Source organism: Orbicella franksi, chromosome 9 (assembly GCF_964199315.1).
Source record: "Orbicella franksi chromosome 9, jaOrbFran1.1, whole genome shotgun sequence".
NCBI lineage: Eukaryota > Metazoa > Cnidaria > Anthozoa > Scleractinia > Merulinidae > Orbicella > Orbicella franksi.
The window spans coordinates 17,165,565-17,230,564 of NC_138153.1; the positions used below are offsets into that span (position 1 = coordinate 17,165,565).

At 39.6% G+C, this 65,000-nt stretch overlaps 6 protein-coding genes across 8 annotated transcripts in view; 1 reads left to right on the plus strand and 5 right to left on the minus strand.

Annotated features, from left to right (window-relative positions):
• Positions 1-15,422: 15,422 nt before the first annotated feature.
• Positions 15,423-20,519, minus strand: LOC145497812 (uncharacterized). Of its 2 annotated transcripts, none has more exons than XM_081477679.1 (2): positions 19,924-20,519; positions 15,423-17,276 (listed from the first exon to the last, which is right to left on the minus strand). In XM_081477679.1, exon 2 carries the CDS (start codon positions 17,271-17,273, stop codon positions 16,776-16,778), a length of 498 nt encoding a protein of 165 aa, XP_081333805.1. In that variant the 5' UTR covers positions 17,274-17,276; positions 19,924-20,519; the 3' UTR covers positions 15,423-16,775. The 2 variants fall into 2 exon arrangements, with proteins under 2 accessions (XP_081333805.1, XP_081333804.1); XM_081477678.1 differs by having other exon boundaries at positions 15,423-17,279.
• A 14,520-nt stretch (positions 20,520-35,039) lies between these two features.
• Positions 35,040-37,829, minus strand: LOC145497793 (thiol S-methyltransferase TMT1A-like). Its single transcript, XM_081477657.1, has 3 exons — positions 36,864-37,829; positions 36,653-36,686; positions 35,040-36,023 (listed from the first exon to the last, which is right to left on the minus strand). Exons 1-3 carry the CDS (start codon positions 37,368-37,370, stop codon positions 35,731-35,733), a joined length of 834 nt encoding a protein of 277 aa, XP_081333783.1. The 5' UTR covers positions 37,371-37,829; the 3' UTR covers positions 35,040-35,730.
• Positions 37,830-38,400: 571 nt separating this feature from the next.
• On the minus strand, positions 38,401-41,532 carry LOC145497795 (thiol S-methyltransferase TMT1A-like). Its single transcript, XM_081477659.1, has 3 exons — positions 41,025-41,532; positions 40,010-40,043; positions 38,401-39,032 (listed from the first exon to the last, which is right to left on the minus strand). The coding sequence occupies exons 1-3, from the start codon at positions 41,475-41,477 to the stop codon at positions 38,734-38,736; spliced, it is 786 nt and encodes a 261-aa protein (XP_081333785.1). The 5' UTR covers positions 41,478-41,532; the 3' UTR covers positions 38,401-38,733.
• A 688-nt stretch (positions 41,533-42,220) lies between these two features.
• LOC145497794 (thiol S-methyltransferase TMT1A-like) lies at positions 42,221-45,923 on the plus strand. The gene is made up of 3 exons (XM_081477658.1): positions 42,221-43,494; positions 45,102-45,135; positions 45,580-45,923. Exons 1-3 carry the CDS (start codon positions 42,973-42,975, stop codon positions 45,849-45,851), a joined length of 828 nt encoding a protein of 275 aa, XP_081333784.1. The 5' UTR covers positions 42,221-42,972; the 3' UTR covers positions 45,852-45,923.
• An 837-nt stretch (positions 45,924-46,760) lies between these two features.
• Positions 46,761-48,796, minus strand: LOC145497778 (prolactin-releasing peptide receptor-like). Its single transcript, XM_081477636.1, has one exon. It carries the CDS (start codon positions 48,498-48,500, stop codon positions 47,517-47,519), a length of 984 nt encoding a protein of 327 aa, XP_081333762.1. The 5' UTR covers positions 48,501-48,796; the 3' UTR covers positions 46,761-47,516.
• Positions 48,797-63,151: 14,355 nt separating this feature from the next.
• LOC145497767 (uncharacterized) overlaps positions 63,152-65,000 on the minus strand; it is an 18,544-nt gene continuing 16,695 nt past the window's right edge. For both annotated transcript variants that reach the window (XM_081477622.1, XM_081477621.1), the window contains exon 17: positions 63,152-65,000. This exon is cut by the window's right edge and continues 710 nt beyond it. The gene's annotated coding sequence lies outside the window, so the exon portion shown is untranslated.

The window sequence follows — 65,000 nt, forward strand, 5'->3', positions numbered from 1 at the left end:
AATAATTGTTTACATAACTGCAATGATCATTCATGTCTTTACAGCTTTCTCTGCAGTTCAAACATATGATCTTTCACATATTCACTCGCTAAGTAAATGTGAGGTAGTCACTCTAAAATGCCTGGGTGGGGCTTCAAAATACCGAGGCCTGGTTACCTAATAAGTGCCACAACGAAGGCAGAACGGAGCGAAGTACCGGAGACTTGGTGAAGCTTAATTCTCTCTGATAACCTGTTGAAATGCTGTAGTTCTCGATATTCAAAAATTTTACTAAAACAATTATTTCCCACATGCTTAGAAAAAAACACAACTTCAAATCTGGAGACAGGCTATAAAGGGTACAAAAAATGACAAGAGGACGGTAATATTTTTGACCGTCTCTTTCATAATTTGTAGTTTTTATTAATTAAAGGGGTGTTTCACTGCTCGACGCATCTCCAACCTACAACGTTAATCATTCAAAAAATCTGAAGCGTGCTGATGGCTCTTGCGGGAAATTTGCCATTGAAAATTTGTCGTTCAGTCAAGAAAACGTAACGATGTAGTTGAGATTTCTCATTAGCATCCTTTCGTACATTCCGACTCTATGCATCAAGCACATTTTCGTTTTTCGTGTCAACCACAAGTATTTCAGTAATCACAGACTGTAATTTTGTGAAAGCAGAGTGATAGCCTTTTTGTAGCTATACAGATACACGAAAGTTTGCTGAATTACTGATGCCCAAAATTCACGGAAAACGTCAACGGATTTGCACAGAAGATATCGAATTCAGCATTGAACATCGAATATTTGGCCCGAACGTTTAATTCTGGACCGGACGCACGAGTTACCTAGTCGTATCTGATTGGTTTATTAACAATAGAATTGGGTGGACTACATTATCGCTTGCACATGCACCAAACCGTGATACTATCCTTTTAATCTGGCTGTTTTAAGCTTGGATGTGGCCTTACCATCCCAACGGCTGTTTTGTTTTGTTTTGTTCTCTTTTTTATTGTGATTTTTCATAATCTTTTTAGCAGGTTGTCAAAGTAGATCATGTCATCAGTAAAATTGTAATAAAAAATAAATAAATAAACAAATAAACATATAAATACTTTCAAGGCCAGTCAACCATAGAGTGAAATAAACGTCGATAATTAGGGGCGTATGGGGTGCCGCCAGTGTTCAAGCTCGGGAAAATAATTAAGCTCAAAGTAAAAAATTTTAAACCAATAGGCATTTCTATATTTAATACAAAGTCAGTAAAAAGTTTATAAAACACCTTCAAGACAGGTCGTCAAGAAGTATAAATACCACTCTCCATTGAAAATATGTGACAATTTCCATCGCCGGCAAGTATCTGGACACGCATGGCGTTGTCAAAAAAAAAAAAAAGATTCCTAATAAATTTTGAGCTCCTTGTAACTCGTATTCGTAGGTACTAGTTTTAGTCAGAGACACCCGCGCGAGTACCCGGAGACTTCAATATCTAACTGAAAAAGTTAAAAAATATTACATAGTCAAATGAACAGGAGACAAAAGGCCACGTTCGATATATCAATATTCTAACATGGCTCCGAGGGTCATAATCGTAGATATTTTAAGTTTCTTTTGTCTCTCAATTCCCAAATATTGATATATCAAACGTGGCCTATTGCATTACGTAATCCTTTTGTGTTAAATTTGCAATCGTACGTTTTTCGCATATATTAGTTCAGAACTTAGCCTTTTTTCGCCCGCTTAAATAAGTTTAATTTTAATCCTCGGCTTGTACGGAACGGATCGGAACCTTTTGGACATTTTCGAAGATCGAGGACACTTGGACTGTCAGCATGGTTTTAAAGTTTGGTTCCTTAACAGAATAAATGTTTATCTGATAAATATCAAGTTCAACACACGCATACATTTAAACCGGCTTTCAGAATAATTATGCGATAAGTTGACCTTAGCCGTTTTCTACTCATTTTTTCGTCTTTGTTGTCTACTAATTTTCCCTTCTACTCACCAATTAGGTTTCCTTGTACTTGTTCTTTTAGTGGTCAAGTTTCTTATTCAGTTGCGTTTGTCGAGTGTACTTTGGACCGTCATCCGACACCGGAGACCCCTTCTCTTTCTGGTTGGCGAGAGATTATAGGGGGATTCCTGCTGACGTCATTGTTTACATTTTGCTACTTTGCATACGGCTTGGCTTACAGAAGGAAACATGTTAGATATGAATTGACTCCAGGCAGCTAAAGAGCTAGTGAAACGTAATACATGGTGAAATTTTTACCTCTTTGGTTGTAATATTCGAGGAGAAATTGTCTTTCAAAAACTGCCAAATTTCTGGGTGGCAAAAGCACTAATAAGCTCATACATTCTTTGTAAAATTTTGAGTTTTTAAACCCGTGTTGCACAAAAAGTATTCAATACATCAGGCTCATATTCAATGGCAGAGTTAATCGAACTATGGCCCGTCAATATCTAGAACTGATTTATTTGTAGCTCCATCAGAAACTGAATTGCTAAGGCTAATGAGCCAAATATTGTAAACAAGGATTCCCCTATATTAGCGTCGACTGATTATCGTGCATCAGCAAACCACGAGCCACACGAAACCCTGACACGCAGTGAAATGTTTCGCTATTTTCTTGAATTTTCGGTTCAGTCATCGCGGATTCGTCTCGGCGAATTACTTGAATTCCGAATTTTTTTTTTAATTTGTTACAGAACTACAGAAATTTCGTACAGTTTTATGAAGAACCAAAAATTAATTTGATCAATCTATTGCGTGCTGCGTCAATAGGCCACGTTCGATATATCAATATTCTAACATGGATGCTTTCGGGTCAAAGTTGTAATTTTTTAAAGTTTCTTTTGTCTCTCAATTTCCAAAAGAGACTTGGATACAAAGAAAACAACAATAAATACAGAACTTTGTCCTGAAAGCCTCGGAGCCATATTAGAACAACGATATATCGAACGTGGCCTATTGCAAGCTAGCAACGGAAAACTACGCTTAAGTGCCCGGGGGTACTCCTAGCGCCAGGATCATCCTTCCTCTCAGATAGGATTATCCTAGCAGTAGGATGATCCTAGCACTGGGGCCAAATACAACCCTTCACACGTAAACTGAAAGCTGAAAACATACTGCGCTCGGATGAACCTAGCACTAGGATCATCCTCTTTCCATGTAAACGGGCCCTTAAATACATGAAATCACATATAATAAGCTCATTTTAGTGCATGAAATCACATAATTATAATAAGCTCATTTAAATGCACGCATTGACATATAAGAAGCTTTTTTTTTCATGGGCAACCTTCAGGCCAGAAAGTCTATGCAGGAAGTTGAGTTTGGTAGATGTCAATCATCTCAACCTCCTCTTCTCTGCATGAAATGTTAGCTGTCTTTTGGTTTGAGTAACAGGTTTGTAAGCTTATTTAAGCCTAGTTCAGTCAATAACCCCAAGTAGACCAAGTAAAACTCATGCGAAAATACTTTGCATGTGTATCCTAATTACATGTGGTTATCCAAAGTAAGTAAATAATTGAGGTTATTTGGCATGCGAAGGACCTTTGATAAACCCGACCAACGTCTTCTTCAAAAAGATAATATTTACTAGTGGATTGGCTGGAAAATAAAATCTTGTAAGCTAACGATTTCGGATTTTTCGTGAATTCTTAAGAAAATACAGTAGCCGCGCCGGCAACAGAACAAAATTGTTGTTACAATAAGAACAAGATTCAAGAAGCATTGTCTGTTTCTCACTAGCCCATTGTTCCATTCGATTGTTCGTATCGGGTCACCTCGGCAGTATTCCAACATCAGATGTTTTATATTCTCGAGTTTAGACTGTCTGGAATAACTTTTTGCGTACAATGTCACAACTGGGCGTAGCTTTCGGCAAAGAGACGAAGATGATGATTGACTTAAGCTTAAGACTTAAGACTTTTCGCTTTTGTCTAAGACTTTTCGCCCTGAACGTCACGCGCGATTAATCACCGCTGTTATGTTCACCTTCGGGCCGGAATAATTTTGCTTACACGTCTACCCTTGCCTCAACACTTGATACACTTTATTTCAACTGAAGTTAGAAAATAAATACGATTGTAAACTAATCCGCTGGCGTTCGGCTAAGCTAAGCAGATGAGTTCTGAATTCTGTGATTAATGGTCCATTTATTCAATAAAGTTCTTTCATTCGATTCACCTTTAGGAGTGGCGAATGGTCCTTCAAAAGCTCTGGGTCTCGTAGAATTTTAGTCGAATTTCACGGGTCTTGCAGTCTCGTTTTTTAGCGGTTATGTGCGTCTTGCAGTCTCGATTTTTCTACGAAGCTGTCTCGGAGTCTCGATTTTTCGCAAGGCTAAGGGTTTCGAAGTTCCAATTCGTTCCTTTATCTGTTTTTATAAATGACGTCTTCTCTTCACTTGATATGGAATTTCAATGAAGCAACTTACAAATTTTCCGAGAAAAAGTTTTTTTTTTTTTTTTATTGATACTGCATAACATTTACAATACTTACAAAGACACAATACCTACAGGACTTACAAGACTTTTATAATACAATAACTACTATGTTTACATAATTATATACAGGAAAAAAAAAAAAAGACAATAAAGACAAACATCGAAAAATCCTTAAACTAAGTTAAAGAAAATATAAAGCAGATACGTGTAGTGATTTTAGCATGGTTTTTTCCATAAAAGAGTTAAGGGGAGGGGATCCCTGTATTGTAATGTGAGAGGAAGAGGGGAAAGCTTTTTATCTCTGGAGAGGTGTTGCGTGTTTTGCATATCCATAAAAAAATATCTAGCGACCAAGAAAAAGAAGTTTAGTTTCTTGTTATCGTTTGGCTTAAGCCCTAGTACGATGTATGGTGACAGATTAGAAGTTTCCGAAAGTTCTCCACGATTAATTAACCATTGTTTAAATTCTTGCCAAAAAAAGTTGGATATATCACAAGTCCAAAATAAGTGGATGAGAGTCTCTTTATCCTTTTTACAAAAAGTACACTGCGCGTTATCCTTGAGATTTATTTTGGTAAGAAAAATGTTGGTCGTTAGTCTTCTGTGTAGTAGCTTAAATTGGAACACGATTAATTTAGAGATTTTTGTGCATAGAAAGGGTGTTTTGTAAACTGCCTTCCAGTCGATATCGTCTGGTGTTTCAGGCACGCATTTTGTGACCCACTTTCTTTGGACCTCAACTGGGTTCTTTTGTTTTTTGCTCTTAAGGATTTTATACGTTAGTCTGTTTGGTTTTGTCGACTTTTGGAAGGTATCAAACACAGATTCGTAAGCAGTGTTGCAGTTGTTGAAGTTAGCTTCACTGCTTTTTTTGTAAGGCCTTAGCAGTTGATAACATGCCTTGAAAAGTAAGAAAGTTTGTTTTTATGTTGTAGAGTTCTGTAAAATCAGAAAAAGATAGGAAACTGTTCGCATCATTCATCAAATGGCCCACTTTTTAAACTCCCTTTACAGACCATGAACGATAGTATATAGGTTTGTTACCAACACGTATAAGGGAGTTATGCCATAGACTTTGCGCCTTTAGCTGATCGATAGAGGAGATACTAGTTTCAAGTGAGATTTCCGCCCAGATGTGGAGTATTTCTGAAGTAAAGGTGTCTGTTGTTTTGATAATTTTTAACAGATCTTGCTTATTGAGGTTGGCACGAAAAAATTCGACATCACCGAGACTTCGTAATTCAGAATCAAGCAAAAGTTTCCATTTACCTTGATTTTCCGGATCTAGATATTTTTTTACCCAACTTGATTTAAGGGCTTTGTTAAAAAGTTTGATATCAATCATCTTTAGCCCTCCATTCTCGTGGTCGTTGATCATTATGTCGCACTTTATCTTGTCCCCCTTGCCATCCCATAGAAAATTGAAGAAAATGTTATTTATTTCTGCTATAGCACTGTGGTTGGATGGCAGAGGAGACAAGATGTAGACCAGTTGAGAGGCAATCAGACTTTTTAGGACTGTAATTTTGCCTAGTAGAGTTAAACGACGCAGCTCCCAGCAGCTTAAGCTATTTCTGATTTTGCTTAGTTTTTCGCTGTAATTAGTTTCTATGGTGGTTTCGAGGTTGGTGGAGAGCCATACCCCTAGAGCCTTAACCTTATCTTTTACCCATTTAAACTCTTTATCAGGGCTGAGATGTGTTTCGTTTCCAACATTGGCACCGATCCACAGAACTTCAGTTTTCTTGCTATTCAATCGAAGACCAGAAACTTCGCTGAAGAGGTCTAATATTTGTAAAGAGGTTGTTAGAGAGGTGGGTGATCCGTCTAAAACAAGGGTAGCGTCATCTGCGTATTGACTAATCTTTACTTCTTGTTCGCTTATTGTTATGCCCTTAATGTTTTTATTTTTCCTTATTGTTTCGGCTAATATTTCTACACCGAGAATAAACAGATACGGAGACAGAGGGCAGCCTTGTCTTACCCCCCTTTCGAGTTTGAAAAAATTGCTAGACCAGCCATTGTTGAGAATGCAGCTTTCTGTGTTATGATAAAAAAAAGCCTGATCCAGTTTATAGCAGATTGTCCAAAGTTGTAATGTTGTAAGGTTTTTTGCAAAAAAGACCACTCTACCGTGTCAAAAGCCTTTTCAAAGTCGAGAAAGAGTAGGAGTCCTGGAATGTTCTTCGCGGCTGTATGCTTGATAATACCATCGATGAGTCGAATGTTTTCTCCAATAAATCTGCCTTTAAGAAAGCCGGTTTGGTCCTGGCTAACAACATTTGGAATAACCGGTTTGAATCTGTTAGCAATAGCTTTAGCTGCTATTTTGTAATCGCAGTTAAGAAGAGATATCAGGCGCCAGTTTTTTATTAAGTTGAGTTCTGCGTCTTTTTTTGGTATGAGTTTTATAATACCTCTCCTTTGAGTTACTGAAAGCTGACCGATACGATAAGCGTATTTTATTGAATTTAAGAAAAAGTCAGAGATATCATTCCAAAAGACTTTGTAAAATTCGGCTGGTAAACCGTCAGAGCGCGGGGTCTTGTTGCATTCCATATCCTTAAGTGCTTTTAGACATTCCGCTTTATTTAGAAAACCTTCACAGCCTTTTTGTTCAGTTAGGTTTAGTTTTTCTCCGTTTGCGAACCGAAGAAGACACTATTTGTCAGTTCATTTTGAGAACACTTGTTTGAACTGTAGAGGCGTTTGTAGAAGTTTTCGCACTCATTCAGAATTTCTTTGTCTGTACTGACAAAGTTTTCATTATCTAATTTTAATTGGCTTATTGTCCCTTGTTTGTAATGCCGTTTTTCTAGGTTTAAAAAGTATTTTGTATTCTTTTCACCTTCATTGTGCCATCGGCATCTAGCTCGCAAGATTGAACCTTTTGTTCGGTGTTCAATTATTTTTTCTAATTCTAATTTTTTTGCGTCTAAAGCGTGCAGAGTGTCTTTCTTATCCTCGTCCTCAATATTGTTGGATTCAACTAAGCGTTGCAAATTATTAATTTCCTTTTCAAGTTCTTCTTCATAACGTGATATTTTTGCATTTTTAATTGTTGAATATTTTAGAGACTGTTCTCTAATTTTTAGTTTTGTCATTTCCCACATAAGGGCATCGTTGACGAAACAATCATTTTTGTAACTTTCCTGAGTATCTTTGATTGTAGCTCGTATTTGGTTTATATAATCAATTTCTGATAGGAGCGAGGTATTAAGTTTCCAAAAACTCGGGCCTTTTTCATTTGAGTGAGTGGCGATCATGATTTCTATTAGAGAGTGGTCTGTTTTGTATCCAGTGGCGATATTAGCAGATTTAACATTACACATTAAGTTTTGCGTGACAAGAAAGAAATCCAAACGACATTGAATTTCTGGGCGTTTGCGCCGCCACGTATATCTGCGGTTGTCCGGGTTTAGGATTCGCCATGCGTCCACTAAATCAAGTTCGGCACAAAGCTCTTTTAATGTTTTAACCGATTCTGCATGTGTTCTAGCGATTCCGCCCTTTTTATCTACACCAGGTTCAAAACCAAATTGAAGTCCCCTCCAATTATTACATCGTCGCACTCAAAATCATTTAGATGGTCAAAAAAATTCGAAAAGAAGTTAGGATCGTCCTCATTAGGCGCGTAGAGTGTGGCTATGGTTACACATTTTTTATCTGTTGTGATATCGCAGATAATAAATCTGCCGTTGGGATCCACGTATGTTCGTTCAAGTTGAAAATCAAAGTTGTTATTGAATAGAATAGCGACGCCTCCTTTAGCACTGGTGCAGCAGCTAAAAATTGTTTTGTATCCCCATTCAGCAGACCATACAGGGATTGTTATTTCTGAGCAGTGTACTTCTTGAAGCATGTAAATTGAAAACTTTTTCCTTCTGAGCCAATCAAACATTTCCCGTCTTTTTAGTCTATCCCCGAGTCCTCTCACATTAAGAGAACCTATATTAAGATCCGTAAACAAAACAGAGAAGAAAACATTGGAAGAAAAACCATGCAGAAAAAGTAAGCTAATGTTATTTTGGTTATTATAGCAGAACATGATGTTTGTGTTTTTAAACAAACGAAATACATGCAAGAAAAGGCGACAAAAAACACATATAAAAGCACACGAAAAAAGGTTCCATTGTCAGTTTGAGTCCCAGCAGAGTTGACTGTCGTAATCATAACAATAGGTAGATGGGTCAACTCATTAGTCTTTGCGATCAATTTGCATACGCTTTTTTTAAAAAAAAATAATAGTTACTTAGAGAGGAGAGGGAAAGGAGGAAATTAATTTAAGTAGGCTGGGATATTCTTATAATCGTATTTTTCGTTATTTATTAGAAGATATCGTCCAACTACCTTCGCGTTTGGATGCTCTTGGGTTTCCCTTGCCTTCATCATCACCTTGATTAACACTTTTCTTTCATCTTGTATCGCCTTCGCGAAATCTTCGGTAATGTAGGCATAAGGGTAGTTTTCTGAATGCTTTATCTTACCTCTTTTGCTCCAGATTTCGTTCCTGTCTTCACGGCTGATAAAGCGGGCGATGATGGGTCTGCATCTGTTCTCGATTTTCTTACCCACCCTGTGAACTGCGTGGAATTTTATGTTCGACGTATCGAAGCCCATTTCGTTCTGAATTACACCACAAATCAGAGCTTTGCAATCCTCGCCTTCGAGTTCTGTGATATTGTTGAAACGTAGGTTTTCTCGTCAGGTGTACTGTTCTAGCTTGATGTTTTCTTCTATTGCGGATTCCAATTTCTTTTCCAGCTGTGCTACTTTCATTCTGAGATTTTCCAGACCATCCTTCATGTCCTTCGTGTTTTCCTTCGACTTTTCCTTCAGCGTGTCCACCTCGCTTTGTGTAAAACTCACGCTTTCTTTCAACGATGTTACTTCGCTTTTCATCTCTTCAATCTCATGTTTAAATTCCTGTCTGAGTTTGTCGAAGTCGGCACGTAAGCTGGCGAAGCCGGCTTCCATCGCTTTGATTAAAGAGTCGATAGAGCTTTTGATGTCTTCGTGGACTGTCGGACTCGCTGTGACTCGAAGAATTTGATCCTCTCTGTTTTCTTTTTTTGTTTCTCTTATTTGCCATAAATTAGATATTTTGCATTTCCTGAACTTGAAATAAGCAATCGGTGATTGATTTAACTGTTACTCACTTTGAGAGCTGACATGAGCGCCCTTACCTGGCGGAGCGTTAGAAGTTGCGTCCGTACGCCATGCTGCCGCATGTTAGTTAATCCTAACTTATCCTAGCCTGCGTAGCAAGCGTTTCTGTGGGGTTCGGGAGCAAAGAATTACAGCGCTAAAAATGGAGCGAGTAAAAGAGGGAGGAGGGGGAGGGGAAGGAAGGAAGGAAACGCTTGCAGACAAACCCCTGGATTTTGAAAACCGCCCACTTGGCCTTTCATGACTGAGTGCGCACACTGAGATTTCGTGCTGTCATCGGCTTTCACAAATTAACCAAAAAAATCTTCGGCCTTCCGTAGCGGAAGTGAACTTTGAACCAAAATGAACTTTACAACGAGCGCACGGTGGGAACGGAGAAATCTCGATGAATTAAATTTGGTAATTTATAATCAAGCTATATTTCTACTCAATCCGTCTAAAAGGAAGGACTGCAAGGATGAAGTCTTAGCACAAATCTACCAGAAAGTTAAAGTGTGAGAAGTATTCCAGTCGCGTTAGTAATCCTTGAGCTCGCATAATTCGAAATCTTGGATCACTGTATTCATTCGTCCAGGAATCGATACAAGGTAAAATTAGCAAGTCAACTCCCACAAAGGCAATTCCAGTAAAGAAGCGTTTGCTGGAAACGCCAGATCCGCAAATCGGTTCGAGTGTTATCGCCTGCAGCAAAACAAACAACGGAAAGTCTTCTCGGCAAACTTTGGAATTTGGGCAGGAGAGGCTTCAAACATCTGAGAGGGGAAATAACGATAATCTTGACCAGTATCTGAATAAAGATAATCTTCCCCTAGGCGGCCTCCAAGTCAAAGTTGTTTATAAAATGTCCTCGTAAGAACTCCCCGCGACGAGACGACTAAATTTTTGGTAAGGCAAATATGTGACAATAACTGGCATGCCTCAGCTAACACTGTAACAAATCATTCAGAATTGTACCCAGAGGTGCTAAATGCTGTCAACAAAAATGCTTCTAATGAAATGTCAGAGTACCAACGACAACATGTTGCCATGTAACAAGCCAGACGAAATCACTAGATTTTCCCACGCAGTAGTGCGAATTTTCTGTCCCGTGGTTTATTATCTTGTCCTTGGCGCATGTGGCATTCAAGAAAGTGACGTTAAAATTAAAGGAACAGCTGCAAATTGTGTCGCGCTTGCTTCTGCAATAATGTGCAGGCTTCGAAAAACCAAAGCGTCGGCATTGCACTACAGGATTTCTACCGTACTGTCGAAGCTAAATCCTCGTTCAGCGAGAAAAGTTAAAGCGTTTTGTAACCAAGCTTCGAACGCGTCTTCCCCTTTTGTCTGGCACTCAAAGGTATTAAAATACCTTTGATCGACACATGTCAATAATATTGGACTAGCCTAGCCAATCACGAGCTCCGTTCGCTGGCGAACGGAGGTTTTCAAAATCCAGGAGTTTGTCTGCAAGCGTTTCCTTCCCTCCCCTCTCCTACCCCCCTCTTTCTTTTTTTTTTGGTTCTCGCCCCATTTTCCGCGCAGACAAAACACCGAAAATCCCGTTCCTCGGTCTTTCTTTGCTTCCAAACCCCACGAAAACGCTTGCTACGCAGGCTAAACTTATCCTAATCCGCAAAAAGGTACAAAACCTACTGCAACGTCCGTTTTGGCGCCAGAAAAACAGTTCTTTTTCTCCAGAATATCATAACGTAGTGTGTTATAATCGAATTTCCAGTTCCAGTCAGTTCCAAGAAGCTGGCTTAAGGCTGTACAAGCTCAGTCTACCTCTCAACTAAATCTGGGGCTCGAATTTTAAGAGTCTGAACGTCTCGCGCTCGCACTCAAAACACTTTGAAGTCTCCGTCTCGCAATCTAAAAAGTCAAAATGTCTCGGGCTCGCAAACAAGAACGCTTGTCTCGCCGTCTTGCAAAGTCTCGCATTTACCATTCGCCACCTCTACCTTTCACTGTTGTCGTGTTTTCCGGCGTTTTAATTAAGGGTTTTCTACCCATTGTTTCATGTTAATACTCATTTTTCTTTGCACTTACCTTATTTTCCCTTGTACTCGCTGTTTTAGCGGTTAAAGTAATAAAGTTTCTTTGGCAGGTTTCTTGAGTGCACGTCAGAACCTTTGGACTGTCGACCGACGTAACTGCGTCGAAAGTCCCTCGGGGGATCGAGGCTACATAAAGCCATCAATCGTCGCCATCTTGATAGGCATGACCACGGAGACCTTTAGAAACCCTGACACGCGATCAAATGTTTCGCTATTTTCTTGAATTTTCGGTTCAGTCATCGCGGATTCGTCTCGGCGAATTACAATAAGAATCGGAGGAAATTTAGTGGCGAACTATAACGCGTGATAGTTGACGAGGGCGCAGCGAATGATTTAATTGTTTTAGTATATATCTACTAGTCTCTCAAAACTTTACTAAATCCTCTTCACGGGCACCTTGAAAATGCCAAGAAGCGGCCTTCGTTTTGTTAACAAAAGCACAGTGCTACGCTACTCATTATCTATCACAAAATAGATAGTGAGTAGCGTAGCCAATCGGAGAACGGCATTTGTGATAGAACGCTAGTAACAATAGACTTATAACAATAACAAGACTAGATGTTGCATAGTGCAAATGGATAACGTGAAAGAAAAGTTACCACCTAAATCGAATTTGACCGACCAAAAAAAAACTTATGTACCAGTCAGGCCAGTCAAATCGAAGCTTCAACATCTCCCCGAGCATACCCGGGCATTTGACGCCTTTTCCTGCCCGGGGGGTAGGGAATTTGATCATTTTAGTCTTCACGGGGGTGAGGCATTTGATCGCCACCAGGAGCCATAATTATGGCTGCTGTCGCCACTCATGGGGGGTGGGGAATTTGATCGAGGGCCTCGATTTCATGTCACGTGTCCCGCTGATTACACGTTGGTTGATAAATCATGGCGGAGACAAACCTTGATGAATTCAAAGGAAAAGATTGCGGATTCGTGGCGGATTGGTTGAAAACCAAAGGCTTAGACAAGGTTTGTTCCGTATTATAATTATTGAAGAGGCCTTCGAGAAGGGGATTGAAGCGGAACACAACCTTATCACATTGGCTAAAATTAAAATGTTGCCTTTCTTTAAATGAAGTGAAGATTTGGGTTAGCCATCTTCAGAAAAAGAAGGAAAACCGGGCAAAGGCAGTACAGAGGGCAACAGAAACTACAGCAACAGAGAAACGAAAATGATTTCAACAGAAACAAAGATATTTTACACTCGTATATTCTTTAAATAGTTTAAGTTCATTTTAAAAACTACGCAAATTTGAAAGTTCGCATTGATACACTGACACTTCAGTAGTAGCATATAAATTAGTAGTTATGTTCTACATCGACAGAGTGCCAATATTAATATGATTATTTCAATTATACTAATAAAGGTGTACATAACTAAAGGTTTAATAATTTGACGTGAAAATTTAGCAACTTTGTAATTGTTTCTCTTTTACTGATGTATCCAATATTTAACAAAATTGGCTTCAATCGAAACAGAGGTATTAAATATACATATTTTGAATTGAAATATTCTCTGCGTGTTTCCCTACGAGTAGAACAATGGTCTAGTGTAATATATAACTACATGCAGCTGATCCACATCCACACCGCTACTTTTATATTAGAGGTTTATTGATAATAATTCGACATCAAAATTTGTCAACTGTGTTATTGGTTCTCTCTGGTTATTACCTGTTACCTGACCTCCTCCTGCCTCGTGGCAAATAGGGCCTTGGTCCTCTTGGTGTTGTCTGTTAAACCATGTTTACATACACAGCTTCACAAGCTTAATAGAAGCTGCGGAAAAGTTAAAACAGTAATCTGGCAATTTTCCTGGGGGTGGGCGCATTTGATCACCTGAAATGGACCTATGATGGAGCATTTGAACAGCTTTTTGGCCCGGGATTGGAGGGATTTGAACAAAAATTTTCCAAAAATTCAAATGCCCCGGGGGTTGCCCGGGGGGGGGATGTTGAAGCTTCGATTTGACTGGTACATTAACGTGACAACGGCATGTGTCCGAGCTGAAAGCCAAGTTGCAACTGTAGACAGTTGTTGTTTCGACCTGGCTGGTTAAGCACAAAGGCTAACTGTTATTTACCATGGTAATCTGCGACCCCTGATGAAAGTCAAAGACAAATGTTTGCGAATTGGCCAACGTCAAATCCACGACTCGTGATTATGAAATAGAAATACACTCGAACATCTCCACAACGGCCACCTTGGCCGAAGAGGAAAGTGGTCGTTGTACATGGAAGAGATGCAACATGACACCTGACCTTTTTCGGGGGCGCATGTAGCGTGTAAAGGCGTAACACAATAGCTCACAATCACACTAAATCAATAAAACAGAAAACAAACAAACAGAGACCATCGACGCCCGGTATGAATCAAATTTCTAAAGAACAGTCAATGAAAATGTATACAAACAAAGTCAAAATACTCAAGTTTTAGAAAACAAAACTTCTTAGCTTGGTTAGAGTCAAAGGCTCGAAGTAGGGTTGGATTGTTTAGAATGATGTTCACATTGCCCAAACTTTAAAAAAAGGAACTCGCAGCTATAAACTCGACGGAAACTTCGCAGCTAAAGTAAAACTGCACACGTCATTGCTATTTACTCACGGCCGAGATATTTTTACTATGATGGCTCAACAGGAATTAGCTAGGACCAGCGCGCGCGCTAAGTTATATTGATTATGGGTTTATATTGACTAAGCGTGAGGTCATGGTGGCCTCGTTCTTTTTTTGCGTGTCAGAGTCGAGGCCCATGAACACGCAAAAATCACACGAGGGCAATATCCAGCTATCTTGACCTCACACTAGGTCAATAAAGGATTTATTATAATTATTATGTGGTAAAAGGGCACTTATTTCCTTGTGGAACGCAGCGGATAATCGCGAGCGGGGCCATCTTGCAGGATTCGGTTCATCTTGCCGGCTCACGGAGCAGGCATATTTACAATAATGGAGTTTTGTATACACTGATCGTCAGTCGTTGATTAACTGGCGGTTGTCGAGAGGTTATGGAGGTTGTCTTGAGGGGCTAAACTGTTTTTTGGATGCCGTTGCGGAGAGGTGGCCGTTATAGAGAGGTTAAAATAAAAGGGTCCCTAATATACAGGATTCTTCCGAACCGCCATCCCAACCAAAAATTTTCCCTCAATCCCGTAATCCCGACGGTTTCTTCCGGCTAATCCCGATCCCGGTCATATTTAACCATTAGGCGATGAGGTCGACTTATCACCTGCTTGTCACCTGATGAGTCGCGCAATGCTTCGCTAGGATTGAGTGCTTTTCAACGGCTGTAAATGGCGATTTTCGATCCTCGCTGTATCGGCGAGTTGTTCCCTCAGCGGTCTGCTGTCGCTGTTGTGTTTCTTGATCGTGGGCATCCATGCTCTTGTAATTTCTATTCCAGTGACCTTGCTGATTTATGCAAATGGCCTCCTTGACCCTGCGTGTGTACCAGTTACGGACCACGATCAATAAACTTTACTTATTATATGGCTAGCTCCGTGAGCGGGCAAGATGAATCAAATCCTGCACTGTGATTGGCTACCCGAGCGGGCAAGATGGAGCTATCTTGCCCGCTCGGGACTACCCGCCGTGTCCCGCAAGAAAAATTTCCGCGAAAGCCATATAATAAATCCTTTATTGACCAAGCTTGTTCGGTCAAGGTGGCTGGATATTGGCCTCGTTCTTTTTTTGCGAGTTTATGGACCTCGACTCCGTCTCGGTCCATAAACACGCAAAAAAAGAACTTGGCCAATATCCAGCCATCTTGACCTCACACTTGGTCAATAACCCATACTTCATTCTAAAGCGGGTGGTGTACCGTATTGTGGGCGTGGTCTAAGACGGCGGAGGTATGGTACGGGCTAGTTGGTTGCGTGCGGTGTGAATCATAAGCTAAGTATTGATCAATGGGCGTAGGCTTCCTCTACACGCTGGTGGTGAGGAGGCCGTTCTCTTGAAACTGCGGTGTCAGGGAAGGCGAGTTTCATTCTCTGTTTCCATGGTGAAGAGGATGGAGGGCTGCCAGTTGTTCAAATTCAGTAAGAAGCTATCGACATTTCCGCAATGATGGCGAAGGTGCCGCCCACGTAGCGTTTCCAGATCCTAGGCTTGTTGGACGAAGTAGTTATTGCCTGTTCTTCAAAACTCTCCAAGTATAGGTTGTTAATAAAAACGGAAACTGGACTCCCCAGGACAGCGCTTCCTCCTTAACAGATCCATTACACTGGAAGTATGTCATTCGGGAGGTCAGCAATCTAAGCACATGTTAGCGTCGTGCGATCCGCAAGGCTGGGTCGTACTTTCTGTAGCGGCGCTAGTACATTGTCAAAATCAGGCTAATCCTAAAAAAGACTGGGTTATCGTTTCAGATGATCATCAGTGACATTTTAGTTTGTCCTTACTGAGAGAGAATAATTGAAAGAACCGAGATGGGAATGAAGCTTTTTAAATTAGACAACTTGACACAATGTTAATCAAAAGTCAAACAAAAGAAAATTGTGGCATATTTTTATTATTTTTTGGGGGGGTGTGGTATTATAACATGTACAAGACAATCTATGTTGGCAATGTCCAAAAAAATCTCCTGCACAGCAAAAATTACCGAAAAAATAATTGTGCAAGGGGAGAAGGGAAGCCATGTGAAAAAAACAAAACAAAAAACAAAAAAAACAGAAAAAAAAAAAAAAAAATCGAGCAAGTACGTTCTATTCAAGTCCTATTATTAATGTTATAAAATCATTATCATTATCATTATTATAAGCTATTACCAACCGAAAAAATCACGCACAACCTGAGGGGGGAGGGAAGCCCTAGATAACTCTCCCCCCCCCCACCCATTCCAAAACAATAATGGTCCTTCCCCTATCTTCCACGGCTTATTATGCAGAAGCATAATGAAGTGCTGTGAGCAACATTTCTTATAAAATTAAAGTATTGTTACCTCAAAAAAATTAATTACAAGAAGAACATACAAAGCTTGAGACATACAAATTGTAAATAGACTGATGGAAATACTGTGTAAAAATAAAATTATTGTATCATATCATAACTGTCATGTTTTCCTAAACAAAAGAGAAATTATAAGGAACCCAGGTACATTTAGACACTTAAGCTGATTACAAGAAAAAATTCAACTTTTGTCATGAATTTTCATTCCAAAGCTCTTTTACCACAGGAGATAAATCACTTGCCCTCTCTTTTTGCTGTTCTAGTGACAAATACCTAAAACCTTTTATTTTGCCCAAACACTTTTCTGCAGCACAGTTGCACTTAAAATGTTCAGCCATGTCATATTCTGTAGTATTGTAATCAAAGGTGACATCTTCTCCTTTCCTGATGTCACGAGTGGCCACCACATACCAGAAGACCTTGTGGTCCGCATTTAGGGATGGATACGAAATTTTGCGGCTTTCGTAGATGAACTTTGCATTAGGTTTACAGGAATGATTGAAACACAGCATTACCCCTTCAGGACAAACATGCTTGTTTTTCTCAACATGCACTGTATGAGCGTTCGGCAAATCTAACACTGGACCCCAAAGATCTGTCAGGAATGAACCTGATTTTACATCTTCTACTGCCTGACAGGACAGGAAACCATCAGTGACTTCAATGACTGCTAACTTACTTGAATGCATCTTCTGCTAGGGATTAGAAAGAAGGAAACATAATTAGTCTTCATCAAGGTAGCCTAGTGGGTCAATAACAAAAATGTTTCAGATTACTGTCCCCAGTCGAGGAACTTTCATCTGACTCCCCTTCTCCACCCCCATCACCCTGCCTCTCCCCAACTAGCCTATGAGCAGACTCTTCACATGGCAAGAAAGAAGGACAGGAAAGGGCTTCTTCCCCTTTTTCTTTCCTGTTTTCTTTCCAAGCAAAGAGCCTGCTTGCAGGCTACCCCCCCCCCCTCCCCAACCCCCCTAGAAATTTCAGTTAGTTTCATACTTTCTTATAAAAACTTAAAAATGATCATGAGTTAAAGGATCATTTTTTTCATATTCTCATACTTTCCAAGTTCATAGGTTAAGCTTCACAGGTTTTTCAGCATAGTTATTTAAACTTCTTGAGAAAACAATTCCTATCTCTGTTTAGACAGGCTATTATTGGCAAAGCGATTCCAAAAATTCTTTTTGAATTTTTTGTTTTGAATTTTCCAAGGTTGAACAAACCATAAATTAAACTGCTATGTCCTTGACACTAAGCAAATTTCAATGTGTTAGTGTATAGTCAACTGGATTCACGAACGGGCAAGGTGACAAATAAACTAAATGTTCAGCAGTCAGAAATTACTTTCACAGAAATTATTCCATGGAAAACTGTCAGTAATATTCTGATATTCTTGTTTTCGAAAATTATATGCCATGCATTTTGACAAGTAATAAAATAGTTTTGGCTTAAGATTGGGTAGCAATTCCCATACAAACGGTCATACTAAATACTCAACAGCCAGTCATCTGTAGTCTTGTGTAACTGCCACTCACAATGTGCATTTGGGCTGCTTTCTGTGCTAATAAGCTCAGGAATTTTGTCAAGCTCAAAGTTAAATTTTTCAATTGCTAGGCATTTAGACTACATAATTTGTATACAAATATAAAATACTCTCAAGAGGTTTAAATATGACTCTCCTGATAAAAATCTGTGATAATTTCTGACTGCCAGCATGGGTAATGGACACTGAGTACATTAGCTAAAAGTCTTGGGGGAGAGGGGGTGCTTCTATAAAATTTGGATAGATGTGTGCTGTGAAGGGTCTTATACCCTGGCCCTATTTAAGGTGATGGACATGAAATATGACACCCTATTAAAGACCAAAGCCCCAAAAATGACACCCTATTGAAGGGAAAAACAAAAACTCAAAAACTCTACTCTATCCTGTGACACATACCTATATATCCCATATGGGAGTACCCCCCGCCTTGGGCTAAAAGTTCACTGACTATGGTATTGATGAGGTAGATTTCTGATAAATTTTGAGGTCTAAATAACTCTCCTTTGTATACCCCAGTTTTAGAGACACCCAGAGACTTCCACATGACCTAATAAAAACTAATTTAAATACATGAAGTCACATTAAATAAGCTCAATTAAATGCATGCATTGACATATAATAAGCTCAATTTTAAATATAATCTCATTTAAATACATGAAATCACATATAATAAGCTCACTTTAGTGCATGAAATCACATATAATAAGCTCATTTAAATGCATGCATGGACATATAAGAAGCTTTTTTTCATGGACAACCTTCAGGCCAGAAAGTCTATACAGGAAGTTGCATTTGGTAGATGTCAATCATCTAAACCTCCTCTTCACTGCATGAAATGTTAGCTGTCTTTTGGTTTGAGTAACACATTTTAAAAAGGTTTGTAAGCTTATTTAAGCCTAGTTCAGTCAATAACCCTCAGTAGACCAAGTAAAACTCTTGTAAAAAATACTTTATGGATTGGCTGGAAAATATAAGCTTGCAAGCTAACGATTTCAGATTTTTTTGTGACTTCATAAGAAAATACAGTAGGCCACGCCGGCAACACGTGCCCGGTTCTGTCCTAGTGTATGGGTTCACAAGAACCGATACAAAAGACCCAATAATGTTCAACAGCTAAACAAAGGTTCGTAAAGAAAGGAGTACAATGGTTATTCCCTCTGTGTACCGGTACACCAGGACATAACCACGTGCCCAAATAAATATTTAGAACAAAATTGTCGTTTAATACAATAAGAACAAGATTTAGAAGCATTGTCTGTTTCTCACTCGCCGATTGTTCCATTCGATTGTTCTTTAATATCGGGTCACCTCGGCAGTATTCCAACACCAGACGTTTTATATATTCTGGAGTTTAGAGTGTCTGCATGGAGTAACTTTTTGCGTACACTGTCACAACTGGGCGTAGCTTTCGGCAAAGAGACGAGGGTGATGATTGACGTGGACCAAGACTTATAAGCTTTTGTCTAAGACTTTTCGCCCTGAAGGTCACGCGCGATTAATCACCGCTGTTATATAATTATGTTCACCTTCAGGTCAGAATAATTTTGCTTACGCGTGTACCTTTACCTTAACGCTTCACACACTTTATTTCAACTGAAGTTAGAAAATAAATACGACTGTAAACTAATCCGCTGGTAGCGTTCGGCTAAGCTAGACAGATCAGTTCTGTGATCAGTTCTGAATTCTGTGATTAATTAAGTTCATTTATTCAATAAAGTTCTTTCAACCGATTCACCTTTGTCGTGCGTGTTTCCCGGCGTTTTTAGAGTTTTCTACTCATTTTTCTTTGCACTCACCTTATTTTCCCTTGCACTCACTGTTTCAGCGGTTAAAGTAATAAAGTTTCTTTGGCAGCGTTTCTTGAGTGCACTTTACAACCTTTGGACTGTCGACCGACGCAATCTCCCGGTGGATCGAGATTACATACAGCTAGCTATCAATCGTCGCCATCTTGATTAGGATGACCACGGAGACCTGGGGAGAGTAGAAACACCTCTCGGACTGGACTAAAAGAATCGGATTTGGAACGATCTCAGAATCATAATGTCCTTTTTGTTGATGGTGTAACTCTTCCAAATGAGTCTTACTTATTGAAAAAGGGCAAAAACAAAATTACATTACCGAATATATTGGGAGCTAGGGCTTCTTATCATAACTAGGTATGACAAGCCGGTACCACTAGGTTTTCCATTCTGACGTCTCAATCAAACTTTTCATGGGCAAATAAATAAATTTAAAAAAAGAATAAATACGTTAAATAAACTGCGAGCTCAGTTAACTGCAATGCCACCATCATGCCAAAGCCGACGCATTATCCCTCCAATACTCGTGGTATTGAAATAAATCTTCCTTGGCCGAAAATTTGGTACTGGAACGGAGGGTAATAAGATCAATTAGGGCTTACCCTCTTCCCCCTCCCGCAATCCGGGAGTGTTTGTTATGGGAAAACGTTGTTTTTGCTGACCTACAGTTGAAATTGCAATGTTTTCCTCTCTGTAAAATATTAATGAGACACTGCCAATAAATGACATATAAAGACGAAAACTTAACGAAGTAAAACGCGCTGGAATCGTCTCAAGTCGTTTTTATTGTATTTCTTTCCCGTATTTCTAGATGCTAAATACGTTCGTTACACTCCCATACAAGCTCTTAAATGATCTTACGCGTTTCACAATATCATACAACGGCGTCCATGCGAGGAACTTAGAATTCCCGTGAATGAGGCTGGGAAAACTATATTCACTTATAGAAAGAAACAACGCCTCTAAAATAAATAGACTTGTTGTATTTTTGGCGCAGGGGTATCATATCGACACAACAGTTCATGACAGTTGGTTGAACAAATTACAAAGCGTTTTTCTCCTAACGGTATTATTCAGAGTAGCAAAGGGAGTTGAAAGGCAATGGAATCTTACAGAAACCTAGCAAGAAACTTTGCCACTCAGAACTGTGAGGGATGCAACCGTCCTTGAAATCCTCATGTAGTGAAATTTTGTCATTCCCCGTGAAAACTTACAACGAAATATATATTTTTTAGTATCTACCTCTCTGCTTGCATTGCAGGCCTATGATACCGAATTTTATGTGCAATCATAGGCCAGAAACAGGTAAAGATTTCCCAGAACGGCTATATACCTCATGCTGATCATTTCTTTTTTTTAAGCACAGTAAAGTAAACAGTTTATATTATGTTTTAAAGGATTTGTGAAGCTTTCAGTCAAATATTGTTCAGAGTTTGTTTCTCAATAGGCCTCACGTTACTCAAGCGAACTTGCTGGGTTTGTTCGATCTTAAATTCCACATCACGTGACTTGTGTAAGTCGGCCTTGTTTCCACATGCGCATGCCTTAAGAGCAGAGAACGCTGCCCGCCTCAGTGACTGCCTGTAACCCGCGTCAAACAAAGGAAACAGCGGAGCGATCGAGGATTGAATGAAAACCAGCCACTGAGAGTAGACAGGAAATTCTTGTGGGAAGGGAGCTGCGGAGAGCTGTAGCACAGCTATGGTATAAAGAGGAAGCCAACAAATTGCGGTCACGCAACATCTCAGCAACAACAAACGTGAAAGGGAGCGCTGCTGTTGGAACTGACTCAACTGGGGCAGTGCTCGCATGCTCTGGAAATGATTCTTCCTCGCTGAAAGGACTGGGTATTTATGCAGGATCCTCGAGGAAATTACAAACGGGTCACGCAGGATAGCGGAATGAGCGCTTGACTGAGAACTTCCGTGGGAACCTCTCAGTCCCGAGGTTGCAGGGGAAACAGACGCCCCTGTCTTTAGGCTGGTTGTATCCTCTCCTGGGTTTCTGTCACTTGCGTTTGCTGAATGAGAAAAGCCTTGAATGTTTCGCTGTTGGATATTACTGAGAAGAATTTCCAGTATACTGTTATCAAGCTCACGAACCTGCTTAGAAGACTTCCTGGACAGCGCTGGACTGCTACCGAGGGACAAAACATCAGGGCGTCTGTGAGCGGACACGCTTGATCTGGCGGACTGTTGCTTGGGTTGAAAACAGCTCATTCTTGACTCATAAACAGACGTGTTGTTAGACGAACCGACTGTTGTTGCTTCCGGGTCGTTGATCTTTAATTCCGATTCATGTCGTTTCCAGAAGAACTGCACTGAGTAAACGGGGGAGAAGTTTTTCGCCCTTAGAGCGAGTAAGGCGGTGATTAACAGAACAACAAAGGAGAACACAAGGTAAAAGAGGGAATAATTAGAGATCGAGTGAAAACGGTTTGCAAACAAGCAAGAATGTAAGAAAGGAAGGCCTTGGTAAGAACTCCATCCGAAGAGAGGAATAACGCCCCACAGCAACCCAGTTAACAAACACACGACAACAAAAGCAATTCCCTTCTTATAAAACGACGTTTTCCATCACGATGAGCGTTATAATGCACTTTTTGACAAAACAATGCAAGAAAGAAGAGAACCAAAAAGCAACTGATTTGCACACAGGAGCATAGAAAGCTAAGGGCCTGGAAGAGTGACTGGTTATGTTCTAAGCAGGCTGGGCCTGTAGTGAGAGTGACAAGCATGAGCCCAGGACCAAGCAGCGTAGCTGTGATGTCGAGCGCTGTCAAAACTTTTGTTTGAGGACAGCTGAGAGTTGTGCTGTATGAAAGAAAGGGAATCATAAGGTTTCCACACACACCTAACACAAAGAGCACAACGGCGAGCAGAAGCTGGAGAGTACTGGAAACCACAAACATCATTGCAGTTGGTCAAACAGGTCACGTGACAAAAACCGGTATCCAAATTCTGGATTCTAGAAATACAAAGGTGACAGTTAGAAACAATGGAAAACCATCTTTCGCTGGTTTAATTCAATACGAAACAAACAACATTTTCCGTCTTTCTATCGAGTTTTAGTATAAATGTACTAGCATTCTATCGCGAATGCTGCCCGAGGCCTGCGGCCTCGGGCAGCATTTTCAAGCCCGACGTCACAGTTTTTCACTATACGGACCGACCCTAAGCCGGACAATAACATGTTTATCTTTTTTTCTTGCGGTAAATTGGCTTACAAGTGGGTTTGTTTTCGCAGCTTTGTCATTGAATTGGTTTACGCGCCGTCTGAAGACTCTGCAAACCTTTCGTAAAAAATCTAATGAGCGAACGGGCGAGTAACTCAGATACTAGACAAAGAAAGATGTATTAAAGAACAGATTTATATCGAACTATTTTATGTTAGTCGCATTTAGTTCACCATTTAAGTTCTCCAAGTGCTTTTCCGGTGTGAAATTTCGTGCAAAGTTTGAAGGTGTACCACAAAAACAATTTCTGTCAGTCGTTGCGAATCACTCGAAATCAGACTTTTCTACCGTAAATTGAGTAGCAGATAGCGAGGAAATTCGTGAAGTGTATTTCACAGAAATTCTCTCAAATCCGGCAACGATCGGAGAGGCAAACTCGACTGAAACTGACTCATTTTTTACTTAAAATTGTACAGAGAGAGACACGCAGGATTACGCGCCATTACAACGCCGAGCTACAAACAGCCAAACAAACTCTCACAACGTCAAAAAACTCAATTGAATTTACTTACAGTGACTTAAAATGGGCGAAAGATTGACGATTACCGCTAATTCGTTCACGAAAATAGATCAACTCGACGGATTCCGCCCGCTGTGGCGGTCCGGATGAGAAAATTCCGCCCGCTCCAGGAACCAATCAGATTGCAGGATTTGTTGAATTCCGCCCGCTCACGAGCTGAGAAAAAGATTGTGTTATTGTTCACCACTAAATTTTCTTCGGCGCACAGTTTTAAAATCATATTAAATTATTTTAAACTTTTTTTGAGATGAAAGCCGTAGAAGCCAAATGTAGAATTTGAAAAAGGAAAACGGAAAAAACCCACTTATCACAATTTACTATGAGGCTGTAGCTGTATCGCTATGGGCTGTATCTTCGCGGATGAACACTATTGCGTCACGTGATCAAATTAAACCAATAAAAACCGGAGAAAATTTCGTGGTGAACTATCACGCAGGAAAAAATCGAGAGCGAATAATCCAATTGTTGAGAACGTCAAATTTCCGCCGGGCAACTATCAGCCGATAGTTCCTCGACAGAAACACTCTATTGTTCAAATAGAAATCTGGCTTATAATCTAATTGTTAAATAGACAGTTTGGGAAAACTCGGAAAAGCTAACGGCTCGTGTTACTGCGGCTGCCTCGTCCGTCGCTTCACCGTGAAAAGAGCTACTGAGTGGTTCATGCTGTGTAAGTTCACTTTGTGATACTTATAACGGCCTTTTTGCCGATTAAGATAAGTCCCCACCCAAGTGGAAAAGGCTGAGCGAAAGAAATTATGACTAGCTATCATTAGTGTAACTGCCAGCACTAGAAATTTTCAAGTAGACGAGAAAAGGTGATCAGAGCGTATACGAATTCAAGACAAGAGAACAGAGAACCCTACAGAATTGAAAATATGTATTGGAGCATGCAATACTGAAAGTCAAACGAAGTAAATGTACGTAGAAATAATGAAATGCGGTTCAAATGTAAATATGAGATGTTCTAATTCGCAGTGTGTATGAAAGTAAGCAATTACCGAAACTATAAAATGGAAAGTGATTTTGTAACAGCACCTACCTTTAAATCTGCGCTGAATTCTGAGTCGTGGTTTTTGGGGAAAATAGAGTGATTTGATCGCTTTCTACTTCTTTAAAAAGTGTAAAATAGATGTTTGTTTCAGAGAGAAACTATTCGATTCTGCGTTTTCTGAACTGATTTTGTCTTGTAGTGATCTGGGGTACGCTCAGTGGAAAATGAATGAGATGAAAGCAACGGCTACAAGAAAAACACGCCTTGTGACGAACAATTTGATGTCTTAATTGGATGCTAATTAAAGAACACGCCTTCTGCTAATTATCAGCTCTTTGTTGTCATGGCAAATTAGTTGAAATCAATATCTAAACAATAAATGGTGCCCATAATTAATACCATAATGATTAGTTGTGTTAATTAAGTAATGTCGTTGATTGCGCTAATAGATAAGGATTTAGTCACAGGCCAAAGTACAAATTACAGGACAAATTACTTTATGGAGTCACTGGGAAGAATTTTTTTAATTTTCTGCTACTTTCGGACAAGGCCAAATTATTCGACCCTGAACAAAGACGGCAACGTGCAAAACGAATAACTTGGTCACCAAACATGTCATGCAGAAATATACATCCAACACTTACAAACATTTACTACTGTTAATTAAACTACAACAACAAGAATCAAATTAAAATACTTGCGTGAACCACTTACGTCAGCACTGCTAATTGTAAAGAGCGAATCGCTAATTGCACCGAGAAATGTCAGAGCAAAACAGTATCACTACCTAATTAAATGATAACCCAAGCAATAAGCACTTAATGACTGGTTCCGAGGGAAACAATGAGTTTTGTTTCCCCAAGACCCTCAATGTTCTGAATGTTTCCCGAGGCGGAGCTGAGTGGAACGTTAAGGGTCGAGGGGAGACAAAACTCGTTGTCTTCCGTGGGAGCAGTCATTAAGTGTTTTGTTACCTCCCAACTCGTGCGAGTAGAAAGTTGTTGTTCCCTTCGGGAGTTTTGACCAATGGCACGTGGCACGTCACACGTTCTCCTCCAATCGGAAAACATATTTGAGTTGGGAGGTTTAACAACAGCATTTTCTACGCAATATCGCCGAGGTCATCTTTCGTTTGTGTATTACTGGATAACAAGGCACTGCCAAGAGGGCCGAACGAGATTTCGGTATTATGATTATGGCATGTGACTCTACTTATAGAACAGTCAAACTCTGAATCCCATGGAAACAGACGCAATCTTTCTTTCCAAAACGGAAATATAAGTACTTGAATTTTGCCGAATGGCTGCAACACTTCACTAACAACTTCGCAGGTTATCCAACATAACTAACATCTCTCATTAATATAAGCTTACACTGGAATTTGTGACGATAAGTTTTTCCTGCAACACTGTAAATTTCGGACTGAACGGACACTTGAACTGACAACTGGGGGAATCTAACTCTGGAGAGCACTGCTTTGCTGCGGGAACGGAAATTCGTCACGATTTCCTGGTACACGACGATCTACTTCAATGGTCTTCACTACGGACGTCAAGGAAGAGACATAACTTGGTCCAACAGTAGTTTATTCTGCACTCTAACGTCGAGGGTGAAACTGACATACTCGGCGGAGTAGCCGCTGTAAAATCGTAACGATGTAGCCGATGTAATCGATGTAATCGAAAAAGCTTTACAAACGTACTTGCTTATATATCATCCTTTACACGTCAAGTGTTTACAATATGCTAATGTAACTTCAAGTATACAATACGAGCGGAAAGTACATAATTAAGATAGCGAATTCTAATCAACACCATGAGGCTTCCAAAATTAAAAATAGAGTGCTAGGATTAAAATTACACAGGCTGAGATTAAGATAGACAAACTTAGGAAATTAAAAGTGAGATACTTAAATATGAATTTCTGAATTGGTGTTACCGACAGCAAGGAAAAATTATCCTATGAATAGAAAGCATTAAAACTCCATTAGTGAAAAGTAGTTCAGCTGGCTAACTTTCGAGAAACTAATAAAACTTCATTAGTGAAAAGTAGTTCAGCTGGCTAGTTTCTGGGGGAACGGAAAGTAGATTGAAATAATAAAAAGAAACTCAAATGACCCGATAACGAACCACTTGCTTTCTAAATGAAAGTTAGTGAAACAGCGTTGCACACGCTTAGGTGTACAAAGAATCGGCAAAGTACAAAGTGGAACAATAACTTAAGATTCCCAGCTGTTAACTGAAAAGAGGCTACCGTTAGGTTTTTTTCCTATAATTTTCCAAATAATAAAGAAATGCCTGTGCAACGGCGAATTTTCTCATAACATTCCTCCCACCTTAAAATCGAGACCTCCTGGTCGAGCAAGACGTATAAAAGGAATTTACAACTCAACTTGACTATCTGAACATGGTTTACAAGCGTTAAAATGGTCTCCAGAAAATTCCTAAAAATCTTTCTTGGTACTTTAATATTCCTTATCAAATTTCGTTCCATTAGCTTGTCTCTTTTGGAAAAACTGTCTACTTGTCTACTTCGACACTGAAATCCCTCCTATAATCTCATTTCTGTGAGGATATATTTCTCATTAACCTGTTTGTCTATATGCGTCAATAATGCGTTACTTCTTCAATGTCATCAACACCTCTTCCTCTCTCAAAATTCCTGGTCAATGGTAAACTGGCTCTCTTGATTCTTTACATTTCGGTAGACATGAATCTTTTGTGGTAACCTAGAACTGTTTTCTTTGCTTGAAGACATGGCCCTTAAGGTTTTCTGAACGTCACCGGTTCCAAAGAGCGATACGGCTGACTTCAACGTTTTAACTCTCGGTACGTTTCTTTCATTTTGGGCTTCACTCTGGTCAGATCTCTTGTAATTCGCTAGGCTAAGTGGGGTACAAATTTCGTGACCACCTTGAAGGATATCATTGGGGGTTTCCTGGAAGAAGAACTTGGGTAGTTTCTGAATAACGGGCTTGTCGTTGTTTTCCGTGGGTGGCGTGCATGAAGCAGTCAGTAGGTATAGGACAATGAGCAGCAAAAGTAGGAGTGACTGGTGAGAAAACATCAGTTTGTTCTTTTCATTACGTTGAACAAATTTGGACTTTAAAATCTCTGGTAAAGGCGCTAGATTTGCATCACTGACCACGGTGTTCTTTTCATTCAACTTCTGCTGGGAAAGGAAGGTTCCCATCACTGGCACAGTCTTTGTGCTGGCTTGTTCTCCAACGTATCCTGTTCCTTTGAAGGAAAGAGTACCATCTACTAGATCAATAAGGGCTCCGTTCTTATGTAGAAAACCTCGACCAAGGATAGCATCGTAGGTCAGGTTCTGCATGACATGAAACTCACAGGTATATTCTCTTGCTTGCAACTGTAAAGGTATCGTAATCTTTCCTAACACTGGGACTTTCTCTCCGCTTACTGTCTGGACAGCCGATAAGGAACCTTCGCTCATATTAGGCGGGAATTGACCATAAATCTTCGTGAAAAACTGTTCGTGTATGGCCGATACGCACGCTCCAGTATCCACGAGTAACTGAACTGCTTGGCCTGCTATTTCACCTTCTGTAGTTAGATCACTGCACTTTAGCTTGAAATCCTTTTTACCAGACGAGAAATCGTTGCTTGGCTGAGCTGCTGACTTCGATTGACGGTGTTTTGTTGCGGGCAAAGATACTTGCTTATGCGAGATTTGTGGTTGTCGCTTATTGGCTCTTGTCAGCTTCACTTCTTGTTGTGACTGTGTTGTACTTGTTGCTTTTTCCTGGCTGTTTGTCTTCTCCTGCTTTGGTAGCGCGGTTAACACACGATCTGACGAGTTTTCTTCTCCTTCAAATGTTAGTTTGCAAGTGCGTACTGGCTGACGGGAGCTTTGTTCAGCTGATCCTGAACTCCTTACTTTGTTGTCATGGTAATTTAGAATTCGCTGGGCATACTGAGCATCTAATACGGACAAATGGGCCGAGGGATGAGTTGCCAGACACTGATTTTCTTCCTGATTGTAATTCGCATGGTACTCTTGGCTCCCTTCTTGGTTCTGGTACGGGCTTTCTGGCTGGTAATAATAGTAACAGTTATATTGGATATGGCCAGTGCGTCCACACCTATAGCACACGGTGCGGTTACGTCGGGCGAGGCGGTCCATGCGATTTACTCGTCGGTTCAGATTTTCTAAACCGTTTTCCATTCGGCGAATTTCTTTCAGCAATTCCGGCATCTCTCTATTGTTGGCTTCTGAAAACGCGGCGATGCTACCTGTATTTCCATCTCTGGCGTGACTGCCGTCAAATTTTCCTGATACTTTTCCTAAGAGTTTCTCCAACTTTGTTTGCAATTCTGGTGGTTGCTGATTGCTTAGGTTACCTGGGAAGCCCAACTTGGGTAGTTGACCTTTATAGATGTCTCGTGTAAACTGTTCATCGATTACTGTCATGCCTGCTCCGGTATCTACGAGTAACGTAATGTCTTGGCCATTTAGCTGGGCAGTGACTCTTAGGTCACGTGGCTTGGCTTGATTATTTGTAATGTTACACTGTTCATCGGTTAAAGGTGAAGTTTCACGTTCTGTCTGGGCAGGATCTGGCTTATGGTTAGGCAAGCTGTCATTATTGACTTCAGTGGATTCTCTTCCGGCGGAAGTACTATGTCGTGGCTGAGAGAGATCTGGGTCCGAGGGATTCCGGATGTTCTCGTTCGTGCATAGGTCAACAATAACATCTGTATCCGCTGAAATTCTGGTTTCGGTACGGCGTACAGCGTTAGGAAATGGGACATCATGGTTTTTCTGACTCTGTGGTAGGTTATTCCTTTGGTCTCCACTGAGTTTGTTCGGTTTCAGCGGACTAGTGACCAGGGGCTGACGTATTTCCGGTTTGGGCTTAGTTTCCAGGTTTCCAGGTAACTCGCGCTCGGGACGGGCAGCGGTTGTTACTTCACCAGTTGCTCTGTTTTCATTATTCGGCTCCATTGTTCGTTGACCACTTTCGGAGTTTGGTTTTGATACTTTAATAACCACAGTTGGCGACTGGTTTTCCTTTACTTGACCTTGCTGGAACACTTCTGGGACCAAGTGAGACGTATTTGGCAACTGCTGAGATAGTTCCTTGCCAATTTGCGATCCGACATCGCTCCAGTTTATTCTTGGAAACTGGCCTCCTTCTTTTGGAATTGTCTGGTGAATTGTATTTTGTTCTAGCGGAGCGACGAAACTATCCTCGTAATCTCCATCATCGAGCACGGCCATTCGCGGGCCACTTGCATTGAACTGAGAAGGCAATTCGCTCCGTCGTTGGGATTGATTGTAGCCTGAGCGGGAAGGATAATTTTCACTTGTTTGACGTCGCTGCTGGTTCGGCTGGAATCGGTCGTAGTTACTGGTTTCGCGTGAAGATCTCTGGTTACAATTTTGTTGAATATGTCCAACTCTTCCGCAAGTATAACAGATGGGTCGACCTTCTCGTGTTCGTTGTCTTGGCTGATCAACCTGATTTGGCGGATTTCGTCGAGCCAGCCCTTTAATCCGAGCATCCATTTGGCGAGAAAGTTCTTCTAATTTATCTTCCATTCGTCGAAGTTCGCGCATGAAATCTGGATTTTCTCTCCTGTTTGGTTCTGCATATGCTGCCAGAATCGCTGTATTGTCACCCTTGGATGGCGTTTTCTCTACAAGTTCATTTAATTTTGCTTGTAATTGCGACGGTTGCTGTATACCTGAGTTAGCCGGGAGGCCCGCGATCCATGCATCAAGCTTGGCAAGGAGTTTAGCGTCAGTTAACGTATCCTCTGCTTTAGCGGGTTCCTTAATTTTTTGAAGTTTTTCGCTTATCTCTTCCATTTTTGCTAGGAGCGCACGGCTGGTCGCGCTTGCTTCAGTTATTCCAGTGGGATGACTCGGTTGTCGCGCCACGCCAGTTACAGGAGAACCCATGGTGTTTTTCACTGCACAAGTCAGCCTTGCTATTTCTTCAGCCTCGCGGAATGACTTGGGTTGTCTTAACAGTACTGTCTCCCTGACTTCTGGCCGTAACCCTTGGACAAAGTAACGCATCTTTTCCGTGTCAGTAATGCTCAACCGCCTGAACTTGTTTGTTAAGTCAGTTAGATATGTGTCCAAAGGTTCTATTGCTCCCTGTTGGCGAGTGGTAACTGCCTGCCAAATTATCCAGCTCTGGTTATCATTTGCAAACCTCTCTCTCAAAGAATCCCTCAGGTCGGCGTACGTGGACTTCTGATCAAGGGGTAAGGAGTAATAGAAATCCTCTGCGGGTCCGGCTAGATTCATTACCAGCTCCGCCTGTGCTGTTCTACTGGTTAGGTCTATGCGGCGAAGAGTTAGGTAATTTTCTATTTTATCCAACCATCGGTTCACATCTTCAGAGTCATAACCATGGAAAGGGGCTGGTCTTCGCGTGCTGACTGTTTCTGGAATTGGTGCTTGCTCCAATGCACTGGCTGTTTGCTGCTGGGCCCTCTGTTGTAACCTCAACTGGGTATGTAGAGTAGCCATTTGTTCTCTTAATTCTCTAAGTGTTTCAGCTTCCATGATGACTGATAGGTCGGGTTGATTTCTCTCGCTTTCTATTCTCTTTTCTTTGTTATTGTTTTGATTTTCTTCGTGTTCGCTATCCTCTGAATCTTCTCGCTCGCTTTCCGTTTCTGTGTATCTGAAGTCGGCGCTAGGGACAGAGTCGCTGCGAGTCTTTGTTTTGTTTTGTTTTGGTTTTTTATAATTTATGCTATCTCCTACTTGACTGTGATTAGTCAACTGTGAATTAATTAACAGGTTTGAGTTATGTGCTAAACTCGAGTTCTGTTCTAGATCTGGCTCTTCGTTTTCGGGTTCGCTGATTTCTTCGACTTCTAAAGCAATCTGAGGGCCGATCTGTAACTGCCTGGAGTCAATTGGAGTGAAGTCTTCTAAGGAACTGCTATCGCTTGTTGCACGCGGTCCACAGGGAGTGGCTTGTTTTGATGAACTCGGTTGAACAATGGACGACTCTTGGCGTTGATCTACACTGATATTTATGGCTTCTCTGTTCGTACTATCGGCCTGACTTGGACTGGAAAATGCGGTGGACAAACGTGGGCCGTCGCTGGGTCTGCTTGGCTGGATTTCTTCGTTTAAATCTAACGCGTGCGTCGACGACTCGTGGACGACACTTCGATAATATGGTAATTCACACAACAATGTACAATTCTCTTCTTCTGACAACGAAGCTTGTACTTCTTTATTTACTTTAGGCGTACTGGCTTTAACTACGGGAACGGCTGATTTCCTACTTCGTAAATTATACGGCGAAAGTTTCTTCTTAAAAACTCTCTTCACGGACTTCATATATGAGGACAAAGAATTGATTTTGTATTCACGTTACTTGAGCGGCTTTGATCCTTTGTTCGCACTCAAGGGATTACAACAACTAGCGTCTTCGGTGAACTTGAATCTGCTCTGGGGCCTTGATAACGTCCTTGGAAGATCCACGAAGTACCACTCTTCTCCACAACTGTGACGATAAGTTTTTCCTGCAACACTGTAAATTTCGGACTGAACGGACACTTGAACTGACAACTGGGGGAATCTAACTCTGGAGAGCACTGCTTTGCTGCGGGAACGGAAATTCGTCACGATTTCCTGGTACACGACGATCTACTTCAATGGTCTTCACTACGGACGTCAAGGAAGAGACATAACTTGGTCCAACAGTAGTTTATTCTGCACTCTAACGTCGAGGGTGAAACTGACATACTCGGCGGAGTAGCCGCTGTAAAATCGTAACGATGTAGCCGATGTAATCGATGTAATCGAAAAAGCTTTACAAACGTACTTGCTTATATATCATCCTTTACACGTCAAGTGTTTACAATATGCTAATGTAACTTCAAGTATACAATACGAGCGGAAAGTACATAATTAAGATAGCGAATTCTAATCAACACCATGAGGCTTCCAAAATTAAAAATAGAGTGCTAGGATTAAAATTACACAGGCTGAGATTAAGATAGACAAACTTAGGAAATTAAAAGTGAGATACTTAAATATGAATTTCTGAATTGGTGTTACCGACAGCAAGGAAAAATTATCCTATGAATAGAAAGCATTAAAACTCCATTAGTGAAAAGTAGTTCAGCTGGCTAACTTTCGAGAAACTAATAAAACTTCATTAGTGAAAAGTAGTTCAGCTGGCTAGTTTCTGGGGGAACGGAAAGTAGATTGAAATAATAAAAAGAAACTCAAATGACCCGATAACGAACCACTTGCTTTCTAAATGAAAGTTAGTGAAACAGCGTTGCACACGCTTAGGTGTACAAAGAATCGGCAAAGTACAAAGTGGAACAATAACTTAAGATTCCCAGCTGTTAACTGAAAAGAGGCTACCGTTAGGTTTTTTTCCTATAATTTTCCAAATAATAAAGAAATGCCTGTGCAACGGCGAATTTTCTCATAACAAATTGTTACTAATTATTGTCATTTTAACAACATAGGACCGATGTTCTGAAAGTCAGATGGACCGAAACAAGCTTTTCATGGAGCCGGCCAATAGAGGACTTTTTTGTGGAGCCTAAGATATGATGGTTTAAGGTAAGTACACGTACTTGACTTGTTTATTTAACCACTGTAGATAGCATAAGAGAGATTTCGGCTAGCGGAGAATTTACAAAGTGCTCGCTGCTCGCCATGCGTAATTTTTTAAAGTGCTCGCTACTCGCAAGGCAAATTTGATCACTGCACGCACTCGCAAAAATAAACGCATTGCTCGCATGCTCGCAACTGCTCGTAAAGACCATTCGATACCCCTCATAAAAGAACTGCATAGTTTACAAGCATGCTGCAAGTGTCAATCAATTTATTAGGAGCAATCAGAACGCCAAAACAAGAAGTATTCATCTACGAGTCTTGATGTTGGTCCATCATTTGGTTATGCGGTTATTACACTTAAATTTTGAAGAAAAGGGCTCAAATAGAATTTGATTCCATGCACTCTTAGTTAATTGATAGTTCTTAGGAGTGGCAGAAACTGGCAATTCGTTCCTGTGCTTTCACTAATCTTAGTATCCTAGTAAAGGATTCGATTTCGCACCCTCCTTCCAACAAATGCGGCCCTCTTCAATTTAAGTGACCCCCGCCCCCTCCCCCCCCCCCCCCCACCTTTAAGAGTTTTATTTCGACAAGAGCCCCTTTTTCATTATCTAACCCCATTACTAGCTTATTTCTGAGGCCCCTTTACAGGGGAGGGAATCTGGATATCCCATATCCCGTTTAAATATCCCGGAGAAATTTGAAATTAGGAAACGCTACGAAATTTGAAAACGCAGCTTTGGCCTACCGTCCACGCCAATCCGTCACGGAAAAGAGCTTTCGAAAACGCTCTTCAAACCGGAGGAATTTGAAAACGCCGGCTTTTTGTTTTCGTGTGGACGGAAAACGTTTTGGAGCTTTTTGAAAACGATGACGTCACGATAATCACGTGATATCCCTGCCCGAGTTTCCCTCAAACACAAATCCAAAATGGCCGCTGATTGTTGCGTTTTTAAATTCCTTCGCGTAGTGTGGACGGAGAACATTCGATGCGTTTTCAGAGTGAAACCTCAAACACCTGCTGCGTTGCTTGGACGGGGTCCAAGTATCACAAGTATCTACATGTCCTAACAGACCCTGACAGTTCTCGCTTTTATTTCACAGACAAAGATACACATTGTATTAATTTCTTTCGTTTCATTTCAGCTGTTATAACGCTGATGAAAATCATGTATATCAGCTGCAATATATTATAATTGTGCTATCATTGCAATGTTCACTTAGAATTTAATGTAACTTTTATCGTTAAGGGCCCATTAACCGATTCATGCGCGCGCTCGCCCGCGTTGCTAAGGAGGTAAAATTTCACTTCCGGTCACTTACGTCAGCCTGAGCACGGAAAATAAAAACAACTCAAAAACTTGCAAATTCGCTTACATTTTAGATGCTTTTCTTTGTGTTTCGCAAAATGCAAAGTAAAAAAAGTACAAGCAAAGACAAAATAGGAGAAAGATAGAAAAACAAGAGCAATAGAAAGAGAAAAACTAACTCCGTGTGGCTTTGTTTGATCTTACCGAAGTGCGCTGGTAATGTAAATTGCGCACGCGCTGATAGGGTAACTTCCAATATATATCGGGCGCACTTCCGGTTTCTTTAAATACTAAAGGAAACGCGGTTTTTCATTAAATCCAGCCTTTTTCGACGAATGTCGATTACAGCCAACGTTGGCAACATAGCTATGCATTTCTTTTTCGAAATCATGCTTTTTTCAGAAAATTACGTAATGAAGATTTAAATTAAAATATTGAATCAATGAAAAAAATCCCGAGAAAGTAATTTGCCTGGGAGCCTTTGCATTTTTTCTGTATTAGTCACATGACCATGGGCGTGGCCTGATGACGTCATCACTAGTGTTACTCATCACGAAAAAGTTAAAACACATGAAATAACTCTGAAGTAACTAAAAATGACGAGGTTATATGAGAATAAATTTTCTCTAGCAACGGTTCGAAAAGATCGGTTAATGGGCCCTTAAAGGTATGTGTCCAGTAAGCTATTGCTAATTTAATCGATCGACCGATCGATCGATTGATTGATTGATTGATTGATGGACTCATTTACTTTCAAATTATATAAAAGTATTTCGTTGCAAACTCAAATTGAAATAACACCTTCTCAGACAAGAGAGGAACGACAACGGTCTGAAAATCAAAATCATACTCTGTAAGAAACTATGTGATACATAAAACTTATGCACTAGTTTGACATGCAATAAGTTAGGATAACATTTACGAGTTGTGTAGTATTTTTCCGACAGAGATCCCTGAAGGGACGAGGGAAAATGCGGGCAACGAATACACGACCTAACATTTAATTTTTTTCTACCTGTTTCGTAGTCAAACATCACAAAACTCTGAAATGACATTTTACACGATCTGATGCCTCAAATCTAAAAAAAACTCAATCAAAATTACGCACATTTAATTGCCCTTAGAAACGAGCCTCTTAACAAAATGATATAACTATCTATATCAAAAGTCACAACGATTTTTTCTTTTCAGTGTCTTCTCCCTTTTCTGCAAACCCGAGGAGTATCGACTTTACGAAACACAAGACAACTTTTGTAATCAAAACCGTTATAGCACTACAGCCAGCGAACATGCCTGGGGTCCAGTCTAGCCATATCTTCTCAGCCTGTACCATTTTAAAGCCCGCTTCTTCTATCCAAGACAGAGTTTCTCGATCACAGCGACATCCATTGAATACGGTGGGCCAAATGAGTGACTTTGATACAATTTGCTGAACAAGGTATTGGAGAGTCCATGGCTTTCCTATCAGAAAGAACAGCAAAGAAATATTGCATAAAAACAATGACCCACATCGCTCATGACGCGAATTTAGTGGAGTATTAAAACACCCCTGGATTGGGGACAAGGGTGGCGCAGAGGAAATTGCTGACTTCCCACCACTGTGACCTGGGTTATATTCCTGAACCCTGTATTATATATGGGTTGAGTTTGGCCGGTTGGCTATCGTCCTTGCTCCGAGGGTTTTTCTCTGGTTTCTTCAATTTTTCTGAATGCAAATTCCATTTCGATATGGTTGCCTATGTTTCGTGTGGCACGAAAATTTTACTGGAATTTAACTTTTCGGATTGGTGATTTTTTGTATTTTTCGAAATTTCTGAGACAGTGAAAGACTGGCTTTTCCTGCTGGGCATTAATTTCTGCGATTAGCAACACTTTTGTTTTATCGCTTACACTACATGCAACCGACAAGTCAAACAACAGGCAGAGCTGCAAAACACGGTAATCAATGTCACTCTATCACAATATTACATCTTGCCCCAGTGTGGCTGACAGTATCGTCAGATTGTCCTTTCCTGTTAACGTTTTAATATCAGCTACACCTGAGGTGCACCGAGGCGATTTCATGCACTTAATATTCTGAATTCACTAACCTGCTACATGTTCAAGAAAATAAAACCTTCCACCCTGAAACAAAGTAAAAAAAATCTTACCTTAGACGGAGAAAAAGAGGCGAGCATAAATAGTGGTCACGCAACGCAACGCAACGCAACGCGTGAGCTCGGGGAGGGGGAGAGAGGGGCGGCAACGGCACAGAGGTTCAGCTGGAGGCTCGATTGTAAAGGAAACAAATGTGTTACTCACAGGTTTTAGAACTCGTTTCACTTCCTGTAAGGTTTTTCTTGTTTGATCGTCATCAATGGAACACACCACTAACGTGCAAACAACTGCGGCAACAGAATTGTCGTCGACATCCAGTTGCGCCGCCGAAGCCACGACAAACTTCTTCAAGTGGACTCTGTCGGCAGCTTTATCCAACCTTGCTTTAAGACGGTCTTGTACGTGCGGATTGCAATCAACAGCTATAAGCGAGGTGCCATGGGGATAATAATCAAAGTTCTCCCCTGAACCGATGCCTATTTCCAAAACATCGCCTTTTACTGTTTTCAAGTGTTCGCTCAAATCAGCGAAAATCTTTTCTTTCAAGGGAGCGAACACTTTCCTGGTTGTTTCTGCAAATTGGGCTTCACCATCGGCAAAAATACGTTTGTACCAGTTGGAAGTTAGGAGAATTTTTCTGGCTTTCTTTAAAATCACTACAACAATCACTGCAATCAACGCTACACCACAGACAAGTGAAATGGATGCCATTTTGCACGTACAACTGTCTCGAAATCGCGTGAACAATCACGTAACTGTCTGTCACGCCAGTAGTCGGTTCTACTGTCTGTGTGACAGTGCAGCCACCATTTGACTTAGACCTACTCAGCCAGCAGCGATCTAATAAAATGCAATATTCTCTTGACTTGCCATCACTCCAAAATAAATAGCCCGGTCCTCACTAGCGACGCAAGTATAAGCACAGGTGTAAGCATAAATGAAGCTTATGCGCTAGCGGTACCTTGACAAATGCAAAATTTGCAATTATTCTACTCTATAGATAGCAATCGCAACAAAGGCGCTCAATAAATTACACAGGGAGAATATTTCGCAGTTTTTGAAATTTCATTAACGGCGAAGTAGTCACCCAATAAATTGTACAGACAGAATATTTCGCAGTTATTGAAATTTCATTAGCAGCGAAGTAGTCACCAAGTAAAAAGAGATAAATTTTTGTTCTCCAACAATGCGTTTTATTGTCATGTTTGTCATGTTTGTGTTTGCGTGATATTTCTTGTTACGCTACGATGGCCAAAGAAAAATAGCTTTTACGATAGAAACATATGTCATTTGCAACCCTGATATTATTATCATTATTATTATTATTATTATTATTATTATTATTATTATTATTATTATTATTATTTTAAGTCCTTAAAGTCTTGCCGCTTTTAACTTATGGTGCCGAGTTCAATCCATGAGCCTAGGGCAGTCATAAGTCTGCTGGATTACTTGATGGATAGAGTCCTCCTAAGTATGTGAGCAGTTCCAAGGAGGACGGTCTTCTGTGGCTATTATTATTATTATTATTATTATTATTATTATTAAACACTGTGTAAATAGGTTTTAATAGTTTATTTCTTTAACTTACTTTTACCTTGTATATACCAATTTGTATGGAATATGTTAATTAATGTTATGATGATGATAGTAGTATTGGTATTATTTTTTGAAAATAAAAAAAAATTATTGTTATTATTATTATTATTATTATTATGGCCATTATTATTACTACTATTATTACTATTATTATTATTGTTATTATTATTGTTGTTATTATTATTTTGTGTTGAATATTAATTAAAGCCGTTTAGTTCAAATTTCAAATCGCACGCATTTGACATTTTGGGCACCAAAAGAGAAAAAAATAGGCTTTATTGCCTGCAGTCTGGCTCCAACATTACTTCACCTAAGAATATTCACAAGAATATTTTCAGCCTAAAATCGGTAAAAAATAAGAATATTCAGCATGGGACAGAAAAACAATATTCTTAGAAAAAAGAGTGTATTTTTATTAAGGTTTTCTTTTCTTTTTGTTGCTAATGCCTCGCCAATCCATCTGAAAAGTAGAAGATCACAATAGTTTCTTCTCCTCAGTATAACACCCCTTTTCTGCGAAACCAACAAGGATTGAATTCACAATAGACATGCGAATTCTTGCAGTCCACAATGAAAACATATCAGCTTCACATCCAGAAAATATTTCTGTTGTCAAATTTGCAGAGATTTTCTCAGAATTCACCATTTTGAAGCCGCCCTGCTCTATCCAGTAGAGAGTTTCCCTGTCACAGCGGCATCCACCAGTCACAGTGGGCCAAATTAGTGACTTTGACAAGAAGTGCTGAACAAAGTATTGAAAGGTCCATGGATTGCCTATGGGAAAGAAGTAAATAAACAAGCTGTTATTTAAAGTGTGGTTGAGAATTATTTTGCCTTTTTTGTGGTATGAGTGTGGTGATGTGGTTTGAGAATGGTAAAAAATGTACCCTGGTTCCAGAGGTTTTCTCTTTTCTATTTCTCAGTTAAATGTGTTGAAAACCTCTGGGACCAAAATAGATGAACACACTTAAGACTGGCAATGTAGATGAGAAGGACATAATGTGTCTATCAGTGTTAAGCCCAAGAAGGGGAACCCTGGTCACATGTGGGGCATTTAACTTTGATTGCCTTCCCCACCCTTGGGAATTTGACAAAGAGTCTGGGCCCCAGGGTGGGGACATTTGATTCTTTGGTAAAAAGGAATGGAATCAAATCACATCATCACATCCTCATCTGTGCAATCATCTTGAAATAGTTCTTGTGGAGAAGAACACATGTGTTTTGGAGTTAAGCACCTGTTTTCAAGGAATAAAACAACTACTCACTACTCACTTTCAACATATTTTGATAGAATACCTTCCTTTGTGGAGATTGTGTGGATTTTTAATTTATAGACAATCAAGTGCTGGAATTAATATTTTACATTCATTGACAGCGAAAAATTATGCCTCTGTTGAAATGAATAGACACCTAAAGGGCAACATGCTACAGCATTACGCTAAGGTGGGGATATTTGATCTGACTTCACTTATTTTCCCGGCCCTACCATAGGTATTTTGACCAAAAATTCTTTTGAAAAGTTGAATGCCCCACATGTGTCCGGGGTACCCCCCCCCCCCTTGGGCTTAACATTGATGGACGCATAAGATGTAATCTTGATGAAATAAGCTGCAGATGCCATTCCAATGCAAAGAGGTTTTGCACAAAAATCATATTATCTTGGGAGGTCTCTCAAGAAGATTTGTCATCCCAGTTCCATGAGAGTTGTCATGACTCTTCCAGTGGAAAATAATAACTTTAACCACACGTACCTGCCACATGTTCAAGAAAATAGAATCTGCCACCCTAAAACAAAAAGACATTGATTAAATTATCTATAAGCAAGCTCTCTAGGTTATCTCATGGTTAGTGGGCTCGTCTCTGGATTAAGTGCTCTGGGGTCAAGTCCTGGCCTTAGACATTGTGTTGTGTTCTTTCCTCTCAGTGCCTCTCTCGACACAGGTGTATAAGTGGGTGACAGCAATTTTATTACTGAAGGTAACCCTGTGATGGACTAGCATCCCATCCAGGGAAGAGTAGAACTACAGAAACCGGAGATAAGCGCCGGCCTGATGGTTCACTTAAGAGGCATGGTGCCCTCATGGTCAGAGCGCTTGACTCAGAGCGAGCAGTCTGGGTTTGAGCCCTGGCTGGGAACACTGTGTTGTGTTCTTGGGCAAGACACTTAACTCTCACAGTGCCTCTCTCCATCCAGGAGTATAAATGGGTACTGGCAAATTGTTGGGGAAACCTAACAAATTGCGGGGGAGTGACCTGCAATGGACTAGCATCCTATCCAGGGGGAGTAGAAATACTCCTAGAAGCTTCATGCTACAGAAACCAGGATAAGCTCCGGCAGCTATGAGCCAGTTGGCTGCAAGGCTTTACTTTTTGATGGGTGACTTGGCTCGCATGCAGACTAAACTCTGTAGGGAACAAGTGTAAAGTTAGACCACAGCTTATGTCCCAGGGACTTCTGATAAGTACAACATCAGAATGCTATAGCTACTCACTGGCACCCATCAATCTATTCCTGGAGGGAGAAAAGTGCATTAAAGTAAAGCAAAACACAGTGGTCTACCCCATCCCCCCCCCCCCCCCCCCACTCTCTAGGCCATATAGGCTGTTTCAATCAGCAAAATCGTGTTTGGCAGGTCTAAAATCCAATTATTTCGTCTCTACACTTGAACTAGACAAAACGCCATTAACCATTAAGCTCTAAGTTACTTAGTATAGCAAAATGCCCTCATAACATCCCATCCCACCCGGTCCTCTTGCCATACTTACTGGCATCAGAACCCTCTTCACTTCCTGAATGGTTTTCTTTATTTGATCTTCAGTGAGGGAACACAACAGCTTCGTACAAACTACAGCAGCAACAGAATTGTCCTCTACCCCGACTTTCCCATTACAACTCATGTCCTCAGCCGAGGCCGCAACAAACTTCTTCAAGTGAATTCTGTCGCCAACTTTCTCTACATTTGCGCGGAGAAATTTTTCTACGTGTGGATTTGAGTCAACAGCTATAAGTGTTGTACCATCAGGGTAATGATCGAAGTTCTCTCCTGAACCAATACCTACTTCCACAACATCTCCGTTGAGTGTTTTCAAGTGTTCTTCGAGATCAAGGAATAGTTTTGGTTTGAAGGGATCAAATAGGCCTTTCGATAATTTTGCAAGGAAACGTTGCCTTTTGGCAAACCACCTTCTATACCAATTGGAAGATATCAGAACTTCCATGGCTTTTGCAGCAAAGAGCAATAGAATGAAAACAGCAATGGCAACTGTCCACAAAATGGCCGCCATTTTTACCGTCACGAATATCCCGTGACAGTGACCGTCACGGCTTTCCATTCACGAGAGGCCCTGGGAACAAGTTGACAAGTTGACCAGCCGCTTGAAAGACAAATATTAATTACCAGCCGTCCAAAACCGTCATGGATATATAACTCAAATATTCTACTGGGAATCTATAAGACTCGGGGGGTTAAAAAAGCGGTTTTGGTAACGCAAGGGTGTTCAGCCTCAAACGGTCTACAGCAGGAGCTTTTGCAGTACCTTTTAGGGTATTGAGTGGAAAAGAAAAAAACCGACAGGAAATAATGAGTTTTTTTTTAGAATTGGTACCACTTAGGGGTGCCCCAGAAAGCAGGACCTTGGTACCTCTTAGTGGTTCTTTTCAAAATTTCCGATCTACAGTTTCGTTAAGCGAATTTAAGAGTAAATTGCGTCATTACAGCTTTGAATGAGACACGGCATCCTTGAAAAGCAGCTTCAGTAATATGATAGGCTTTTATTCTTATAATACCATATTAATTACTATTTAGTTTAGTTAGGCAGAATTAGTACTTTTGAATTATGTTGAAGGAGTTTTTACCGTGTATAAATAAAGTTATCAACTCAACTTAACTCAACGTGGAGCCCCGTCCTTTTTATATGGGAGCCCCCACCCCACCCTCCCGGATATGCGTTTTGATGTTGCTTGAAGAGGGTCTATTATACTTTGGCGGTTTGGCGGTTTAAGCCAATTTTGAGTGCCGTTTTGCGGGTACATTTACATTTATCTGGCATTTTAATCGCAGTGAAAGGCTGCACTCCGGTTAGACTGAATATATCACTCCGGCTAGCCTGAACATGAATATCACTCAGGTTAGCCTAAATAACACTCCGGTTAGCCTGTTTACACGGTGAGCTCTCAATGATGGAAATAGTAACACGGCATGTTACCAAAGTCATGTCTGAAGTCTGCAATCTGCGGTCTGCAGTCTGCAGTCTGTAGTCCGCAGTCCGCAGTCCGCAGTCCGCAGTCGGCATGCCGCAGTCCGCAGTCCACAGTCCACAGTCCGCAGTCCACAGTCCGCAGTCCGCAGTCCGCAGTCCGCAGTTCGCAGTCCGCAGTCCGCAGTCCGCAGTCCGCAGTCCGCAGTCCGCAGTCCGCAGTCCGCAGTCCGCAGTCCGCAGTCCGCAGTCCGCAGTCCGCAGTCCGCAGTCCGCAGTCCGCAGTCCGCAGTCCACCGTCTGCATTCCACAGTCCCCAGTCTTTCTTTTACGCTGAGAGCTATTATATTGTTTTACACGTCTACAACTTTTATTAATCCTTCAACTCCTTCCATCGATCTCGCCCGCACTGCCTAAACCAGCATATACTGTACAGCCTAGCTAAAAAGTTAGAAGTTAATGGTCACGTGACCATTAATTCCCAGAGGCTCTATTGCGTGACAGCCGGGCTCCCAAAATGGCGGACACGTACACGGGCTTTGCTGTGTTGATTGCAGTATTTGTTGCTGCCATTTTTGTGAGAGCCATAAAGATTATAATGTCTTCTAGTTGGTACAAAAAGTCGTTTGCACAGTCACATAGAATCTGGATAGACGTAACCAAGAGAGTCTTCGATCCTGTGAAACGAAAGCTTTTCGATGATCTTGCCAAACACCTGAAAATATTGAACAGCGATGTTGTGGAAATAGGCATCGGTCCAGGAGCAAACTTCGATTATTATCCTCACGGGACCTCACTTATAGCTGTCGATCCGAATCCACACATGGAAGAACTTCTCAAGTCAAATCTGGAGAAAGTTGGCGATAGTGTCCACTTGAAGAAGTTTGTTGCGGCTTCAGCTGAGGACATGAGTTGTACTGGGCAAGTCGGGGTAGAGGACAATTCTGTTGCTGCTGTAGTTTGTACGAAGCTGTTGTGTTGCCTTACCGAAGATCAAATAAAGAAAACCCTTCAGGAAGTGAAAAGGGTGCTGATGCCTGTGAGTATGTTGTGTGTATATTTTCTCGGAGGTAGGGTGTAGCAGAGAGTTGTGGAATGGGGAAGGGGGGGGGGTGGGGGCGTCATTGGAACAATCCATGAATTTTAAGAAACGGTGAAGAACGAAGCAGACGTGTGGCTCGCATCCTCACATCTTAGCAGATAGATGAGCAGGATGGAATCAAAACTTTTTGCCCAACCATAAAGAGGTACTAACTTTCTTCCAAAATATTCAAACCAAACCTTATCATTCCATTTGATATGGAGTGTTAGAAAACAGTCCTACGAAAATACGCGCGCTGATTGGTTAAAAATTGTGTTTCTATAACTCGATAGAAACACAGAACTAGTACAAGCTGTTTACGTAATGATGAATTTACATTTTGATAATCAAAGTTAACAAGCTGTTTTCCTTTTTTCGTTGCGGTGTTTTCTAAAAGAAATGGAAAACATGTTCTTCATGTTTCTATCTAGTTATAGAAACACTCATGAAAGTTTGGGAGAACTCAAAAAAGCTGTGGAAACACTCGCCTACGGCTCGTGTTCCCACAGCATTTCTAGTTCTCCCAAACTTCCACTCATGTTTCTATAACTCAATAAAAACATGGTTCATGTTTTTTATTTCTTAAATGTGGAGTAATATGGAGCACACCCATGGTGCACAAGCTTTTATATCTACCAAAATAATAATGCATCAAAATTTAATCATCATAGCCCAGGGGTCAAGGGGGGACTCCCATATACAGTGAGGCAATGCACTCAACATTTCGCTGATGTGAGTGGTCTACCCACATAACACAATGATTAAGTGAAATCTGTTATTATCATCATTATTTTATAACATTTTTATTTAGTTTTGAGGCAGTTGGTAGAGGGGGCCCTTAAGGGTAGTCCGTAAACCAGTCCATAGATCTCTGTTGACTTGGTCGGATTGGTGGAGTCCACGGACCAGGAATCCATGTTTTTGAGTTACCCAAAGGAAAGCGTGCACTTTGCCAAAGTTTGAAGTTTGCATGATGCCCTGTTACTAAATGGCCCACATAACCTGGAACACATTTCTCTTCCCTTTAAGCTCTGAATGCATGAATTCGTGCAACTTTATGGCGGGAAGAATGAAAAAAAAGTGAGAAACAGGGTTTCCTACATAATGTCCTACATACCTCATCAGGTTCTCAAAGATTTTGTGAGCCCAGTAAATAACCATCATTCTAGAAAGCACTTTGGGGTTTTTGAATACATCTAGGATTTAAAAGGAAGGAAATTATTTGCCAAAAAGTTCAACTAAGTATCTGGGCGGGGTTGTTCAATACTCAATGAAGCTACCCAAGATTAGAGAAAATTTTGATTTCAGTTTTGTAACTTTTTGGTGAGGTTTTCTGAAAATGTTGTTTTCCCCTCAGTTTTGATTTTGAATAATCTCAAGCTGCACAAAACATATTAGAGGCAAAAAACTTTATACAAGAAAAATTAATACTTTGGTTAACTGTTAATCCTGGGTTAGTGTAAATCAGCTTTTGAACAACCTGGCCTTGGGCATTTTATAATCTGTTATTCCCTTTAAAAATGAGTTACTCTGCACTAATTCTTTCCTATATCTGTTTGTTTTAGGGTGGCAGATTTTATTTCCTTGAACATGTTGCAGGTTAGTGTGAATTCACATTGAACTTTGTTTTTCAATGCTGGATTTGAAAAGAAGCTGTTTCATGGTTTAACTTTTTTTCTGCAACAAAATTTTGACCAATGGTTATAAGTGAAAGTCTTACTGTGAATCTAGGGAAGGCACCCAATGAGTCTCTCCCTCCCCCCCCCCCCCCCCTTCAACCCCATATACTGGCAAAAATACTTTACACCTGGAGGGCCAAAAGTTCTTGGGTTCCCACATTTGAGGTGCAAAGAGCCTGAAATTTTCCCCCCACCCCAACTCCAAGAGATCTGAATCTGCCACTGACTTGTACCTTGTGCAGCAAAGGTATTAAGGATCAGGTCCTAATGAACATACTTGTTATATTCTTCTTATACTAATGAAAGTGCCCGTTTGTCATTCCCTTTGATTAAATTAGTCACTGGTTTACTTATTTTACAACAGGACATCCATGGACTGTAAAGTACTTGCTTCAACACTTTGTCTCAAAGTCTCTTCTGTGGCCCTCCTTGTATGATGGTTGCCGCTGTGACCGAAAAACTCTACCTTATATAGAGCAAGGTGGCTTCAAAATGGTGCAGTCCAAAAAAGTGTGGGCAAACTGCTCGCCTAGTATGTATTCTGAGTGTAAGGACACGTTCTCAGTTTGGCACACAAAAATTTTATTGTACTTTGTTGATTTCATCCTTGTTGGTTTTGCAGAAAAGGAACAATAGGCCTTTTACAACACTTGGTCACGACGGATAATTTATAAACCAATAACTATAGCTAAAGGAATTTAAGAATTGGAAAAATAATAATAATAATAATAATAATAATAGATTTGTATAGCGCCATATCCATGGCTCATGGCGCTTTACAGTAAAAAATGTTATTAAAAATAAAATTTACATTAAAAATTTACATCAGTGATAAAAAATTACTAACAAATAAAATAGCTAAGCTGTAAAAATGAAAGTAAAACTAGGAATCATTAAAACCTTTAAATAAAAACTGACTAACTTAACTAAGTGACTGACTAACTAAGTAGCTAAACTATCTAATCTACTAATTAACTAACTAACCAAAAGTCTAGTTATAAAATTTGTTAAAAAGATATGTCTTTATACAAGTCTTAAAATCTGATAGCGAGCCGCTCCCTCTTATATTGTTCGGAAGAGAGTTCCATAGGCTAGGTGCTACAAAAGAGAAACACCTATGACCATAGCCTATTAACTTGACAGGTGGTACTTTCAAGAGATTTTTGGAGGAGGATCGAAGATTTCTGCTTGGTACATAAGGCTCTAGCAGTTCAGTAATGTAATTAGGGGCCTGGCCGTTGAGCGCTTTATAGGTTAAAAGTAAAATCTTATAATTGATGCGCTGGCTTATTGGAAGCCAGTGTAGCTGCTTTAAAACCGGCTTGATATGATCGTATTTCCTTGTTCTAGTAACAACGCGAGCCGCAGCATTCTGGACATTTTGTAGACGATCTATCAAAAATTTTGGTAGTCCATATAGAAGCGAGTTGGCGTTATCTAGTTTGGAAGTGATGAATGCACGTACTAACTTTTCAGTGTCTGCTAGAGATAGACAGACTCTTATCCTGCTAATGTTTCTAAGATGGAAGAAACAGGCCTGAAAAAGGCATGTTTTAAATAGCCAGAAAACCTATTTCAGACCAATGCTGTGTGAGGTTGAAACTTATTGATGCTTTGAGTATTGCAAACATTAGAATGTTTTGTGTGAAAGCGATCGAGGAGGCTTTGCCCTCCACAAACGTTTTCCGTTATTTTAAAATCACCGGAAGCTGCTGGGATAAAACTATTGGAGATAGAAATAGGAGTTATACAGTAGGAAGAATGGAAATTCTGGGCTCTTTAAGTGAAAGACAAAGATTTTCTGGCGGTTTGGAAACTTGCAAGATCACAAGGATTTGTACAGAAAACCACTGGAGTGTGACTGGACTGTAACTGGAGTGCAAAGCGTCTTCTTCCCTTAAAAATCCTTCTTCTAATGTCCATAAAACTTCCTCTTAAAGGATATAAACCTGTAAATATGCATGTAAGCTTATTTGTAAATGTTCTTTCTATTTCTGATAACATCATGCACTACCAGTGACAAAATCAGTGTGTTTTTTAAAAGCAAGACTCGTGACCAATTGTTGCAAAGGCGTGGCTAGCCGTATTAGAGAAGGCTACACGATCCGATGGTAGAGCACGGACGTGCGGAGGTTTGTAACATATAACTTTCTTCCAATAAAATTTGACTTCGAAATGCCAGAAATAGAGCATATTGTACCCTGATCGCTGCCAAGATCTGCAGGGAACGGCAAACGCGGTGTAACTTTAATTGCATGATGTTACTAATTGTCACTGCTCTCGACTTAGAAGTTAATCTTGTTAATAATTGTGACCAGCTGCACGTACATTATATTTCTCGATGACGTCATCAGTGACGCCGTTCACCCGTAGGTTACTGTCGACTGCATGAATCCGCCTTCGCCTGTTAGCACAAACATTTTTAACTCCCATTCTGTAATTCGAACTCTGAAAAGCATAAACCACGGGGTTTAAAGAGCAGCTGCAATACACTAAGAAATATGACACTTTGTAGGACAGCGAGTAGGGTGAAACACTCATTGCCGATATCGAAGCGAACGGAACAAAACATGCTAGAAATAGCACCGTCACTGTTATTAAAAGTTTCACAATCTTCCTCTTGTTGTGAATGTCTTGCTCGTTTGTTTTCTCTCCCTGGTTGGTGCCAGAGGGTAGAATATTCTCACATAAGATACCTTTGACAATGCGGAAATAACTCACCAACATAACAAGCCACGAAAGCACCGTCAATGCGGCCAGCAGACCCCAGTAAACCTTCGAAGCCGACGCTTTCCAATCCATGTGGCAACTTTGAACCTCGTCCACGTACTTTTGCTGTACAAAAAGAGGCAGTACAAAGCTAATAGAGAACGTCCAAATTAGGCCTACAGCGATGTAAACTTGTTTCTTCCGGAGTCGCAGTGTTTCTTGCATTGGACGCAGGAGAGCATTGTGTCTTTCGATGGAGATAAGTGTTAAACTAATGCCAGAAACCAGCAATGTAACTCCCGGAACATGGTGCATGGTAACAAATTTGCAAAGGAAGTTTCCTAGAGCCCCACTCGGGTGATGTTCAACAGCAAATTGTAATATGACACCAGGAATGCAGAAAATAAGAGTTATGGTATCGGCTACAGCGATATTTGCCAGTAAGAAGTTTGTTGTTGTGTGCAAGCTGCGTGTTCGTTTAACCACCGTGATGAAGAGAATATTTCCAGGAATGCCCGCCAACACTACGATGGCATAAAAAGTTAAAAGCACAATGTCGATCTGATGTGCTTCCATACCAGTCGCAAATATGATATAACTCGCTTTGTTCCTTCGTGTGTGTGTCTTTCTTCGTGCAGAACCGCTACAAAATGAACAAATTATGAACAGCGCTGTCCTTTATTATTCATACAGGTGCTGATGTAGCTTTCTTTATATGCCTAACAATGGCAAGCGCTTAACTGAAACCACTTCAACGTTAATGACGTTCTCTAAATAATTAGCTACAAATTATTTTCTGAACTAAAGAGGGCCTCACCGACTGGGCAACGGAGGGAGGGTCTCATTAAATTTGGCATTTACATCTGTTTTTTTTTTTTTTTTTTTTTTTCTGTTTGCTCTATAAGCAGACGGTTCCGTACAGAGTCACGTTCTCAGAGTTGTACATGTACACTTGTTCCTGTAGTAATTGCAGTCAATTAAAACTCTGGAAGCCAAAAACCAGCGACAGGTATGATACTCAAACGCTGGAGACGAATTAATGTGACAAAGTTTCAGCTTTCGAAACTAAACCTCGGCTATACCAAAGTAATATCTTTTTTGCCGGTTTTTTTTTTAACGAGTTTAATTAAACATCTATTCTTTTAGCGAAATGGTCCGTTCATTTCCCAAGGGAAAGAAACCTTTTAATTACAAAAAATGAATTCTGAATGAGTGTCGTGTTTTTTCTCATAATGAAGAATGCTTTCAAGAAAGAAACGTTACCTTAGCTACCTTTACTTTTCAACAACGACGAGAAAGCGAAAAAATGGTCATCGTTTCCTGCGAGACTCACCTGGTTTTTCCTTTTCTCCGGCAGTCAATTACTTTTAATAATTTAAAACCCTTTGCCTTTAGACTTTTGATTGTAAATTCTAATGAAACTTAATTTGATGGTTGATTGGACGCATCTACCAAACTCCAGCATTTCATTTACTGTTCTGTCCATTTTAAAATAAGCTATATATACAGCTGATGTTACTTAACGTATATATGTACGGCATTAATGTATCGGAAATGATTCTGAATTTTATCATTGGGTTCAGCATCGATCTTTCCGAATGATTACTGACACGGCTGAAAGTAATTTGCTTCTTTCGAATAGGTATAATTACAAAGTGCCGTCAAATAGAGCTCAAAAGTAATTTACCGCATGTTTGTTTGATTTACAAGCGGAATTTCCTTGACCTAATTATTAGCTTTCAGTCAGAAAAAAATATTTTTTTATTAACACGGCCTAAATCGTGGGCTAAATTTCATGGCCATGAATTAACCTGAGCAACCTGAGCAATTTTTTTAAAAATTTTTGTTGGCATTCAAGCACGTACGTTAACACTGGTGGTTTGCCTCTATTTTTATAGACGCAAAATCGATTTTTCATGGTTTCTTTTCATTTCCGCAAAAGTAAACTTCTTTGACGAAGATATGTTAGCCAGGATCGGGCAATTTTTAGCAATTGTTAGGGTTTTTAATTGCTTCCTTCACCTGAACCGCAGAGCAACAGAAAGCACGAAAACAAATTGCAGATTGAAATTTACCATGTATCGATACCAAGGACTGTATTTTGAACGAACTTCAGCAGAGTTCGGCAATGATCAGAGCAAGTTTGTTATCATAGATCAGTGCCAAATATCCCAAGTCTCCTAAACTCGGGCAGGATAAATTTTTCGCAGCTTTGTACTGTAGCGGTTGTATAACGGCATTTGAAAGCAAGAATTTAACGATTGTTTTCGGTTAGATGATAGTTTTTTTTCATTGTCAATGCACATCTTTTTCTTAGCGTTTTTGTCCAGTTCTTAAATGGATGGTAAAAATACGCCCAACTGAATTGTAAAATTTTAAAATCCTCAAAACAATGTAAAATTCATTTTTGATTTGTTTGTGATTTTCTTCAATTTCCTGTCGTAAAATATTTTACATTTTCCTTACAGTATGTAAATTTTGACCAAACAAGGATTTTAAACATAAAAACGAAATCTATGCACGAAACACTCTAAAGGATTTCCCGTCGTCACAGCAATCTCGCGCGCTCATAGAAATATCGAAAGGCACTTGTAAAAGTTTTCTTTCCAAGCAAGACGCAATTATATTGCCAAAAATGCGTAAGTGAAAAAGTATGAAACTAGCTTGCACCTGTTTTTAAGCTGATGGACTTCAGTAAGAACTTACCTAATTCGTTTTAAATATAATTTGCTTCCTTGTAATAGATAAACCCATAAAGCGTTGTCAAATATGCCTCAAAAGTAATCTACCGCTGTGTTTTTACTTAAAGCTTTTCTTTAGGTCGTAAAATATCGTAACTTAGGTTTCGTGGCAGTTATCACGACCTCAATTTTAATTGACAAATTAAAATTGTATTCACAATGATGACCAATGATAATCATGATATTCGGCTGAAATTCTAAGGAAGTCTAATCAATTTTTCTAGTCTTGTTTTCTTTAACTGCAAAAGTTGACGTCTTTTTTGACAAAGATAGTGTCATTGTTAGCCAAAATACAGCATTGTTTTCTTTTAATTAATCAGGCCTGCTTATCCGGATACGTTTATGAACTACTTGAACTAAGCAACAACAGATATAGCGAGTATATATTGACTGAAATAGTCACGTACGTGATCCAAATCGAAAGCATTGCCGGAGATCAACTTTAACGATAGGGCACGTTCGTTGTGACTCAGCCTAAACGAAATGTGAAATTCTTTTTTAATAGACCTAATGTCATCTCGACGTATGTCAAAAGAAAGGCCAAGAAAGAAAGAAAAGAAAAAACGCTACTCAGTTCCAACAAAATGGTTTTTGATGTTGTTGCTACAAGCTACATTCGCCAAAGATATCAATATAATAAAGGTTTCACTTGCCATGCAACTCTTCACAAGAAATGTCACAACAGTCCACTTTGTCTACACTAAATTTAAATTCATTTTACATATATAAATCATCGCTCTTCCTACTGTCAAAAACTTATTGATTCCCTTATTATAGGTCGTTGCGGGAAAAGGAAAATTTTAAGACCTTTGAGTTACTCTGAACCACTAATGTTAAATTCTTACAATCCGATTCCAAACACTCAGATCAAAATTATCCAACCGGTCATTTCACTTTCTTTTTTCCTGGGCATGTAACTGGGAGTTAGTCGATATGAAAGAAAGCGAATGTAGAGTAGGGCTTATGTTGGTTGCAGGTTACATATTCCCTCCCTAGTCTCTGCCAGTCGCAGACGAACACGCCAAACAGCCAAGGGCCTGGAAATGGCTCTTGAGCATCGTCCGTTTAATACGAGAATCCCGAGTATAGATCGTTTTCACTGTCACGCAATAAAAAAATAAATCGAAAACCATCCAGTGGAAAAAGCTATGAAATTATGATGTTATAGAAAATAACTAAATAAGCCACTTCTCCAAGTTTTAGGCCTGTGCGTTTCCCCAAACTTCAGATATTCGTCGAAATGTTTCGCCGATATTTACAGAGCACAGTATGAAAACGCCATGTTGGTGTACCTCTGTGGTACACCAATATGGCGGCCGGAAAATAGTGTAAACATCTGGAACTTACTTTGGCTATCTAGGCGACTGATTATCAGTACTGATCAAACGAACATTTACATTTAGCTTTTCCTAATGCTTTAACTTCTAAAAAGGCTCAAAATCATGGGATAAGTATATATTTTTCGACAAACTCGATCATAGCCTTGTGTCACGCACCTCCATAACCCTGAAATTCAAAATTCTCTGGATTCCAAACGAAGCATGCTATTGAGCTGTAAAATTGTAAACAGATATAAATATACCGCCTCTTGTGCCTGATGACGACAAACACTTTGGTGGCTCTTTCGTTTTGGATTTTAGAAAGTGATGACGTCACGTGAAAACGATCTATTCGTGTGAGATTAGGGACGAACCATTATTTTTTTCCGAGGTAGGGGAGGGGGGGGGGGGTGAGGGGGGCAGTTTCCCAAGAAAATTCCTACACAGCAAAAACTGCTGAACAAGCTATTGCCTACCCCAAAAAAATAATCATGCACAACCTAAAGATGAGAAAACAATTTCATGCCCCAGAAAATTGCCAACAAAATAGGAGAACTCGGGTCTTTCACGATAAAATTATTTCTGAAGTTTCTCGCAACGCCACTTTGCTACAAATTAACCATAAATTTTGTGTCATGTTCTATGTAGGGAAAAGCAGCTTTCCGCGGACGTTCAGCGGTGGTTTGAAAGAAATTAAGCCATTCGACCTGAACTGCAAATTTTCTCATCTAATTATTCATGTGTTACTATCACCTACACGCGCAGAAAGATGACGAAGGGTCGGAGTTACAATGGTTTTAAACAACGGATACATTTTCTTCTTTCTTTCCAAATTTAAGAGTTTTTTTTCTTCTTCTTTCCAAGTTTAAACCAGTTTGTCCAAAACACCATCGTTTTCTTGAGGTGTACCGCGAAACTCGGTAGTGGCAACTTTGCTCTGAAGAGGAGTTCGCAGCATGTGTTGAAACGTGATGGCGGATGGTGTGAATTCTCTACTGCTTGCGAAGGTAATTATCAATATTTTTCTGTTAATGAAGGTAGTTCGTTCTTAAAAACTAGTCGTGTTTTCTAAGACAGTCTTTAAGAATCTTATAACACTTTCCGTTAAATTTCGAGACGGTTTCGAACAGAATTAGCGAGTAGCAATGTTAATTAAACTGGCTTGTTGAAGTACGCTAGAGCTGTTGCTGTGTTGTGCACAATGTTGAATGTGTAGATCATTTACGCTCGGACATAATCCTGTCGTATGAGCATGCTGTGTTTTCATCCAATGTACTTTGAGGTAAATAGTGTTTATTCATAATTTCAAACGGTGCTGCCAAAATATCTTTGGGTGTTTGGAAGGACGGACTGTGGAAATAGGTTCTTGAAAGCGCGTAAGAAAGCCTTCGACTCCAACTTACAATATATTCACACACATTATTGCAGATTTGGTGCTTATATTGACTTCCTATGAACTCAAGTTTTAGTCTTGTCATTAATGTTTTAATGTCATCATATTTATTGGGTAAACAGTAAACTGATCTGGTTGTGTTTTCATTGTTTTTCTCATTAGAATCACTCCTCCTGCATTTCTGAACAAGAAAAGGAACAAGGAACATAAGCACAAGAAGGCTTTAGTAAAAAGGTTAGTGACAAGCAGTTTTCAGTTCTAATGTTTATGCCTATACTTACCGTAAAGCAACTTTCGTTTAATTCCGTAAGGGTTTGCTTTGTTTTGAGACCAGAGTTAAGAAGAACCCCCAAATAGTCTTCTTTTACCTTGAGTGAACCTTTCTTTAACTGACACGACTTTAAAAACTGGGGAAAGTCTTTCTGTAAGGCAGAATTGTTTTAATATCTTTCCGCTGTTTCTGATCGAGCAATATCAATCAAAAATTCATTTATTTTTCAATTTATTTTCCGGGGGGTATTCCCTACCATGGCCTTTACTGTGAGTCTCCGCCCGAAAGGGCTACGTTTTTCAGGCTTCAGATATAGGAAGGGTAGGGATTTCACAAGTTGAGGTATATGAAAGGTTAGGGAAATCTGTCATTTGAATCCAACGTAAACATGAACTGAACAGAAAATACTTTTTCTCTCGTTAACATCTCTCCTGCTTAGGCTTGATGTTTTCCCGTAATATTGTTCATTCAATTAATTCCAAGAAAAGGGTACCTTTTTCAATAAAAGGTATACGAAACGGGTACCTTTTCTGTTAAAATCATATACAAAAAGGCTAAGGGGTTGGATCTCCGGGTGGAACCTCCCCGTATAAAACTTTGTAGAGTACCCTCCGGTCTATTTACGAAGATTTAAATCAGCGACTGTAGGTATTCCCGATCTATGTACACCTTCTTCTCGAAAGCAAACGCAGTTATCTTCAGAGAACATGTACAGCTACATGCACTCCCCGATGCTACTGTCTAATAAGTTAGGTTTTTTTTTCCTTTCTCAGGACTGATGCCTTGGTCAATGGTCAACTCATTATCCGTCTGGCAAGACAAGCCACAAGCAAAAGGATTGAAATCAAACTTATTCGTTGTAAAGGTAGAATAAATAGCTTCAAAAGACGAATTCGGCATTTTTGAAGGTGCACTATAAACAAAGAATTTACGCTCGGAGGAAACATTCAGTTTTGACAATGTTAGGGCGCAGAATAATTATCTGTTCAATAAAGGAGAGCAAGCAAAGCTCAACTTCACTTTTATTTTTGCATTCCCAAATTGAAATGACTGAGATGACAGGGCGTGCAAGCCAGCAAAATATTTTGTTCTGACTTTTTTTTCATTGATGTAAATGATTGAGAGCTTCAATATCCACAAATTTATACTTTCATTTCATTCATTTAACAGTGTCGAGTTTTTCTTTAAATATGTATCATCACTTCTATTATCCGGTAGACCAGTTTTATTTCAGTTTTGCGCGATCAATTTCTTACATAATCCTTATTCGGACAACGCGATGTTTCTTTTCAGAAAAATAACAATATTTCCAAAATTCTGTTCTAAAGGGTGCAATTATGACGCAAAAATCATAACAGTGTTCAATTGTATGTCAAGTCATTTCAGTAGTATTAATTTGATTCCCGAATATTCACAGCGTGTAAATACAAGATAATTCAAGAAATTTTTTTCCCTGGGTGTAGATATTCTGGAAACGCACAGTTTCATTTTACTTTGAAAACTTTTCCGTCGAATTTGGACTGACATAGTGTTACAAACAATATCATTAAAAACTAAACACGACAGCTCACTTTCGATCTAAACTAATAATATTTATCAGATTTTTTTGTTGTGTATCTTGAGTTACCAAGCTCTTTTAAAATGGAGTTTTACGAAATTTATGGGCCTTCATATTCTTATCCAAACTCAATATTTTAGCGCTATTTTTGTACTGTTTTCTGATCAAAGTCTGATTTGTCTCTTACCAATTAAGATACTTAAAACAATCAACAACAGTTCATGGATATTTCTTGATCGACCAGCTCTTAAAACTAAAAACAAAATTCATATATGGCAATCAGAAATGAGAATTAATACTTCAAGTTTGCAAGAGTTAATTCTGTTTACTGTGTCATGTAAATAACGTTCAAAATGATCATTTTGATTATTCGATTGGTGTTTATATTCATGAAGACATTTTTTTGGCGCGTTAAAATTGTATCACAAAAGAATTTGTCCAGAAGGAGATGTAAATATTGTTTGGTCGGAAACAAATCAGTGCAAATTCGTGAAGTGTTCTTGCTTGTAACTACGGCGGATATAGAATTGTTTAACCAAAGGTTTCGGAACAGAAATTACAGTTTTTGGGTGCAAAATCTTTGAGATGATGTTCGATTTTGCTGTAACGTTTCTGGAAATAAGCGGTAGACATTTTGTTTTAGAATATTTGGACCAATACAGGCTACTTTGGCGATTTCGTACGATGTAAAAACTTGAGACTTTGCTTGTGTTTACTGTTTTAAAATTACAATGCTCTGTGTTAGAAATTTAGTAGTAATGTTTATAGTGCACCTTCGCGCAAAGAATGAAAGAGATATTTTTGGCTTTGACAAGATTTCGTTTGGGCAAGAAACTCCATACAGAGAAGCAAATGTGATCCTAAATACCTGTAAGATTCTAATTGCCTTGATTTTTTTCACGGGTTTCATAACAAAATTGAACTACTTTCAGGATGTTAAAACGCCAATTTTTTGTTTTCGTCGACGACCTGCAATCTCGATCTCCAAATAGTGAAGGCTAATTTTAACACTTTTACCAAATTTCTTGAAGCTTTAATTTTCATTTTTTGAAAAATATCTCTAATAAAGTTTTATAAAAAAAATTGTCAAAGTTATTGTCTTCTAGACCGCTGTTCAAAATTTTTCAATTTTCCCGCCAAAAGACTTGGAAAAAATGCGGACGCTCAAATACGCATGCGCCGTTTTTTTTTTTTTTTTTTTAAAAAATTCACTTGCTCTAGGTGAGTTCCGTTTAAAAAATTTTTAATTTTCCCGCCAAAAAACTTAGAAAAAATACAGGCGCCCAAAATACGCATGCGCCGATTTTTTTTTCAGAAAATTAAAAGTTAATATTCTAAGTCTTGTGTTCTATGTAGTTAATTGTATCCTTAATAAAATTGAATTCACTTGTCATCTGCTGCTTTGCTTATTATATTGAAAATAATAAGTCAATAAATACTACCAATACAGCTTCCTTTGTCATCTTTATTAGTAATCTTTACTTGTATATTTCAACAACAATAAACAGACAAGTGGTTTTGTCTCTCAATTAACTTTATTCATCTCCAATATTCTTTAATTAGTTAATTGAAATTTCATTAAATCAATTAAAATGGTGTCAGGAAAAAATGTTCCCTGTATATACTAAGACTTTTGGCGGGAAAATTTGGAAAAATTTGCACAGCGTTTCCCCTGACAACAATTTTTGTAAAAAATTGAAAATGGCTTCCCTTGAAATTTCCCGCCAAAAACATTTTAAATGGCATAATGTACAAAAACTATCGGAAAAAACAATTGAGTTTTGATCACGACAAATTTTCTATTAAAAATCTTTAGCCTATTTTTTTCAATTTATCTTTCTTGTACGTGGTTATGCCAAGTTGAACAGCTCGCGAATTCTTCGGCCGTTTTCCACGAGGCACAAGCATGGCAGAAAATAGAGAGTTTCTACGAGAATGTGTCATCAAATAATTTCTGTCAAATTTCATTTCTGAAATATCTACACTCTATAAACTCAAGACAACTGACATAAGATTTCGCTGATCAAATTTGAACGATGTAGCTTTGCTTTAAAGTGCGCAGTTGAGTTGTCAGCAATTCATTCATTTGTCTTCACAATATCCGAATCAAAATTCACGAGATTTTTACAGACGAATGGCAACTAAAACACTACTGCACACTTTCCAACAAATCTGCAACCCTCAGACTTAACCAGTAGAATCTTGTGCTAGTAATCTTGATAATACGGACTGTTTGTATTTCAGAAATTAAACTTTACAGAAATTATTTGACATCAGATTCCACACACACAAACTGTATTCGTGCCACTTCGGTAACTCGTTCAAAATGATAGAAAAACGCCCGCGAACTGCACTAACTCTTAGACAACATGGCAAGCTACAAATTCAACGAAAACGTATTAAGGTTATCTAGAGCTACCTCAATTTGGGTAATACCCAGACTTTAATTTCAATTCAAACTCGCCAAACAGATTTATTTTTTGAATTAGTATTAATCTTCGTCTGTGCAAAGCTCGCCATGTTGTCCCAGAGTAGCTAAAGAGCGACACGCTGCAAGTGAAAGAAGCGAAACATCTTTCGTGTTCAGATTAAAATGCTATTAATGCATGCAGATTTTCGAGGATTGGTCCGAAGAAAGGTTTACAAGTACTCGAGGTAATTTAGGTGTATGCCGCCAAGACAAATTCCTAATATTTAGTCCGCGGATGCCAAAATGAAATGGTTTTGATTCAAAACGATGTATCGCTTCTTTCTCTTCCACTGTGCCGCGATTTACAGTACTCAAAAATACAATGCCTGGTTCGTAGGTCGGTTCAACTTGCTAAATTCGCTCTTGTTTACACGAGTACATGAATACTTACATTTGATTTGGCAAATTAATAAAAGTAATCGGCTAATAAAATCAAAAATCTGTTGATAATTCTTGCCAACCGACGATTCAAAATTAGTTTATATATAGTTTTGTAAACTATGTAGTTAATTCCAAAATTCGTGTTAAGTCTTCCAGAAAATTAAAAAGAGAAAGCTCTGAAATATTTAGAAAGGAAGCCACATCAGCCTTATCTGGTTTTCACGCGAGTCCTCTGTCGTGGTCGAATTGCAATTTGGAAATCATAAAACTCCTTAACAACTTTTTACATCAAACAAGAAAATTTGAAAGCGAATAAACACATCTATACAGCGTGTGAAAAACACATGAAAGGCGTGTTAAATGAGCAAAAAGTTGCAAAATTTGCATACCTTCAACTTGCCTAACAATAACCGACACTTGCCCGTGAAATGTTCTAATTTGAAAATATAATTCAAATATCTTTAACAAAAGGCGTATATGAAGTTTCATCATTGAGAACAACCAAAATTTATGAAGATGCAATTTTAAGTCACTTAATCTTTTTGCTGAAATTGTTCCTTCTCATGCAATATTGCTCCTTCCATCCAATTTGTATTTTTGTACCTTTTACAATTGACGGTCGACAGTTGACAATTCTTCGACAAGGTCAAAAAACGCTCAGTTTATTTACAGAGAATAGGACGTCGAATTTCGACCGCTCCCATATTATCACTGACAGTAGCGCTAGTCTGCATGGTTGACACCGTTGAAAAAAGAACCCCCAAATTAAATTTACTCAAGCTTCTATATATTTCACGAACGAAATTTTGTCATGCAATGTCAAATTTGAATAAAAATTCAGTTCAACATTGTCGAGAAAGCTCTAAACAATTGCGGAAACATTTGAAACGAAACAAGAATTTTGTATGGATGAATAAAATGTAAATCAAACTTTGTCAATGTTTGCGTTAATTTGAGTTGAAATCTGTGTAAACAGAACGGAAATTTGGAAGATTGATAAATTGAAAATCAGTTGAGCATAGTGAATTACCTTACTGTTTAAGATTAAACCAAAACTTCGAAATCGAAAGTGATGCTTTGTGTAGTCCGTTCAATTTACTTTTCAGACCATGCTTATAACGAGATATGCTGATTGCAGCGAAAATTTGGCGAACAAACTTGAAAACGATTGAACCAGGCATTGCTTTTGAGTACTAAACTTAATTAAAATACCACGAGAACAGAACATGGTTTTCTGAAAATCTGCTATGTGAGTTCTCTCAAAAACATACTAATACTGGAAAGAAAAACCATAAATATGTAGCATCACCTAATCCCGGCCCCATTTTGGCTACTTGCGGGACATGGACAAAAACGAGGGTTTTCTGAAAATTTGCTTTTTATGTAACCTCAAAACAGGCTAATATTGAAGAAAAAAGCTATGTAGATCGCCCAACCCAAGCCCAATTTTGGGCTTTTCCAAGACAATTACATTTTCGTGAGAAAAAAGGTTTGTCATCTATATTTTGCTAAACCCCTTGAAATAAACCAATGTTCTGTTCTCAATAACTAAATGAAGTACAGCAGCTTTAAAGTAGCACAAGAGAAAGCCTGGCGAGCATAAATGCCGGTATTTTGATGAATTTGTTAGTGATCGACGAGGCGAAATAAGCTAGGAGGGAAAGTTTAACCCCCTACTTGCCAGCATCTAGTTTTTCAATTTGGACGAATTTGTATAGTGCCACTTTAAAACAGCATAGAGCGTTGGGTCAAACTTAAGCACTCTCAAATTTCTGAAAGTTTTGTAATCTTTTACAACACCCCTTATCTCGACCAGTACAAATTTAATATATAAACGCGAGCCTCCGAGAAAAAAAAATAAAACTAAATACTAAGAAAATTGGAATGTTCGTGTTTGCAAAATTGAGAGTGAATTTGAATGTCCCAAAGTTAGATATCCGAGAAATATGGTGGGCTAGAAATTCCAAATTTCTAATTCTACAGCGTCCCGCGCGAAATATGAAACAAAATTGACTGTTCTTAATGTTCGCTAGAGTTCATTAAGCTGTTTTGACAACAGAGAAACTTCAGGACATCGCTCAAATCAGTTATTCAGTACTTTTGGTCACAAGTATATCTCTTTCATGAGCCCTTAATGTTAACCACCATTTTTGTCGGAATATCTGAGCGTATTTATTATACACTTGGCTTATCTTTGCCACGCTCCTGCAGTGCTCGATGATCCATTGATTCGGGAGGTGAATTTCTTTCTTCTACATTCCTTGAAGCATTTTCAGTCTGTAAATTAAACAGAACAGCAGACATTTATCTACAGGGCTAGGAAATTTCACAATTAACCAAAATATGTGTGATACGCAGCGCACTAGCATTTGAGAAAAGAGAAAAAAATCAGTTTGGTTCAGTTGTGGTAAATAACCCTCCAGACTTGCAGTCCTTCGAAAAGGGATAACAGCTTTGAGCTATAGATAACGGCGGGACAGCGAAAATTATTTTCAAAGTTCCTGTATAACATGTAACATTGCTCTTTCATATCTGGAAACCTGATGTCCTAGTTCACAGTTTGGTCAGTAAATTGCTGTTGAACCCAAGGAATGGATGGTTTGGAAATAATTTAAGTTCTCGTTTTAGGCCGAAAATAGCATTCAAATCGTTTTCTATGGATACACAGTTTGAGTCAATTCGAATTCTCTCTTTCTTTTGGCATTATATTTTTAGGCCAAAGGAAACTTATTGTGCAAGTCAACTCCCAAGGCGAAACACTGAAGCCACGTGGAAGTTTTAACGGCACTTCAAAACTCCTTTCTTCTGGCTAAGAAAATAAATCTAGAGCACAATCGCAAGAAGCTGCTGTTGCTTACATTTGCTTACATTGATGAAGTTTGATGAAATACATTTGCGGTTTCTTCGGTCGCTCGTCACAACGATTGTCAACAGAAACTCCAGCACTTCGTTTCATCTTCACATGGCCGCGAACTGTTTGAAACGAAGCAAATCACAATTTGTCATGAATATGGATTAAAAATCAAACCCAATCGCGGTTAAGTACGTCACAGCGTTTAGGTGTGCACTGCATTCTCACGCTTTTTCCAGGCGCTTTTGTGGAATTTGTCATTCAGATAGCATTTCTTGGAATATTGTTGGCGAATTATTCGCACTGTAAAGTCGCTTTCAGAAGCGGATTTTTTTAAAATGACAATTTGCATTTTACGTATAGCTTGGAAAACTGAGATGTGTTTTTTAAACAAAATTTCTCGTCCTGTCAGGTCGAATGGAATCTGAAAAACTTGAAAATAGAAAAATAAAATTATTAAACGAAAAAATACTCAAGCACTCTGGCAAGCTCATTGGTCAGGAATACCAAAATTGACGTGTGTAGTGTTATTAACTGGCTTAATTTTTAACTCGTCATTTTTATTGTAATAAAGGATGCAGAAATACTTCGCAGCAACATAATTACTAAACATTCCTGAAAAGTATGTGAGATAGAATCAATAGTTCGAACTTAAATTAAAAGAAATGTCCAGCCGGTGATACAAGGCAGGCTCTGGTATCTAAAACCATGCCTGTTATTTCATTGGGTAAAAATATCACTTCCAAACCAGAAACTATCCTATTAGGGCAGATATAGGACACTGGAATGGTTGAATGCATGCAGATGGTTTACAAAGGTAATAGCGCGATTTTGATTACAATTTGCAATTAAAAAGTATGAGTATTAAAACGAGACTATTGCCATTTGCGGTGTTTCTGAAATTCCGAAGTCCTTATTTTCCCCGTGCATTACCTTTAGAAGTTCCTCGTCGATCCCTTCAGCCATACGTTCCCATTCGTTCTATTATGTGCACGTACAGGCCCCATCGTTTCCAATAGATTCCCGGCGGATTTCCTCTTACGTTCCCCTCCGTTTGCTCGACCGTTGCACCGTTTGTTCCCAGTCCTATACCTCCAGCATATCCTTCTGTGTTTACCTGGCGTTTCCAGTGTCCTCGTCTTGTGTTTCCTGTGCGTTCCGCAATGCGTTTCACCAGGTGTCACCGCCGGGTACGCAACTTGTGCGATCCCCGATGAGTCCCCGGTGAGTTCTCAGTGTCTTCCCTGTGAGTTCCCAGTGTATTTGTGTTGAGTGCCCGGTGCGTTCTCAATGAGTTTCCAGTGAGTTCTCGATGAGTTCCCGGTGATTTCCCGGTGATTTCCCGGTGATTTTCTGGTGAGTTCCGGTGAGGTCCCGAAGAGTTCCTGGTGTGCTCTCGATGTCTTCTTGGTGAGTTCCCCGTCTGTTCCTGGTGTGTTACCGGTGACTTCCTGATGAGTTCCCGGTGTGTTCCCGGTGCATTATCGGTGAGTTACCGGTGAGTTCCCCGTGTGTTCCTGGTGTGTTACCGGTGAGTTCCCGGTACGTTATCAGTGAGTTATCGGAGAGTTCCGATGAGTTCCCGGTATGTTCCCGGTGTATTCCTGGTAAGTTCCCAGTGTGTTCTCGGTGTGTTCCTGGTGAGTTCCAGGTGTGTACTCGGCGAGTTCGCGATGTGCTCCCGGTGAGTTCTCGATTAGTTCCCGGTGAGTTCCCGGTATGTTTCTGGTGTGTTACCGGTGAACTTCCGGTGTGATCTCGGTGTGCTCCCGCTGAGTTCCCCCGTGAGTTCCCCCGATCCAACGTTTGTATTCTTTGTAAGTTCCCGATACTTCTGCGACTTCGTTTCTCCTTTCGTTCCCTGGCGCATTTCCCTACGAGTTCCCCTATTAGTTTCTCCTGTGTTTCCCGGGTGTTCCCTTTTATCTCCCACGCATTCCGTCATGGGTTCCCCTTGTTGTATGCTACATACAACCTCATTTGTTTCCCCACGGGTTCCCGGGCGGTTGTTTCCTAGTTTGTTTATTTCCACGTGTTCAATTATGGCTTTTCTCAGGGCTGGAAATCCTTGTAAAGCATCGCAGGTTGGGCGTGCGTCATATTTTGCGCAGGGTGTTGTTCATATGAGACTAGGCGGGGAAGTATTTTGTTTCGCAAATTGTTGAAGTCCATTAATTGAATTCGGAGGCTTGCATTTTCCGATTATATTTTTCCTTTTTTCTTCCACAACACTCAGTTTCAACCACAATGTATTAACTTTTCTTTATTCAGATGTACAAATATAATTATTTTGTTTACAACGGACAACATATCATTCTTCTCACATTACTGCATCATAAATAAACAATACACACCCCTGAATTAAAATCAAGAAAAAATGTGCCCATAGTACCCATGCTTTCTCCTTAACAGCCGTTATATGATAAACGGATTCTGCTGACGTGTTAACATCCTTGTCGCCACCCAATTCAGATCACCTTATGATTCATTTGAGCGGTTACAATTGTGGAATTTGTCACACGCAGCTGATTGCACGGGATTACATACAGACAGAACAATTGTAACCTCCCAATTCACATGATATGAATTGAGTGGCAACAAGGATGTAAAACACATTAGCTGAATCTCTCTATTGCTGTGCAATGCTGTTCTGCGACTTAATTTACTCAAAAGAGTTACATGATAATCAACCTCGTCCCCAGGGTCCTCTCCACTTTTCCGCCATTTTGAAACTTGTCGAGAAGAAGGCCCTGGGACGAGGTGGCATGAGAGCCCAACTTTGCCTAGTTCCTAGGCCTCAGTATTTCGCCGCGGTCATTCGTCTGGAAAACGTCACCGAAATCAATTGACCGTGAAGGCCTCGGAGAAAGCCGAACTGGAACTAGGCAAAGTCCAGATTCAAATGAAATCCTTTGGTGTAAAGAGAGAAAGTTTAAGATAACAATAACAAGCAATTTTCCACAAGCCTTCTTGCTGAGCAAAAAATTTAATTTTCACAACATGCACTAAACATTGCTTTCAATTATCTAGAGAAAATATACTTCTAACCCTCCGTGTCTCATCAAAAATCGATTTACCTCGTTCGGTTGAGCAAAAATAACTGTACAATGTTCCATATTTAGTAAAGGTTTTCGCTGATTTCTTAGCCTAACTCTTAATTCTCTCGTATCAACAGTACAATATTAAATATCAAGGATAAAGGACATCAACTAGTTATGAACTCGAAAAAATGAGATAAGTTCATCAAGGCAAGCTTACCAAGTGTCATCATCAAATACATCAAAATTAGGACATCCAACCTCCTCCCCACCTCCTGCCTATTTGGGGGGAGGGGGGGGGGAGGGGATGTGGACACCCCCATTTTGGCAACTGATTATACTTTTTAGACAAATATACTATTAGTTATTATTATCAAGTATTAAATAGAAGCTCACAGAGCCTGTAAATTTGATTCCACAACAAGATCCAAAAACCAAGTACAATGATTTCTCTTGTCTTCCATTGATTACTGATATAAAGGAATTTGCCAATGATATCTCTCGCAAAATAACTGCAAAATAACTAAAACCATTAGTTTCCTACAAATATTTGCCTAAAAATTATTTCTAAGAGTAAAATTAATGTACAGTAAAACGTGCAATTCTTTGCTGGGTGAACATTTTTGGATAGGACAAGCAAATGCATGCACAATGTAGCTGAACTTTAGTGCATATTTTATAAATATCACTCAATGACAAAATTAAAATGTGTGGCTTGTCCACTCTCTGTCAAATTTGTGCTGTTAGTATAGGGCAATCTTCACTGGCTACCTCGCTCTTATTACAAGTAAAAGCTGCCCCAGAAGAAAAAATGCTCCGTCTTCTTTGTTGAGTAAAAATTTTGTCTTTCAATTTCATCACATGTTCAACTCTGGCCCCAACAGTTCCAAGGATTGATAAAGTAATCCTCTGGATAAAGCACTATCCGGTTTTATTCAAACTTTTTGCGAGTTGAATAACGATTTAACTGGTGAATTAAGTGTTATCCACGCTAAATAGCCTTTCATGCAGATGTAGCCTATCCACAGACCCTCTATTTTGTCTGGTGTTTGAC

Excerpts from the sequence above, each read along its gene's own strand:
- LOC145497812 (XM_081477679.1), bottom strand. The coding sequence starts at position 17,273 with ATGCATTCAAGTAAGTTAGCAGTCATTGAAGTCACTGATGGTTTCCTG.
- LOC145497793 (XM_081477657.1), bottom strand. The coding sequence starts at position 37,370 with ATGGCATCCATTTCACTTGTCTGTGGTGTAGCGTTGATTGCAGTGATT. Across the intron at positions 36,687-36,863 it reads TGAAACGAGTTCTAAAACCT|GGTGGAAGGTTTTATTTTCT; the intron begins GTGAGTAACACA and ends ACTTTGTTTCAG. Across the intron at positions 36,024-36,652 it reads TTTTCTTGAACATGTAGCAG|GAAAGCCATGGACTCTCCAA; the intron begins GTTAGTGAATTC and ends TCTTTCTGATAG.
- LOC145497794 (XM_081477658.1), top strand. The coding sequence starts at position 42,973 with ATGGCGGACACGTACACGGGCTTTGCTGTGTTGATTGCAGTATTTGTT. Across the intron at positions 43,495-45,101 it reads TGAAAAGGGTGCTGATGCCT|GGTGGCAGATTTTATTTCCT; the intron begins GTGAGTATGTTG and ends TGTTTGTTTTAG. Across the intron at positions 45,136-45,579 it reads TTTCCTTGAACATGTTGCAG|GACATCCATGGACTGTAAAG; the intron begins GTTAGTGTGAAT and ends ATTTTACAACAG.
- LOC145497795 (XM_081477659.1), bottom strand. The coding sequence starts at position 41,477 with ATGGAAGTTCTGATATCTTCCAATTGGTATAGAAGGTGGTTTGCCAAA. Across the intron at positions 40,044-41,024 it reads TGAAGAGGGTTCTGATGCCA|GGTGGCAGATTCTATTTTCT; the intron begins GTAAGTATGGCA and ends TTTTTGTTTTAG. Across the intron at positions 39,033-40,009 it reads TTTTCTTGAACATGTGGCAG|GCAATCCATGGACCTTTCAA; the intron begins GTACGTGTGGTT and ends TCTTTCCCATAG.
- LOC145497778 (XM_081477636.1), bottom strand. The coding sequence starts at position 48,500 with ATGGAAGCACATCAGATCGACATTGTGCTTTTAACTTTTTATGCCATC.